This window comes from Penicillium canescens (assembly GCF_028828765.1).
Source record: "Penicillium canescens strain IBT 15451 chromosome Unknown utg000010l_segment0_segment0, whole genome shotgun sequence".
Taxonomy (NCBI): domain Eukaryota; kingdom Fungi; phylum Ascomycota; class Eurotiomycetes; order Eurotiales; family Aspergillaceae; genus Penicillium; species Penicillium canescens.
In genome coordinates this window covers 119,804-190,981 of record NW_026703972.1, presented here as the reverse complement: position 1 = coordinate 190,981, position 71,178 = coordinate 119,804, and the positions used below count along the sequence as shown (strand labels likewise).

Sequence of the window (71,178 nt, the reverse complement as noted above, 5' to 3'; positions counted from 1 at the left end):
GTGGAATATCGCTCCTTCTGCTGCGCCGGGTCCGATGATTTGTGCCAAGTCTGTGCTCCAGACACGAACACTACTGACATCTTCATGCCGTTGCAGGAGCAGCCCATCGCCAACCGTGCAAGGTCTCGTGGCGAGTTACCTATTCCCGCCGACTCAGATAAGACCAAGGAGCCGACGCGCCATCGCGTCTTCCCCCTCCTCACCGCCTTTTCACACGACTTGAGTGCCTCAGCCTCTCGCCGCCTATGGGAAGCGGTCTCCTTTTACGACTGTACAATTTCTTGTCATGGGCGGGTTCGTCACGCGCATTTGCCGTCTTGTGAACTTGCCCGTGCATCCAGCGCGGCTTCTCGAAGCGACAGCCGGAGAGTGCGACGAACATGGATACAACATGGCGTGTTGGTGACTGCATTGCAGAACAGAATTGGCAGTGATCTAGTTGGTAAGCCGGTATGATGACGATCCTAATTGACCATCTGTCTCAACCGTACACTCGGGGAATTCTTCATGAACAACGTAAAGCACGACACCTCGTCCAACTGGATCAACAATTGCTGACTCGGGTCTCACAACAGGAGGCTCCCTCATATTCCCACACTCGAATTCGAAGCGATCAACTGTCTTGTCTGCTCAACCTCTCCTGCACCAACACCATCGCATGCTCTGTTTCTTCCTCATGACTAACGGTGGCATCGATGGGTCTCTCCCTCGACGTTCTAGTCGATTTGGTTCATCAGATCACGCGTTGGTATGCTTACCTGATGCAAGACCCCACAGAGCGCATAGCAGTGTCTGTCTCTCGGCATTTGAACACCTACATGGGATAGCCTACTTGCGGCTTGGATCCCCGGCGTCCAGTGGGTGGCCATCGTTGTTCTTGGATGGCGTCTAGCGTCTTTTGAGCCTAAAACCCCTAAGAAACCGGGAGAAGCCAACGCAGCCAATGCTTTGTCTAGCTAGAGCCATATTTTCGTACTGGCGAGGTTGTTAGTCGAGACTGCTTGCATGGAGAAGGCGAGGAGAAAAATCCCGTCATTTCTAGCCAAATCAACTAACAATAGCCATGTCAGCTTCGAATCGATGGACAAGACCGCGGATGGCCAAACGATTGAGAGGACCCATGACCCAAGAACTACGTCTGAAAGAGTCATCTTGGTTCCTCTTCCTCTCCGGGTTGCTGAGCTTTTGGACATGTACGGGCGAGCGGGAACCACTCGGACATACACGGAGCTGCATGCTATCAGGATTGTTTGCTTTTCCCTGTTAGACAGAAGCTTGGCGATTTCATTCCTAAGCCTGTGTTTTTCTATCCAAGCCCGAGCACTACGTGCAAAGCCCATACACCTTGAATGTCAGAGCAGCTGGAGGTCAAGTTATCCAGTATCCTTCGTCCATTGAGACCGTCGTCTAACATATCGCAATTGGAGGCGCAAGCACGTCTTGCCAGCAAATCACCGATTCCTCTACGCCTCTGAGCTCACTGTGCTTTGACCATCTATGATGTATTTCTCCGCGCCCAAGACGATATCTGGCATATCACTGTTGAGCAATTCACCGTGAAGGTGGGTTTGATGTCTGTAACAGCACCACAAGAGCCGTCGGGTTGTAGGACCTCTGAATGTCCCGTACAGCCTATACGAATTATCTACCCCAGTAAGCGCTCATGTTACATTTGCTTGGGGAGGATTTGAGCGGATGCCTGCTAGGGTCACAGGCGGATGAGAACACTCCTGTAGAAATAACACCAGGTCCCGAGCGCTGATCGTGGAGAGTGCCTTTACCGGTTCTGATTCCAGATGGCTTGTTGGGCCCCGATCGGAATTCAGTCATGCCATATCAGCAGCGGAGCATGATTTATCGCATGTAGTGGGGAATAAGCCTCACAGAAGGTAACGACCGTTTCTTCGTCGCTGTAGTGGACTTCTACGAGAGATTGGTTGGATTTACTGGCGGGATATTATTCACAAAGTTGCGACGGCTCCTACATGTAGAAGGAGCGGGTCAGATATTCCCAAGCCAAAGCTACCAATGACATGTTAACCTCGAGAGAAAGAAACTCTCACTCTCGCAATCGCTCTATGATGTAGGCATTCTAGTGTAGAATAGGTTCGAGTGACTAGCAATAGTCATCTCAAGCAATTTCTTTGGCGACGCAAGAAACTGAGCCTATCACATAAGCATCTTGAATTGAACCCATGATCAGATTTTCTAGACACATCGCATGGGTCTACACTTCGTATTTCTGATCTTGAGTGTGCAGTATATTGCGTGATCAGAGTTGCACAATTCTTGAATTGGATCATCTCAATTGAGTTGGAGGCCGTAGTCAAGACGTGACCAACAGGGATCAAAATTGCTTTGCAGAATCAAAAAAAAAGGAATTGAAATTTCTATGATGTGGGTGACATGGCAAGAAACCGCGCTGCCTCCATGAGACGTTGACCACCCCTCCCTTCACCGCCCGACCGTTCACAACAGTGATGTTTCGGTACACACATTTCACCACATCGACATCAACACTGAGCAACAACACACCAACACCAACATCAAACATCAACATCAACATCAAACACCAACATCAAACATCAACATCAAACATCAACATCAAACATCAACATCAAACATCAACATCAAACATCAACATCAAACATCAACATCAAACATCAACATCAAACATCAACATTCAACATCAACATTCAACATCAAACATCAACATCAAACATCAACATCAAACATCAACACATCAACACATCAACACATCAACACATCAACACATCAACACATCAACACATCAACACATCAACACATCAACACATCAACACATCAACACATCAACACATCAACACATCAACACATCAACACATCAACACATCAACACATCAAAACACCACCACATCAACACTCTCACCAATTCTCACCAACATGTTTGCCCTACGCCTGAATGAAGGGTGTCAATTTCACTACGCGAAAGGACTATCGGACCGCAAACCATCAGTGCAGAACATTTGGGAACCTCCCCTTTGATAAAAATGACACTTTCGTTGTTATATAATGTTGGCCATTGAATTTGGGACGATCTATCTAGGGCTCATTCTATCTGTCCAATGATGATCCTTCGGAAAAAGCAACAGACTATGAGGAGGTTGGGCAGGTCTTTGCTTCTTCGAATACTGTTGAATATCGAATACTGGTCTCTAACACCACGAAGAAGTGCCTGCACATTGCTAGAGGGCTTGTTAACGCAGCAATCCCCTGCAGAGCACGTTTGTTGACGCAGAGCTCGTCCTGCGAAGCACCTTTTTACACTCGCGGGGCTCAGGGCAGCGAGGGAGCACATTTTTACACTCGCGGGGCTCATGGCAACGAGGGAGCACACTCTTACACTCGCGGGGCTCAGGGCAGCGAGGGAGCACATTTTTACATACACAGGGCTCATTGGCTGTGAGGGAGCACATTTTTACAGTCACAGGGCTCATTGGCTGTGAGGGAGCACATTTTTACATACACAGGGCTCATTGGCTGTGAGGGAGCACATTTTTACAGTCACAGAGCTCATTGGCTGTGAGGGAGCACATTTTTACAGTCACAGGGCTCATTGGCTGTGAGGGAGCGCAAATCTTACATCGCTGGGCTCGTGGCAGCGACAGCCGTGGTCACGGAAGGTCTGGAGTTCTTGGTTTCGCAGAGCCCATCCTGCGAGGCACACTTGATCACGCAGAGCCCATCCTGCGAAGCACACTTGTTGACGCAGAGCCCATCCTGCGGAGACTCTTGGTGTCGCAGATGTCCCTGCGAGGCGCTTTGTTGACGCAGGACCTAGGCTGCGGAGAACTTGGTAATGCAGCGGTCTCCTGCAGAGAACTTGTTAATGCAGCGGTCTCCTGCAGAGAACTTGTTAACGCAGCGGTCTCCTGCGGGTCTCACTTGTCATCACAGCGCCCCCCTGCGAGGTAGTCTTGTTTTCGCAGCACCTCCCTGCGAGGATTATTTTTGACGCAGACCTATCCTGCGGGGTAGTCTTGTTTTCGCAGCACCCCCTGCGAGGATTATTGTTCACGCAGACCTATCCTGCGAGGTAGTCTTGTTTTCGCAGCACCTCCCTGCGAGGATTATTGTTGACGCAGACCTATCCTGCGAGGTAGTCTTGTTTTCGCAGCACCTCCCTGCGAGGATTGTTGTTAACGCAGACCTATCCTGCGAGGTAGTCTTGTTTTCGCAGCACCTCCCTGCGAGGATTATTGTTGACGCAGACCTATCCTGCGAGGTAGTCTTGTTGACGCAGCACCTCCCTGCGAGGATTGTTGTTCACGCAGACCTATCCTGCGAAGCACCTTTTTACGCTCGCGGGGCTCATGGCAGCGAGGGAGCACAGTCTTACATCGCTGGGCTCGTGGCAGCGACAGCCGTGGTCACGGAAGCTCTCAAGCCCGCAGGCAAGAGAGGGACACTATGATGCATCAAAGAGTGAGGACCAAAGTGTGAGGATGGAAGTCCTGAGAATTTTGCGCTGGGAATCCGACCCCTTTTATAATTTTTCGGTCAAGTCTCTACCATGGAACCATTGCGCCGAGGGTAGCGAGAATCACTGTCCTGGTTGGCGCTGAAGCAAGTCGAACGACGTTGAAACGGTGTCTGGACACCTTGTGGCCCGCAGATTCATGTTTCGACCTGGGACCATTTCTCTCAAATCTTGCGTTGAGCATGGTGAACCGCTTTCATCAACTGTTGAAAGAAAGCAACGCGGCAAAAATGTGATTCCTACATATTGTTGAATTTGCAATTAAATCGCTCAACGCGGTGGCACCCTACATCTGCCCGTTTAGCCACGGTCACCGTCTGTTTCATGAGGGTTGATGTGCTCAACAGATGCCAAAATAATAGGTTGGAAAATTTCTGGTTGACAGAAACGCTGGACTGTACCTGCGGTTGGCCGGAGGATCCTTTGGTCTCGCTCGAATCAATCCTGTTCATCCTTGGCCCCGCGCCGCTGAACGTTGTTTCTTCCCTGTCTACTCGCAGCCAGCTAATGTTGCTTTTACCAGAATCTCTACTCCCTTACCGCACAGATAATGACATACTCTCAAGCTCAGAATGTGGATTGTCCTTCTTTGGGAGGGCATAAACAAAAGTCCAGAGCTTATTGGAAAGTTTCCATAGGAAACCGAGCCTAGGACAACCATGTGAAATGTGCAACCAGGCCCACGAGCTAGGTTCACGTGATCGCCACCCCCTCGCAAGATTGCAACGCTACTATCACATTGATCAGACTCTGGATACAAATAGCACCCGACGGACCAATCAAACACAATGCGCGAATTTAGACAGACGCAGGTACGGTTCTGCGATGCAGATCCCAGCGACGACCCACGGGACACTAGTTCAAGGAGGTTCTATTTATGGCCCGGAGAAAAAGTGAAGGATTTGCAAAGGTCCAGACCGATCCACAAGCCCAAACTTGACGGCCGTCAGTGTCCGATCGAAAAGGACTCTGTTGCTTAGGAGGTACGGCCGAGGTACGGTCCAGGCAGGTGAGGTATTTGGAATACCACGCGGAATTCTGGCAACAGAATGGTAGGCTAAATCCCGATCCGTGGTTATGCTTTCCTGGTTCCTGTCACAGGAGAATAATTCTCCTGTCAAGTGGCAAGTTGCTCCTTGTCTATCAGGTGTGTCGAACGTTCTAGAAGTTTTGACTTCTGTCCTGCATAAAGCTTCCCCGTAGATATTGTACTCTCTTTGAATCCGACACAACCCCATCATCAGCCCCATTCAATGGCCAGTCCGATATATCTAGCGGAGAGCTTGTAGAAACTATGCCAATCATGGACGGATCTCATGAGCTTATGTAAACATATCTCCGGTTTTTGCACTAAAACCGAGGAACCGATTGGCTCCCGAAAATGGGTTGAGGTTTTGGGCCGGCCCTCCTGCGGCCCCTAAACTTTATCTCAATTACCCTCCGCATCTTGATTACGACGGTAGCGAGAGAATCTTTCTAGCACACTGCTGGTCTCTTCGAATTCCCCGTACATGGGCAGGTCGAGACTGTCGTGAATCTGCCCCAATTCTCTGGGCTTTTCTTTTGGGCTGTAGGGCTTAATCACGAGCAACCCAGAAAGCAAGTGGGGCAGAAGCCTGGGCCTGAATCCTTCATGACGACCGCATTCTCTCACCGAGCAGGCGATTCCATGGGTCGTCCAAACTAAGCAGTCGAATGATTTGCGGTTCCGCTAATGATCCTCAGCTGCCCTCGTGATTCCACGGTCTCTGTCAAACTAATTTCCTCCTGACTTGGGTGTAGGTCAAAACAAATCGTACGCTTCACCCCAAAGATTACCCTGCTTTCGACCATCGATCCTATTAAATCCAAGTAGACGTATTACCTTGAGCCAACAAGAATGCCGTATTTCCATTTTCCCAGAGCCCCCTTGCTACCGTGTCCTGTCTCCCTACGGGAACACTCATAGTATCGTGAATCCTTACACGCTGTCCGCAGTACTTACCGGGCCAAATAACACTTCGATGAAATCCTCATGGTTTTGCATGACAAGGATGAAAATGTGTAGGCGGGCATGTTCCAAGGGCACCACCATCGTGCTCGAGTCCTTTGACTTTGGGACATCCTCTATATTATTGTCATTCCAAAGAAGGGCGATTGCGACTACCTCTACGGAATACATGGAACGATATACAACTACGCTTATATTCCTCATGCTGAGGCTTCATTGCTGATCGCAGCCTTTGATGTAGGAACATGCACCAGGACTAGTTAATGTTGTAGTTCAAAAGGAAATTTTAAATTGTACTGAACTAGAGGGAATAACCGAGGCTATATATACACAAGAGCAGATCAAGTTGATTGGAAATCAAATTGTTTCTTCGTATAGACACCTCGGGATTAATTCCGATGGTACGGCTTGGTTCCTGATCTGCACCAGCCTCAGATCACAACAGAATGAAGAATCTGGTGGAAAACTGTAGTCTCATTGATGATGGATGGATGCTCTCCCTAGAAGGAGAAGGCTGCATGCAAGCTTCCTAGGGCATTTGCGACACCTTAGGCCAATAATACGTCTCAAAAGCCGTACTTCATCCGACCAATAAGATCTCGATGACTCTGTCTTTTATTACTACCAATTTCAAGCTATTTATGCTATTCACTAATGACTAATCCGCATATTCGGAGTATCCATTTCTCCGGTTCTCTTCCAGTATTCATGAACTTGCATTGACAATACGCTACAGTCACGGGTTCCACCACTACACTATTAAATTGAATTGAATTCCGAGGTTTCTGCCAGGCAGTATGAAAAGTGGGTCCTAAGGCCCGAAGTACCGGAGGTCAAATACTTTTGTTACACCACTGTATCAATCGGGTCTCAGGGCGTAGTTGCACTTTCTGCGAATTTGATTTTCTAAGATTTAATTCGTCTTCAGAGGCAATCCAAATATATGGGAATAGGTTGTCGGGCCTTGTCCATATATCACCGTAATGGGATACAAGATGAAGTCCAACTGTTTTCAAAGAGCACGTTCATTCCTATAGATAGTGCACAATTAATTTCAATGATGTGGCTTGGTCCTAGTCTGCACGAGTTTCAAACCACAACATTCCTAAATCGTCATTCTGATAGGGGAGCTTATCGCAACGCTGCTATATACATAATTCATGCGCTTCCAGTTCAGTGAGACAAATCAATATCCGAAAGGTCACACAGACACTCTGGTTTCATTTCGATTTCACGTCTTCTCGTCACTTGTATAATAACGCAGATACTTGCAGAAACGGTATTTGCAAAAGCGTTCCCTTAGGTGCTATGCTCTTTTCTTCTTTCTCAATCATCGAGCTGGAAAAACAAATTTATTTGCAGAGCGTTACAAACTCCAACTACTTATGACCTAGGGTCCTACCTAGAAAGAAAGATTAAGGTATAGCACTGGATACCATTTTTGTAATTTGCTGTAAAACGTGTACTCCATTTGTCGTATCTGAAATACGACGAGCGGCGGTGGTTTACCCGTCGGACACATTTTTGTATATTTATGCATTGCCTTTCAATAGATTTAATTGGTACCAGTAGACAGCAGCGGCTGCTGATCAGAGAAGTGGTTAGCCTGTAGAAGCAATGAATCCGAAAGGGTTGGTCGTGTAGGGTATTGCAGAAAGAAGTGATATTGGATCACATACTGTTGGTATCACCAGCTAGGTACCGTGTACACAGTTAAGTGAACAGTGTTTATGCTCCTAAAGCGAAAGTTGATTGATTCATGTAGATAGATGTGTGTTTCAGGTCATCTCAGGTTCTAAGATACCCCTTAATCCCATGCACGGACACTCGGCGGTCACAACACCGGAGCCGCAGCTCCGCGCAAGAATGCGTACACCAAGAACGGGACGTTATGTCCCGACACATACCGATGGTTATTATGCTGTGACCCAAAGCCACATCAGTCATAGAAACGAAGTTGATAGACAAAGTTTGGTCTCCAACCAAATTCAACAATCTGCGTACCACCACGGCCTGCAACACTTGAGGTGGTCTGGACGGGTTGAAAATTGCCATTTATGACTGTACCAACTTCGAAGCGGCGCGTGTTGCCCCCCAGTTGCGTAAGCCAACGTAGCCGATGTCGGTGTCGAGATCTTGAACAGTATTATAATGGAATACGTAGACTTCGATATCGGGTTCATCCATCATTGAAACATAAAACGATGATTCACCCCGCCTTGGAGGGGCCTCTCCCCGTTCAAGCCAGACTGCATTGTCTCTCGCGAGTAAGTTTTGAATTTCCATTTGGCTTGTTGGTTCAGCGTTGTCAATCCTATGATACGGATTTGAGCTGAACCAATGCTGAATCGTACGACTTTCCAAGCAGTTTCCTTCTGCCGGGCACAGCCACGGGAGGGCAGCAATGACATGAGTGAGAGAAAGGAAAGTAAGAAGGCTGAAAATCATCATGACGGTTACTGCGATGGATGGAGCACAATCGGAATGAGAGATGTTAAGAGCTACAATGAGAGGGGGAGGAAACTTAACTTTATATGACCAGCAGGAATACGGGAGCTGGATCTCCTTAAGTTTCAGTAGGATACAGAGATTGGCTGAGATGTTTTTCGAATGGCTTAGTTATTAGGTATCCCTTAACCCGGCCGCTAATGCATTTTAGCGGTATTTTTTGTAATATATCTCTTACGGCCTGTCATTGGGTTACAAATTCTACCGCCTTACGCCTTTACATACATTAAAGTACTTCTTATTGGTGGCAGAAAAGTGGCGCTAAGGCGCACCCACAGCGGGGCGCGGTGTGGGTAGGCTGAAAGGCGCAGATATAAAGAGTACACAGTTTATCACTTCCCATTTAGTTCAATGCTCTGAGACAAATGCCTCGAACTAAGATGAATCAGCGCTTTATCCACCCTAAATGGTGGCGCGCGCTGGCGCACGCTGTGATCCTGAAACGAAAAACGCGCTGAAAAGTGTTGTGATATGAGGCTGGTGCAGATCAGGAACCAAGCCGAACCATCGGAATTAATCCCGAGATATGTATACGGAGAGCAAGTTGATTTCCAATCAACTTGCTCTTCTCGTTGTATATATAGTCTCAAGTTTCCCACCGAATAATAGATGAATCAATCTTCCTTTTGAATTACAACAAAAAGTGAAGCAAAATTGAGCGATAAGATGAAAGTCGGAGTGTTTGTTCTGGTAGGGCGCCAGACAATTATATGCACGTTCAATAGGATAAACCAATCATATGCATACCAAGCCGCCGTGCAGCAGGGGGCAGTGTAAAGACTAATTGGATGAGCACGGAAAGAGGAATATACGCGTAAAGTTAAAAGACAATTAAACGGATAAGTTCTCTCGGGTTTCTTTTCTCGGATCTTCTTTTTCTGGAATGACTAGCATCTCTACCCGTGATGCAGCAGGACGATGCTATCATAGGGATAACGGGCAGGCTGTTCACCTCACTAGATGATCAACAGAATCCAGTGTATAACATGTTGGAAAATACGGAGGATGAAGGTCTGGAGGCCGCACGAGAGGATGCACGAGAGGATGTGCGCCATCCCTAGAAAGTGGGTCTGGAAAAGATGACCCGAACCCTTTTTGTCGCCCTACTAAGCTTGAAGCCTTGGCGAATTGTCTTAAGGTGGAAACTTTGGAATTCTGTAAAATATCACTCTTGTGCCTACTAAATACAGTACTTCTGGGAAGAGACACTCGCTAGCGCTGAAGCTCCTCCTCAGTGAATACGAGCCGTATTTGGAATATAGGAATGCACAGCGGGCATACTATACTGCACCAGGCAGATATTCTACACCAAGAGAAAGTAGAAAAGTTAGATAAGAGGTTTCCGCACCAACGACATCAAATCTAAACGCCCACCCCGTTGTTACAGTACCCCTCACTACGTTGCCTTAGGCCACCATAGCAGGTATGTTCCTGGTCTCACCGCGCTAGTTAAGTGCCAATGATCAGATAGTTACCGTCAAGTTTAATCACAACTGATGGTGGCATTTCGGCATTCTTAGCCCTCAATCAGATACGTGTATCGCCACCGTTTTACATAGATTACTGACGACAGTCCTTATTAGAGGCCATACTCTCGGACATTCGTTTGAGGGGAGACGGACCTCGATTGTATGAAGAATAAAGTACGGTTATTGCAGGAGCTCATAGGCTTTAATGGGTTCGAAAGTTCCGCAGAGGATAATCTTCCCCACCAGATAATGTACAGCGGAACCTCAGGGTCACCGGAGAGAATTAAAGAGGGCACAGTGCCCATTGGAATCCACAGAAGGACCCACAATACGCAACGGACCCCAACCACGCCGCGACCCAGACAAGGCCCCAGCAGCCAGGGTTGGCTATTTAATTGAAGCTGTTAAAGCAAGAATATTTCCATAGCACCTACTTATATCTTGGGCATATCTTATACTATCTATAATTGGAAACATCGCTATTGGTACAGTAAATCCTCATCATATATTGACTTAGGAAATAGGTGAGTAAATTGATACATGAATTTAAAGAACCTAATCAACCTATTTAGGTTAAGTATAACCTCATTGTGTATATTCTACTTATTCATCCATATAAAATTCCCTTGGCGTAAGGAGATATTATGGGGAGACAGGCCAAATGAACGAGACTCGTTGTATCGAGCGACCTCGTTATTTTTATTGGAGAATAATTCAGACATGTATGAGGATCTCGTTATATCAATGCTCGTTACAGGGAGATTGTACTGTAACCCGAAAGAAAGGAAATTCCGAAAGAATAGCCCTAAAATCAGAAGGCTAAAGTACTGTCAACCAGAATCTGCGCCATCATTCCTACTATGCTAGAAATGGAAGTTTAGACGCCTTTTTGGCTGAGTGGTTTGATGGTGATAGGTACTGTAAAGAGAATAAAATGGAGACCACTATTGGGTAATACGTAAATTTTATAGAGCTCTAAAAGCACTAGATCATGAGAAAATAAAATCGTATATATTCTCTCTTCCCTCCTTCTTTGTACCGCTACCATCTTGCAACCGTGCCGCAACGATTCATACATCTCCTACCTATCGTTAAGGTCTATTTCCACAATGGTGAACCTTGTTTTGTTGGCTGTTTCCTTCATGTACTTTATCTATCCCCTATGAAATGTTAAGGAACTAACCCCATATATAGGGCCTTGCGTGTTAACGCTCATTCTCGATACAAACTCTGTGCCTGTGAATCCGCTCATGCATCTGCTGTTGACGATAAACTTACTCTGGCGGTTGTCAATGCGGGCAATGGAAGGTTTGTTTACAGTATGTGAATATATTCCGTTTCCCATACATTCCCTGTTATGCCGTACCCGATGCCAGTTGGCAAGGGCAATGCAATTTTAAAAGAACCACAATGATTTACTCACTACCTTACGCAGGCACCTACTTTTGGACACTTGATGAAGGCACTGACCATCCTGGACATTATGTAGGTCCTCTATTTCCAGAATGAGGTACTTGATTACTCACTGCCATTAGTTCCATGCAATCGATGGGATGGTCCGTGATGGGGAACTTACTGCGGAAGACGATGGAATACTAGGAGGGTTTGAAGTCGACGAGCTTTGCCGAAGTTGGGGGGCACCGCATAGCACATGCTTCAACCCCAAGAAAGGAGATTATCGCCAATGTGGCAGCGGACCAGGAGGTTGTTCCACTGCATTCTATCCAATGGCTGATATGTACGGGGACTCCAATTAAGACGGTATAGAAGTACTGTGAGTAGGGCTCCGAAAAGGAATTGTTGAATATCACGGTGGCTGAATCATATGGGAGGGATTTGGGAACAGATCGACACAGCGTAAGCACAGCCTTCTGTGTGGCGACTGGCGGGCGTACAGAGATACACAAAAGCTGTGCTGCATGTGGGAAGAATGAGGGGAACTGGCAACTTTGGACTGGTGGGAGGGCGGAAAGTAGGCAAACGATCTTGTCAGATCGCCGGATATACCAAGGGTTCTTCTAGGGGATTCGATGTATCATTACAGGATTATTGCAATACGTCCTTGGAAGAGTTATTGTCATTACCACCATAGTCCTGCCTAACTAATAGAGCAGTGACCCGAAAATTAGTTCATCGTAGTCGCAACTCCCAGCGCTACTGTCTGATACCTATTTTATAGGTGTTATGGCAGCGAGAGTTGCGACCGGTGCGAACGCACAGAAAATGCCCCTGACAAGAGAGGAACACCAAAACCCGCCGCACCCAGTGGCCGCCACATATCGATGGTCGACATCGCAGAGGGGGCATGCCTGGTGCTAGATCACATCGAAAACACTGGCACGGAGGACAAATATGTCACGGGATATATCCAGGCTGTCCGCCAGTACGCATTGAACGTCCAACGGGGCGACGGACAGGGGATGACCAAGGTGCTCGAAGCGCTGACCAAGATCAACGCCGACATCGAACGTCTGAACCACCGAACGGGCGCAATTGAAAATATAACAAGCACTTTGTCAAAAACTTTGTCCTCCACCGCAGCTGATTCCGCGGCAGCGTGGCGCGACTTCCGAGCCAGAGACTGGCAGCGCGGCTTGGCTAAGGCGGCCGTACCGCTCCGCACGAATTTTCGAACTGTTCGAAATTCGCGAATTTCGTCGAATCGAATCGAATTCGAACCTTGGTTTTTGGGCTTCGAATCTATGGGCGATTCGATTCGTCAAAATTCGCGAATTTCGAACAGGTTCGCGAACTATTATCTAGCTTTCTTAGGAAAACCAGGTTCTGAGATGAACTTTCGAGATGTCCGGTCTCTGCAGGAAGACCTCAGCAAATCAATCCATGGACGGAATCACGACTGCCCGTTTTAGATAGATTCACGCGTATTACATTAGGAACTGAATATTCCACTCCCACAATACGGGTTATAAACCTTCTCTCTTACATGTCATTGGAATGCAGAATATCAACCGCATGTGCCAAAGAAACCATAACTATATAACTACTCAGACTTCCAACGTACAGCATCTTTCAGCCTTATTAGCGTCCCAAGAGTCTTGCCTTTCATAGAGAAACGTCGAATTCCCAGTACATCTCTCCCACCATTGAATAATCTCTCGATATCTACCTCTGCTGCTGGTATAGCAAGATGATCTTGGGCTACCTTAGCCATACAAGTAAATTCAAGTCTGTTGGCCTTCCACCAGTTCAGTATAAATTCAGTCTGGCTTTGGCTTCTTTCGAAACCAGTGCTGATTGTAGGAGTATCAAAATACCGGTCGATATCAGATTCAGCGACGTTATACTGTGTAGGCTGAAAGGCTTCCAGAAATCGATATTCGAAGCTCTTCCAATTAGTGCTTAGAGTAGTCGATACAGGCTGTTTTGGGGTGGGATATGCTTTCTTCAGGAACGCCCTGATTCGGCCAATAATCTTCTCTCCATCTGGCAGCGTTTTGAGCCACTTGGTCTTGATTCGAGGGTCCAGAACGCTTGCGATATAGTATATATCGTTGTCTTTGGCGCAGTCGTGGTACTGCTCCAGGAGTGAGATTCCATCGGAAATAAGAATAGTTATTGCTGGCGAGACCTTCTGCCACTCGCCTCGTCGTTCCTTGATAGCGAAGAGTATAGAATGGAGCTCTTCAAACATACGCGCCGCCATATGAATTGAAGGGCTATCTCGGGAGACGTACTCAGTATATTCGTTGAAGGGAGCCAGGATTTTCTTGATATCTGAGAGCTGTCTCCAGTCGTTCGGTGTGAGACGTAAGGCTTCAATGTCTGGTTCATCGTTGACTGTATCTTCGAGCTGCCGGCGGCACTCTTCAGCTCTCTCAATCATAACAAAGGTAGAGTTCCATCGAGTATCAACATCGTAGTTGATAGCTTTTGTACATCCAGGTCGATTATCCCACCTCTGTATTCGCTGAGGAGATCGCGCAATCCAAAGGACAAGTAGTCGAAGCTTTGCAATAGGTGAAGTAGGAGCATTGATCATCTTCCAGCTCCTCTTAGCAACATCATCAAGAAGATCACAGGCTTCCTTATGCGAGCTGGCGCGTAGAGACCTCAATATAGTTTTCATAACCAAATTCAAGGTATGAGCAAAGCAGCGGATTTGGGAGTTCTGGGTAAACTTCATCCTCCCTTCTCGGATGATGGTCTCGGCCAGGTACTTATCATACCGCTGAGACAGCCTTCGGTAAAGGCATCGGTGTAGGGTGTCATTATTAGATGCGTTGTCGGCTGTAATCGTCATAACTTTATCAGATATATGAAACCTCTCAAGAACCGTCGCGACGATATCAGCAAGGTTCTCTCCAGAGTGGTTGCCTTCGATTTCAACAAACTCAATACAAGCTCGATATTGCTGAAAAGTAGAGGTCATCCAGTGAGCACTAATTGCCAGCATTGGCAACGAGTTCTGACTTGTCCAACCATCAAGAGATAGCGCGATTGACGAAGCTGAAGACATCAAGATTAAAAGCTCATTGTCAAGAGCATCAAGCCGAAGATATAATCGGCGTGAAACAGTATCCGCACTTAGTACGGAGTCCTGAAAGCCTGCAGACCTCAGCATGGCCTTAAATGAAGGTTGTTCGACGCATGTAAACGGCTGGTAGGTCGATGCAATCCAATTCAGGGCAGCTTCTTCGAATGGGAGCTTCTTTTCCTTAGAAATCCATGAGCTTAATGGTCCTTGGCACTCTGGATGACCGTCCTGAAAGAGCTTGTGTGTTCGCTGCAGGTGCTGTTTCAACGCCGTGGTTGAAGATCGCAGTTTAGATGCAAATCGAAAGAATCGACAGCTAGATGGCGATACAATACACTGGTGTTTAAGCTCGAGCCGCTCCTTATTTCCTAGTCTCCAGGTACCAGATTCAGGTGTTGTACGGTAGTGTTTCCATACCCAGCTCCGCTCTTTCGACCCACTCTCATCTTTCTGCTTGATTTTAACCCTCTCAACCTCGTATTCGATCTGAGAGATTGATTGGGATGGGCATATGTCCGTATCAAGGTTCGATAAACTTCTAGAAACATCGCTGGGAGCGGTAGGGGACGTTGAAATCGGAGGAGTCGGTGACTTAGAGGCGGGCTGGACCGCTCTCTTCTTTCGAGGGGGCGGGGGTGATACATCCTCTGCAAGGAGGCCGTATTTATTAAGCGCCGCATAATCGCGTTTATTCTTCCTAGTATTAGGACAATCGAATGTTGTAGCAAGTGGAGAAGTCATCTAACGTTACATTAGTATATCAAGCTTGTGTCTTGCTTGATTGCTTACTCTGGAGCACCCAGAAGTGGTGGTTTTCGATAGCTCTTTTTACCTCGATTCGAATGTTGTTCTGATTGAAAGCACGTACGCGCGGAGACGCGTTCTTGTGGAATCTCCGCTAACCCGATTAGACGATCCATTTACTCTACATTGAATAAAATATGCAACTATTGATATTTTGGCTCTATATTGATGTGTTACGTGTATCTCGAGGGGATCTATGAGATAATCTAAATTTGAAGCGAAGCCGACTATAAATAAGGTTGTGTTCTTACTGAGTAAACTTAGGGGTAAAGATGATAGGTTCTATTCGGGACTGTTGCGTGAGAGCCCCTTGCGTCGGGCCCACGATATCCCGTGCTGGACATCGCACACAAATATCGCCTGGCCTTCCCCTCCCTCGAAAAGAACATCGCCGTTTCGAGGGAGAGCCGGGCTCTCTCCGCGACGGTTTCTTCCCGCCCACCGCGGAACCCCCTCATGTATATACCACGTATGCTCTCGCATAGCTATTTTTCCTCCTAGAATATACGGAGTGCCACGGGCCCGCCTGCAGCCCTCACGGCGCTGTAGCCCTCCGTCAACGAGGCCTACATCGCCAGTGTTCAGACCGCAGGTGCCCCGTGCGAGCCAAAATATCTCATCCGTCTCCATTTGTGCCAGTGTAGCAATGGTTAGAATAGAATATATATTATGTGCATGGACGTAGCTGGCGAAAACCCATGTATATTGATACTGCCCTACAGCTTATTCGATCCAAGGCCAAATCGTTTAAATTTTATATCAAAGACCAACCTCAGCTTAGTTATATCTGTACCTGTTAACTTAATAAGGGTTGTTTATTAGACTACAAGTCTGGTGTCGATTGCTGCTTATAACTGATGGTGTTCAACTACAGGTACTGCCCGACTTGGTTTACCGCCTTCCCAATGAGGATTTAATACAAAAAAGTTCGCGAACACCGAATCGAATTCGAACCGGTCATGAATTCGAATTCGTACGAATCGTTATTTTCAATATTAATTCGAATCGAATCGAACTTTTGCCTGATTCGATTCGATTCGATTCGTGCGGAGCGGTACTCCCCGCTTGACCTTTCGAGTCTGAACATGAGCTTTGCCCTAACAAACCAGGATTTACCGTTCATCTGCTTCAGCATAGAAGAAATTGATTGCTTGGCTGGACTGGAGGATTCGCCCGCGTCAATCTTAAAGTTTGTCGGGTCCACTGTGGAATATATCCAGATGAATCCGTTGGAGTACTCGAAGGAAGCCGCACTCGCGTTCCATTTCGAAACCAGCGTGTTGAATAATGGCCCGAAGACTGTGACTGGAAGGCCAACACAGACATAGGTTGCCTCATCAGGGCTCTCTGGACGCACAGCATTGGGTACCGATTTAGCCTCTTCAATGGATCTTGAATCAACAACGACCGAGTCGGATACCCAGAATTCAGTTGACCAGCGATTGGAAGAAAGAGAGCCTCTCTGCAACAGGGAATGCTGGAGGCCAAAGAGGCTTCCGCTGAAACGTTTTGTTTGCTTCTCTTGCTTCGCACCGAGAAGGATAATCTTCAGGTTTGCTGAATGCGTTGTCTCCAGAATCCCAATCTGATAGTCATGTGGTTCCAGGTTCGTGAGCTGTGCTTGAGGGAAGACATGAGTGAAGCCATTCTCGATGGATACGAATTTGCCTTGGCTATCAGCTTTGTTTGGTGGATGACCTTGTGGAATCATGGTGGACGAGAGTGTGATGTTGATGCTCTGGCCACAGAGCTTTGACTGTTCCCACTTCCAAACTAGCTCCTCGGTCTTCGAATATATAAAAGGGGCTTTGGTGACCGGGACTTTCGAGGAGAGATCCGCATGAGGAATATGCTTCCTGCTTTGTTCAGCATGTTTACAAATGGCCAATTGAAGTCAAAATACGTACCTACTCGTACCCCCCAATGCGACAGAAACGGACATTCCAGTACTTGTAACATCAAGTGCAGTATCACACAGTTCTTTCCAGCAAGATCTTGTCGTAGTAATCCGCAGATACTGGTCTCTGTCGACGTAAATGTGCAGAATCAGGTATTAAGTTGGCCGTCTTTGGGATGAGATTAGTGTATAAGACTGTATAGGAGCGCCTTACAGTGAGTATATCCTGACGGTCTAGGATAAAAAAAGTGCACTTCACGGAGGACCAAGCGAGTTTAAGTGTTTTCCCATCACAACTTGAATGTGGTCACACTAATCTGGGCTTCCATTGTGGAAAGGTATATCCTGGTGTGAGTAGCAAGCCACGAATGTTGGCCAAACTGTTCTAGGTTACGTTGGCATCACGCCAGGCACTACTTATTGCTCAACGTTGGATACGAGCTGTTTAAATATGATTCTTTCCCACGGCGAGAGACAACACGGTCAAAGCAGGCAGGGATGCAGCTGATGGATACACAGAGCTTTTTGATCTGTGAGTAGCGTATGAAAGGAAGAAGTATGCGATGAAAATGCTCGTAGAAATTCCGGCCAACTTATCTGGATTTTTGTACTGGTCATCAAGCGCGTCAATCCATAACTGTGGCTGGAATGTCAAGTTACAAGGCTACACTACTTCAGTGAGATCCTTCCGAATAAACCTGAGGTTGAATTTGCTAGGATTTATCACATTATTGCGGGTAGAAGTGTTGAGCGGACGGAAGATGTAGATGTTGGGCGCTGCCATACTCTGGCGAAATCAGATACGTGCAATGAACAAGAAGAGACTTGCGCAGATTGCACTTTCGACATATGATGCAGAAAGCCTACCAATTGATGTACATATTCCCTCCAGCGTATGGAGACAGGGCATGGTTGGGAAAAAAATTTAACATAAACAGCCTCTTGGTAAAAAGCGATGACATTGCTTAGCACGTCAAATAGAGACGGCTTATCGACAAACTGGGGCTATGCGCAGCTCCAATACTAAGTACGAATTAAGTCTCCTCAATAGTACCACTTATATGTGGTTTTTCCTGCTCCCAGGACCGCCATATAACCAAATATTGTACAACCGAACTCTCATTCTGTTGAATAACACGTTTGCTCAGTATGCTTATTGGAACTTTCTCGCCATTCTGGAGATGTCAGCCCATTAACTCAAAATATTCTCCTCAGGCGACTTACGAGAACAGAAGAGTCATGGCAATGCATATGGCAATGCCGGCTGTACTGGGACGACACAGAGGATCTGTTTGAGTAGGCGGATTGTCCTCCGTCGGATACCACAAATGCGCGGTCTTCACTTGTTTCCGAAATATCATCCTCGGAGTGCTCGGAGACTGACTCTGAAGCACAAGAGTCATTGAACTCACCGTGAGAGGACATGACTTCGACAAGTTCACTTTCTCCTTTCGTGGCCATCTTGGACAGGGACACTAGGTGTCAGAAGACTCAACAGAGTACGAACGAAATGATGTGTTTGACTTTTCCAGTCTGGTGCGCCGCCCGCTTATATAGCCAAAATGTCTATTTGATGACTCTATGGTCCTGACCATCTCTAGGCGGTGTCCCAACGGGCGCAGTAATTCTTGGAGGGCGGATGGAAGCCTCAGAGACGTGCGGGAGTAATTCAGCCTAGCTTATGGTGCAAACCCAGTAGACAGTTGATTCACTAGATTCCTAGTGAGGAAGACCCGGTGAGAGGCAGACTTGTTGACCAGATTAGGCGTTGAGAATCGTTGATCGATTGACTTCCCTGCGTATGCTTCATTATAACGCTGGCCATATCGATGCCAGTGAAATCATCAGCAATCCGACAAACCCATCAACAACAGGGTTGCAGTAAACATTTTGCAACGTGTACCGCGTTGACTCAACAATGGCGAAGCAGAGCCCGGAACACCACCGACATTTCAATTTGCGGGCCGCCTAAATTGAGAATTTTGGATCAACATTGCTGTTTCTTCAATGTGTCACGGAATTCAACTTCAACACCCAAGGCAAAAGAACGGACAGATTAGTCAGGAGAGCAAGATACATAATGTCTGACGCATTGACTGATTCCTGGGACCCAGCGGTCGCTCTACCATAAAACCCTAACATCCGTCTCGCTTGGTTTGCCTATGATCCTATCTATACCGACGGGTCTCCTCGCCAGTGAAACACCTCTTCAGCGCGATGTTTTCAATTGGGACAGACTCAGACCCGTCATCTGTTCCAGTATCGCGGTCTTCGGTATGTCTTCCCCGGATGCAGTCAATTGATTCTCACCTAAGAAACGACTTACAGTCTTTCGCTGGCCACTCAAGGATCGTTGCTTTGGAAGCTGGACCGAGAAGTCCCTCGGCCAACCTCACGCGGTTTGCACCCGACCGCCGACATTGGGTGCTCTACGAGACCGCCCAGGAGCACGAATTCTTATCGTGGTGGCTGGAGACCGAATATGGACAACAACTGACCAAAAATGGACAATACAAATTCAGATGGTCGACTGAGTCGCGCTCCTCGGAGGTGTGGAGGCACTTTGACCAGGTGGCAGAGCTCAGGTCTGGTCGACCCAAGGTAGTGTGTCGGTCTTGCCTCACGCCGCTGAATCACCCACATCACCCACATCACAAATCTCATGGAACGAGCGCAATGGGTAAGCACCTGAAATCCAACTCTTGTCGGAGAAGCAAGCAGAAGGTGTCCGTTTCTGCTGTCACCCCAGGCGCAACCAAGGAGGCCCGTGCGGGCTTCCCCCCGAGAGGAGCAGATTCACCAAGGCGCAGCTCAAAGAACAGCTTCTGCGGACAATTACATCCGCAAATCTTCCATTTGGGCTCACGGAAGAACCCACATTCAGGGAATTGTTGAACCTGGTCTATGCCGGACCTCAAGTTTTGGAGCTTCCCTCGTCAAAACAACTCCGCCAGCATATGCACGATGTGGCAACTACCTACCAAGAGTCACAACTGCAGGATCTGCCCGGGGACTCCAAAGTTTCGATTGCCTTGTGCTGTTGGAAGAGTCCACTCGGATGGGACTTCATGGCTATTACTGCGTATTACTTTGATAAAGAGTGGAGCTACCGAGAGGTGCTGCTTGGATTCGAGCTACTTTGCAGGCCCGAGACAGGGACTGACCCGGGTGATCAAATACTTGCAATGATCGGGAACAAAGGGCTGCTTGGTCGGATATTCAGCGTGACAATTGACTATAGGGTCGACGAGAATCTGGTGCTGTCATTACAAGAGACGTTGATTTCCTCTGGTGGTATCAGCCGTCTGCAGTGCTTTGTTGGGCTTCCTGGCACAGTGCAGGCCATCCAGCTCTGTCTTCGGCGGTATATCGAAAACATCACAAGCTCCCCAGAAAGGGAAAGGGTTGAGAATGTGCGAGCAATATCACACGCCAATGGTTGGACTGAACCTTCAGATGGCGAAGAAATAATGTGTGTTTTGGAAAAGGTGAATTTCCTCCGTCCTCCTGACGAGAAACAGCTCTGAACCTTGTGTCTTGCAGATTCGATCGTTTGCAAAGTTTGTCAACGAGACCCCCGGGAAGCGCGATGAATTCTTGTGTCTTCAGCCCCCAGGGATTCGACTCTTGCCGTTGGACGATGCAAACGCCCGCTGGAATTCGGTGTTTTTGATGTTGAAGCGAGCCAGCAGATTGCGAAGATTTATCGACCAGTACTGCCAAGAAAGGGGGAATTTACGGTACAAATTGACGAATACGGACTGGCGCAAGGTTGACTACGTCCTGCAGCTGACAATGCCATTCATCCAGTTCACTACAGCCCTCCTGGCCTCGAAAGAGGCGACAGTCCACAAAGTCTGTTTCGTGTTCAAGATACTAATGACGCATATCGACCAGTCAGCTGAAATATTGAGAAGAAAATCAGCTCCATGGAAGCGAACACTACTTGAGGCGTCGCTTGTCATGAAGATGGAACTTGGAGAAGTCTATGAAAAGACATTTCAAGACTTTGGGGTCATGTATGGCACTGGAACTTTTGTTGCGCCCCAATATAAGGTGTCCGCATTCGATGGCGCCTCGTCATGGCAAGGCTTGGGCCATCCCGAGCGCTACATTGAATATCTCAGGATCTTTCACCTACAGTATCGGCCGCAAATGCCCACGAGCTTGTCATGTGTGAATGGACTGTCTTGCTCTCCGCAGCTTCTGGGGCTCGACCGGCTTCTGCATCCACTAGCTGGTCTGGCTGGTAGTTCAAGGAGTGGGCAAGATGAAGTTGATCAATATCTCCGCGAAGGTCTGGACAACTACTCACTATGTTTTCTGTTGACTACTGACACACAACAGGAGTTGTCAATATCTCGCCATGCGCTTACTGGAAAGACCATCAACACAAATGGCCTGTTCTCACTCGACTGGCTCGAGATCTACTCTCCATTCCGGCTACAGGTGCTGGCACAGAGCGACTTTTCACAGTTGCACCAAAAATCTGCTATGCGCATGGGGAATATTTAGATGAGTCGGCCATGCAAGACCTAGTGATGTATGCGTACTCGGAGGAATCTGAAAGAGGGAAGCAATTGATCAGCCGGCTAGAACGTAACAAGGAAAGTAACGAAGAATGGGAGGAGTTCGAAACAGAGGCAGAAAGGCCTGAACCGATCAGCGAGGATGAGTGGAGCCCAGCTGAAGCGAGTATTGACGAGCGCCCAGAGGACGACGAAAACAGCGAGGCAGACACAGTGATTCCGGAAAGCGCACCTACGGATGACCTGGGCCAGGATATGGCGGATGAAGGCGATGAGGACTCATTCCTGCCCCCGCCTGTCACGCGGCTCATCAATAGCGTTCGAAGAAGATTCTCAGGCAGAATGACAGTGATCTAGCAGGGTGTCTCATCATTCTTCTCCGGTGTTTGTTTGTTGGAATTTACCCTGCCTATCCTGCAAGAATGATACTCGCATTACAAATTCATTGTCGCTGATTTATAATAAGCCGCGCCCATGGAAAGGGGAAAACGTCATATCAACAGATCCTGTGGAAAGCGCGTATGCAAGACAGTCAACGTTACAATTGTCACTTTTAGCACTGCCAGTCTTGTTGCATTTTCTGAGAGAGATGTGGTGGCGATTAGCTGACGCTTCTCTCCATCATGGGCTCATCAAAATACGTAGCAGTACCTTAATGCAAAAATGAGCAAGTGTTACAACTTTGAAAGCAGAATACATAATATCATGAGATCTCAATTACATCTTACTACTGACACGCGACAAAACGCGGCTATCTCAAACAGATCAGTGGACGCTTTATATTATATTGTCAGTGCTAAAATACAGTGAAAGTGACAAATCAGTTTAAGGATAATCAGCGTTCCTTATTAATCTCCAAATAAATGATATAAGTGCCATTATATGTCTTGCTGCTGCGGTCGAGTGTAGTCAGACTGTCGTCCGTTCAAAGTATGGAGCTTTTGGTCATCAAAATGATCGTTGGCTGGACAAATTCTGGCTATCCATTTCAGGCTTTAGCTGAGCATCCATATTAGTACAGTACAGATGGATTAAGAGAGCAAGATAACCTGTTGAGGCCGCCAACAATCAAGCTGATGGAACTACCGGTAAAACGTGTTGACCATTGCTTGTGCAAGTATAAAGACACTAGATGGGAAAATGGTAAGAGTTTCCAGAGTTGCCTAATCCATGTACGTCTCTGCCACTCCTACGTCATTCCTCCGTTTAATGGTGCGGCGGTTCTGTCAGCAGCAAGCCTCTTGCTTTAATATCCTGTTGTTATTACCTTTGCTGGCAAATTAGCATCGTGGTAAGATTTTACAGCAACCCAAGTATGGCATTACGAGATGAGGTTGTTAGCGTACGCGATCCTCTATCGTCTGCACTCGGGCAAGATTGGACAACAAACGAATAGTGCATTATTACCATCCCAACGTTCAAACAAGCTGGGATGAATCTTACTTTCTATTCCGATATTAACAGAGGTTTTGACTAGTACAGGAACATGGGTTATAGGTGGCTGCGCTGACAAACGTTTGTCTTGGGACGTAACTCTGTGTAAGAAAAAGGGATAAGAATGCATAGACTCCTTTAGTAACGAACAATCACAGCCTTCAGAAACACAACAGGCAAACTATGGACGAAACCTAAGTTGGGAAGGTGCTGGAAGATTCCCCCGTAGACACGACACTCAGAGAAGCCCAAGCTTTTGCAAAATCCAGGCCCGTTTGGCACCTTTCATGGTTGCCCCATTCTTTTTGAGATATGCTTTGGTAAATGGGAGGCCTTTGCAATCAGGAAGCCCGGCATGTTCCAGCCACGACAATGGTGTCCCGTACATATCGTCGAGAGCATTGACTTGGGCTCCATTTTCCACCAGAATTCTCGTTGCGTTGTAAGAGCCATACTCAGCAGCCCAGGAAAGAGGGGTACGTTTGTTTTGATCGCGATCGTCAATTGGCGCACCAATATCCAGATGTCGTAAAAGAAGCTCAGTACAGTCCCCCATAGCGGCGTAATGAATCAGAGACCTCTTGAAAGGGCCCCTTCCGGTTGCATATGCCCCGGGATTGGACCGACTTCTGAGTTGCTTCCAGGAAAGCCATGATGTTCTCCAGCGCATTCATCTGGATATTTTTGAGGCGCTTGAATTCACCATCCATGGTTGTGGTGGATTGAGAGGACATGGTCTTTAGACACTTCGAAAAAGCCAAAGGTCAGGGTCGCGAGAGCCCGTGACCAAGCTGGGGGATCATAGGCTATATAGTAATGGTAGGAGAGGATGTCCCATGTCTCCCAAAGTATAAAATATGAATATACTTTCTACTATCCATGTGCTTTTCGGCGGGTTCTATTTCATTTTAGTGATGCAGGATGCTACTTGGAAGCACAGGAGTAAAGTTCAAGGGCATTCTGTTGTATCAGTATGTGTTTCATGGCCTCGACAAAGTGCGGCTGCCGGCCGCAACATACAGTATGCAGCGGACTGTTGGGTTGAAGAGACGAAAAGGCTAACAAAAAGCCAGAGGCAACTCACCCGCACCGTGTTGTAGTGCCTCAGAAACATGAATTGGGTCGTTCAACACAGCGTGTTGTGGGGACCAAGGCTGGGCCTACTTCCGGAACAAGACCGCCGACCACACACGCGGCCTGATACGCCTCGTAATTGGATACATGGATCCTCGGTTATGAATAGCATAGATCTATCAGAATGGACAAAGACCAAGGTCGAAATCTATGGTTGTGCATTTCGCGCCCCGCGTTATCGTAGACGCGGCACATCACTTCGAAAATCGCCTGCTACGCCACAAGTGTCCAAGTGCATATCCAGTCCTCACTTCTTCAGCCACGACGACACGCCATAAAGCTGCAACAAGCCATTTTCCTTCGGCCGGGTTGTGAGGTGTAATCTGGTGAGATGTTGAAAGGAAGTACCTCAGAACTCCGGAGCTCATCAGTTCTGAAAAGGTCGCCCGCATGTTCTAGCCCTAGATACGTCAAGGGTTATTGGGCAAGCATCAAGTTGTCTTAGCTGGCCTAAACTGATCTAACCGATTCCTGACCGCATAGTGAGCCTCAATAACCGACCATACTTGCCAAAGTGTTAATCTCCCATGCACCTCAACTTTGGTCAGCCGACTGACATTTTTAATTCAATATGTGCCCCCTACAGGCGATCTGAAGGCTCTCAGAAATCTCGGTAATTCTATAAAAGCCTCTGTCATCCTTCCTCGTTTTGCTCGACTACACGCAACGCCAAATCAATCGGTTAAGAAATACAGGACACAAGACGCAACACACAATATTTTCGAATTTTAAGTTCCTGTAATTCGTCTAAGACAAGGAAAATGCGTTTCTCCATCGTTATGATTCTCGCCAGTGCCTATGCAAGCGGATCTCTCGGCGGCACCCTTGAGATCATTGATATTGATGGTCAATGCGCGATATGGTCCTATGACAACCATGGCTGCACGGGATCTTCAGCATTCTTTGGCAAACTTGAGGGAGAAAAATGCTCAAGTAAGTGGATTTCTGGCATGAGAGTCAGCAAAAAAGTACTAACAATCTCGCAGCGGTGAACGAAGTCGGAGACCGCACCCATCGCTACCCTGTGCACGGGGTGGAGGCTTGTGGCACGGAAGACAATTCGTCAGCTGCATGGATTCAGGTGAAGGATACGGGGGTGGTTACCTTCTCCAATCACCAGGGAGAAATGTCGTCATGTACATTAGACAACGGACTCAAGCATGGCAGCCGATGTATTGCTTCTGACTCGGGATTTTCCACCAAGGCGTCCTCCGCTTTGACGACACCGAGGTCTTCGTCATCAGTGTCGGAGTCATCCTTGACTACCTCCCAGACCGCACCTTCTTCTGATTGTTCCGCGGATTGAGGAAATATGAAGAACAAGTGCAACTCTCGGGATGTACCAAACATCCCCTTCACTACTTTGCAGGTGCATGGAATTTTTGGCTTTCTATTATTTATGTTGTTCAATGTCTGGTTTCATTTCCTTTTTGAACATTATATGTATTGAGGGCAAATTAGACGGAGACGTGGACAGCAATGCATTGAGTTAGACTGGATGGGTGTTCTGATAGATTTATGCTGATTCATAGGTTGTGATTTGATTCTGCATTTTGTCCTTTAGGTTCAGTTGGGAGAGGAGTAATAGCTTGTGCTGTAGCTATGCTTTGCTTTCCAATTTGGGCGCTTCTCTTGAAGACTTCCATCGATATGATAGTATTCGAGACGTTGTCCCAATCTGAGGAAAAGTAAATAAGGAAACTCCTATATTCGGAAGACTGGGCCATGGTGATTGAATACGCCCTTTGATGTTGCGGGTTAGTTTGTGCGTTTTATTGTCGTCCCAGGGATTGAACATACATATAATATGACACGTCTTGAGTTTTCCGACGGTCTTCGAGCTCGACGACAAACAGCTCGCCGATCACGGGAGCACGGGTAATGCAAATACCAATAGCAGGCTCAAGATGTATCTTGTTACCTTGAGAATCTGCCAGAATCAGTTCGGAATTCGCATGGTTTGCTTGGAGCGACTGCCTGCTTGTCCTAGCGCATTGTTTAGTCTTTCAATTTTCTTTCTTATCACTTGGATCGAGGAATCACATACAACAGATCGCCCTGTTGGGAGTAAGAAGCTATGTCGATGGAGAAACCGTGCTTGAGATTTGCAAGTTGGGGTTGGGTTGTATGCAACTCCCTGCAGTGGTATTCGACCTCTAGCACACGCACGTAAAGTGGGTTTACGAGTGCAGCCTTGCTACTAACATCGACGGGCGTGGCGTACGTTCTTGCTACGGTGTTTTTCCGGAAGCCAACATACCCCGGACGACCGCTACGGAACGTGCTATCACTCGTGGATTGCCGATTCCGCAGTGCAAATATTTTTATCGGTAGGGACTCTCGCAGGGCGGTCTTTGGGCCGATTGGTCGGTTTTGGGGCCCTAACAAGGAGTCATCAGCTAGCTGGTAACGATCTCTCTGTTCTGGACCGTACTCAAGATCTCTAGGGATTTGTTAGGTTGAGGCTTCCCAATTGCGAATACTCGGTCGACTATTGTGAAACAATTTGTTGTATAAAGCTCCCCGCTAACTTTGTCGAGTATTCTCGCAAGGTCCTGGTGGTCGTAGTTTCTCATAACGCATGCTAGGACTTCGGATTTCTCTGGACATACATTAGCATTAGTGTTAAAAAGAGTGCATGACGTAAGACTGACCGGATTCTTGCATACCTGGGGCACCTTTGAAGCCCCATTCATCAGTAGTGGGCCACCACTCAGGTTCCTCTTTCAGTCTCGATTTCACAATGGCCAAAGTCCCGTCATTAATAAAATCCCAATCAACGGCGGTTGGCCACCAATGTGGTTTGTTTCCCAATCTCAGTTTTGCAGTCGCCAGAAAGTGGTTGTAGAGCACTTCTCTATCGTTAGGGCAGAGTGCTTGGAACTCTCCATAATATTGATCGGCGTAAGTTGGAACCGAAAGGTCAACCTTTGCGTCCATTGTGTTATTCATGGATGGGTAAAGTTTGAACGTCCAAATAGAAGGAGGGCAAGGAAGTGTTTTAACTCAAGAGCAACAGTGCAATCGTAGGAAAAGTCACCACCCTGACCTAGCTGCTGAGCTAGCTTGGAGGGCATGAAAGCTGGACCATTCCTATTCGGAGAGCCGCTAGGGGCCTTAATCCCTGTTTGGGTTTCGCAGGCATAAGCAACCTATAATCAAATTGAAGGCTTCCGACTGCAATGCGGTGAATCCAATTTTTCTTGGTTTGGATTATCGCATACTTGGCTTGGTGGCTAGTTATGGAATAGTTCACCGAATTGAGAATTTTCCCCCTGCGTCATTCAACTCCCCCTTACGAAGACTCCGTGTCCATTTATCATGGAGCCGATATTTTCATGAATGTTGGACAAAATAGACACAAGAATTTTAATCTCAAGACCTCCTGTCAAGACTGACTACGTTGTTTGAATCGCGCCCACATGTCGCCTGTCAACATTCCTTATAATTATATTGAGAACTAACACTTTGGCGGGGGCCCTCACAAAAAGCGTGGCAGCTCCTAGGATCAGTTCGGCCGATTCCAACATAAATCACATTAACTATGTCGTAGATGGGAACAGGAGTGGCAGCTTCAGAACTAGATTGCAAGCAGGTCTCGCCAACCCATGGGTGTTGGAAGCCTTGGAAGGGCGGCGCCATCCTGGCCGATAGGCTGTAGCCCTCCTGAGCCAGGAAGTGTCGGTGTTCTGTGTGTACGTCTAGCCCGAAACCTCGAAATTGTCTTAACCAATACACGTCCGGCAATTGTTTACTAGCCCCACCGCCAAGACCTTAGCGCGACTCACTCGCGTCACATCCAATGGAATAGCTCTTACGGGGCCAAAGAACAACATCAAGCGTGTATTGGTCAAGGCAACTACAAGATTGCGGGCTAGACGCCGTAATATAAGTAGCACGTACGCTCCTTTGTATATCCTAGCAAAATTTCCTGCATATCATCTATCAACTGAAAGAACTGATGTTCATATCAGCTTGGCGCATGCAAACATCCCTCAAAAGCTACACCGCATGCTCTCTGCAAGCCGGCCACAATTGCCCCACCGCATCCAGACATGAAGCCAAAGGCATGGGTATACAGATTTCCAATACCCCAAAGATATCGTAACGTCATCGGGTCTATCTTTGAGTTGGTTCTGACGGAGAGCGAGTATTACGAGCTAGCCGACCCCTTGTTGAGTGGACTCACCGCCACGGAAATCTCTTTAATAGCGCACCTGCTCGGAGTCACAGAACAATTCCTCTACGCCAGCAGATATCTGAATCCGCTCAGGGAGCAGGACCCTTTCATGGTCTACTTTGAGCCACTGATCAAGAAGGGACTGCAAGTCTTAATTCTTGGTAGCGATATTCTGGATTTAATGGAGAGAATCCAGCGTCCGGCGACGTACTGGGGCAGTCGAATTGCGGAGGTAGAGACCAATGGCGGACTCATACATACGCCTGAAATTTGGATCGTGGCAATACGCCCCAACCAGCCCACGTACGAAGCGCCAACAGAGCTCGCGGCATCTGAAGAGCCATTTGACGCCTTAGTCCAGCCTGTGGAGAGCAAATACATGTACAGAGACCCCGATACGAGCATGCCGGTGATGTGGTTAAAGGGTACGGGCGTATACTTGAGACATCGACATCCTCAAATGGAGACTCAACGGTCGAAATACATGTGTACCGTGGAATCTTCCTCTTTTGCGATCGACTGGGATGATCTTTACCAAGACATACGGCCCGGCTCTACCCTACCCTACATCGACGCTTCAGGAGAACCCCACACGATCAAATTTTCAGAGCATGATACGGCGATGGAATACAAGTCGGATACCCATAATGAAGATCGCTCGGTTGTTTTGTGGAAGAGAATGTACGGTCCGGAGGCGAACGCGGTATTCAATGGCAGGGTGCTAGACAGAAATGGGAGGAATATTTTGGGAGAGGTTGAGTTTGCTTTCAAGTTCCCTTTTCAGAGTAACATATAACTGGGGATGACATTGTAAGTTACAATCGAAAGTCAGGCATCGAATCCACTAAAGCCGAACTGCTTAAGTCAGTTCCTATGAATATGGTATTCAAGGTTGGAGGGTATCGTCATCATCAAAAAAGAGTGGTTATCATCCTCTCAAGGCAGAAGGTGGCACTGAGGAGCCTAATTGTGGAAAGAGTAGGATGGGAAGCATGTATTTATGAATTTCTTCACCCACGACGTCACGTCCGGGTCAAATGTTCTTCCACGAGGTGCACTAATATGGTATATGCAGCGACCAATCCAACCCCAGAATACCTGATGCAAGTTTTCAAAAAGGCAGCAGACCCTGGGAGCTCAGGGTGATTCCAGGAGCTGGGTTACTCCCAAGACATCGGACACATTTTCCGGGGCTGAGGACATCGAGGTTCAATATACCGTGATTCGGTGAGGACAACTCAACTAATGCAAGAATAACATGAGGGGAAGCATCTCTTATGAAACGTAAGAAAGAGGGTGCGTTATAACAATAGGCTCGTGCGGCATTCAGCCAGCCACGTTTTCACCTCCGCTTCATGGGCGAAGCGGTGCCGGTTATGAATAGCTTCATGGAAGAGAAGATAGTAACTCTCTATGACCAATTTTCCCTATGGCTAAATCAATCATGTCAGCTGGTATGAGGATGGCACTGGCTCCGTCATGTCCCAGAAATCCACTGTCACATCGCAGTTCTTGTAAACTGCATAACATTCCGTTCCCCCTCCAATTGCGGTGGGCAACCTAACCCAGTATGTGCCGTCGTAAGAGCCAAGATTGAAGTTATACGTCAAGTCGTGGTACCGAGAGTTGCTATATATAGACAATATTAGCAATGGAAGGTTCATTGTCACCTGGATAGCAGATGATGTCTTACCCATTGACTGCGGTTGACGATTGAAATTTGGCATACATAGTACCACCATGGAATCCGTCGGCATAGTAGGTGGAGCCTACATTGGTTGGTAGTTTATGTGTCTGGCGATGGTGATTTGAGCCGCAATTTGGAGAATTGATAACTGTGCATTGAACCGCTGCGTCACAGTGCATAGTCAGCCTCAACATGACGAAGGCTGCTAACAGAGCCCGTTTCGGACGGACACCTAGTGGGAAATAGGAGATGGTACGCATTGTGGAGGACAACTATAACAGCTGAATGAAGGCAAGAAGCCTACTAACTTATGTTCGAAGGAGGATATAATGTGCTTCCACTTTTTTATCCGTAGTGTGTTGCGGCTTTTATAAGAATTTAAGTCTCCAGAATCTGCTTTAAGCTGCGCCACGAGACAAGATAGAAACAGTGTGAGAGGCTGGGAGTCTACTGGACAATACTGAAACAGTAGCAACATTCATTATCTCGAGCAGATCCGCCTACGCTAGTGGGCCGCGTTTCCCACATCAATAATTAACTAAGCCAAGATCAGTTAGTGAGTGCTGCCTCCTACAAGGCTATCAGCTGACTCTGTAATTCTGGGAAAGGTGTCTCCTAACGGCGTCTGGGCGCATTTTCAGCGATAATATTCTTCGCGATGCGGAATACCTACTCGATAGTAGAAGCCCCTAGAGAGGCAGGTTCTCTTTTTCGGGCACGTTTGGCTTTGATTGCTGCATTTTCATCCCTTCCCTTCTTGCACGCATGCGGGTGGTAGAAACCGGAGGCCCGATTTCCGAAACTCGCGCTGCTGCCCTATTCGGGCTGCATCGGGTGCCCCGCATGCACGTGGCATTTACCCTGCTTCTTCTGCTGGTTAAGCAAGAGAGTAAACCCCTACATGGCGCCTGTGTGGAGGAAGCTAAATCGGCTCAAAGATATTGATTTATTGGTTAACTTTATAGTTAAGCTTTCTAAGAAACTACCAGACCACCACCGCTCCACCACCGCTCCACTTCGCAAACAAAATAAGGAGTGGGGATAAGGGGGTGAATCCCGAAGTTTGAACTTGTTTTTCGCTTATCGCTAGATTAAGAAGCCTTAACTAACCACAGAAGTTTGGTTGGCGGCTTGAGTCAAAACCTTATTGTCCATCTTCCCCCCACACACGGCTCGGAAATTCGAGAACTCCAATTAGTCCAGTCATTTGCTTCAAGCAATGTAGTCAATAATGCCGTGCTCATGCCGCTTCTATCGGCACTAGGGAAAGACGCTTTTACTAACGAATATATTCAGTCTATCCCGCATCGCTTCAAATCCTTCATTAAATTATTCACTGTAAAATAAAGAAAAATATATATATACATATAAATAAAATAGCGGTAATTGGCCGGAGACGCGAGAGCCTGAGAAAATAAAGACATACTCATGTCAGACAGCCATTTAACAAAGGACGATAATCCCCAGAATAAATTCCATATCCTTTGGTGAGGCTGGCATTCGGCCCAAATAAGAGACAGTAATATCGGAGGGGTCCGAAGCGGGTACTCTATCAGGCAGCCGTCGAAGTGTATTAAGAGGGATAATAGCGATAGGAAGGTGGCCGTTTGGCCTACCGAAAGTGTCAGGGTATAGGCCCGGGTAACAGGTATATTAGGAGTTGGGGGTAGCGTGGGTCCGGAAAGATTGGTGAATTTCGTAGTGGCCGGTTATCTGTTCGGCTGTGTTATCCTTTCCGTCGTGGATTTCGTTACCACGGAATTGTACCTTGTCCGAAAGCGGCGCGGAAGCGATATGAGGTTGTAACAGGAATGGCCTCTATAGCTATGAAATACACTGGATGCCAATCAGAGCAACTGAATCAAAGAGGGAAAACAGCTGAGACCTGGAAAGCGTGTTGATTCTGGTGGACGATCTACTGAAGGCCGAGGGTTCAAATACCCTCGAGAATAAGGTGTCTCGAAGGATACCTGTCCGAGGTGGCAGAAGGTCGCAAAAAGGACGCTAAACCAAAGAGACGGTATTGGATGACCGCAGATCTCGGCTAGTCACAGTTGTACCTGACGAGTTAATACAATACCTATCTCCGTTTTCATGACAGGTTGTAACTTTCCACCTGCGGGAAACGACAAGTTATCCGTATCCTGTGTGGCGCCATGTCAGAGATAAGGCTCATTTCCCGAAGTAAACAAATTTTCCGATGCCTGATATGAACGAATACAGCTGGTCATGTCCCTGTGCAGGTATAATTAGTAGTATCCTCGAACAGTGCTTCTCCATACTAGCGAACATTTTTACCAAGGCTCCTCTGCTTTCAGCTCAACTCAACTGCTCCATAATGCTAAGTCTATTTATTCTACTACATTTGGGTGTTCGCATCGCACATGGCTATCCTAGCCCTGTACACCAGCAAAGTGCCGAGACCCCACCGTCGCTATTCCTCAAATCTCTCAGTGAAAGCAATGAAACCGTTTTTACTCCTTATAAATCCCTTGATTATGGACGGTGGAAACCTGACAGCACTGTCTATGACGGTGTTTCTATGGTTGAGAAGCATGCCGTTGTTGATGGCAAAAGCTTGACATACCAGGACTTTGATATACCTGCACTCACAACAGAGCAGATTAGGAAGTATCTGATGTCAACTCCAGAGTTTTTCAATAGCCATGGGAAACTATCTTACACGCTTGAAGACGTTGAAAAATACAGGTAAACGCATACCGCGCTTACATTTATGGAACTTGAACTCACTACGATTCTAATATAGGCATTCCCTAATGTCAGCGGACCATAATATGACTATTGCTGTACCCAGTCGTTATGCCAAAAGAATCTTACCCCACACCACGGATGTTGAGTGTGAGTTTGGCAGCAGTTCATTCTGTATACCGGAATGCAGGAGAAGCTCGTCTAGGGCTGTTATTCAGTCGACAAACCCGAACGTCTATGGGGACTATCATTACGAAAGCGGCGCTTTGTGTGGCACAGGCTCTATATCAAAGAGCGTCTCCGTTACTGACGCGTCAGGGGTCAACATTGGGGGCAGTGACAATATTCCCGGGGTCAGTTTTGCGTATTGCTGCCTTTTAAAACTGCATATGCCTAACTTTAGCAACAGTTGGGGAAAGGATGGACGGGCGCACTAACAAAGTTTCTAAGCACCTTCGGGCTATCAACTTCTCACAATGCAAACACGTGAGTTAAATTAATAACCCAATCCCGATATGCAGAACTTAGGGAGTACTGATAACCCGTCTTATTAGCGTCACAACCACTATTTCCTATTTCGGCACTTGTGGGCCACATAATGTCTGCTTTCTCTGGGAGAGACCCCATTTTACCGTTGACAAAGGAGTCATTATTGTGAGTAGTGAGCAACTATTCTTGTCACTTTTAGCTGTGTAAGCATACTGAGTAAAGCAGACTCAGGAGTTTGATATCGCCACCAATAAGGCTTGCGGCTCTCCATCTGTGACGCCGTTTGAGGCCCATATAATGCATCAGGATAGCGATGCTGGAGGCGCTGGTATGTACCTCTCCATCTCATCAGTTCCTATGTTCTATTTCACCTGCTTTGTTTTCCCTGCTCCGCTACATCATTGAAACAAACGAGAAAAATGAAGGCTTGCTAATTGGATAGCTGACTATGGTGCTTGCTCTTCTATGACGTACCATGGGTGCCCAGGCCCGGTAGAAGCTTCATCTACCCTTCCCCGCTGTCCAGATGGCTATTGAGCACTGTACACGACTTGGACAGATGACTCTGCTCGATATGCTTTAGGTATCCCTGTTTTTGGTGCTATCATTACTCCGTTCGGCTCACCCTATACCTCTAATTATAAACAGCCCTATTCGGATACGGGGCATGAGAAGACTCGTGAACGAATCAACGCTTTATCAGGGAAAGTGGGATATTTGATGCAGTGCTCATTGACAATATATTTTGTCACTACGTGCTGGATCGGGAAAGCAGCTCCCTTCTTCCTACTTCCTGCTGGACTACCTCGGAATTATTCTTCACATGTGGGGGACATCCGTATCAGTCTTGCTTTTAGAGGCTACTGATAGCGGGAATAACAATTCCATTTTCCTGGGAGTCACACTGCGCGGGCTGCTCTGTGCCACTTATTTGATAACCTGGCCAAGAGAGAAGAGAGAACGAGTGCTGGTGATTGGAGGGTTTGGAGCCTTGGTTTTATGCAGCGTCTCGATCTACAACGCTGTCTTTTCTGATATATCTCGACTGACAGCCTCTTATATCTTTATGGCCTTAGTTAACGGCATCGGAGGTTGGTTCTACTCTCACGGGCCTATTTAAGTCGTGACTCAACCTTCACCCAAGCCCTATACTGTGTCGGGGTATACGTTGATGCACCTATGCTCCCTGATTGCATCCATATTTCACGCTTCAATCTTGGTTTCTTCTGTCTTTATCTGACAGACTTGAGCCCTTATCACATGAGGTTTCTATGAAAATTCGGTCGTGCTTGTTGATAATGTTAATGGCACATAAGGTCCCAATCAGCTCGGTGGCGTATACCGACCATTGGCATATCGGCTCGACCTGAACCTGTGATGATTCTGTAATCTCTAGGCTGTCGTCCAGCGCTATGTCAGTGTGTGTTGGCACCAACGAAAGGATAATTTGTGATTAGGTGGTCTGGGTGGTACTCAGAGTGGACTCCACGAACATGTGGCTTGTTACGCGGCTATGGCCCTCTTTGAATGCTCAAGCGAACTGATCTTGCCATATCACCTATTCTCATGATACTAAATCCATTGAATGTCAGACTTCGAAAGGTTGAAGCCATCTCGCGGGTTGTCTGCGGACTAGTTCCCACAGTCAAGTTCCAAAGGAGAGGGCCAGCCTCGTATCAGTATGCAACTTAAAGGTAGAGAACAGTTGACGGATATTATCACATTAGAAGGTATTAGTGGATTATTATTGAAAAGCCTAAAAGCGCAAAGCTCCTGGAACAGTATAGCAGACTCTCGATTGGACATGCCTTCAATTGTGGCTTTCGTCGCTAAATAATGACACAATCTGATCTGGCAGCCATGTTGCTCCTGGAAATACACTTCAAATCAATTACTGGATCGGGCTCCATGTGGATATGGATATCCTTGATTTGACCGTCGCGATGGTGTTCGATACAAAATATTACGAACGTTCAAAAGAGCAGAATTGGTCGGATAAACATGTCAGCGCACGGTTCAAGTGGGGCAACGGATCAGATCGCGGTTGAGACGGTCAGTCGCGGTCGAACCGGTTATCATTGCGGTTCAACTGTAAAAGCAACCGATTTCACTACTTTATCCAATACCAATTTCCTACAAAATAGGTGACAGTAGTAGGTCAAGCGAGACTTGCGCTGACCCGGGCTAGACGTCCAACCACCAAACATCAATGGGCATTCGGCCGTTTGCTTGGACAGGAATTAGAAGTGAAATTGATCTCTTGCGTTTACGGTACAATCTCCGTGTTGAGCTTTCACTGCGTTTGCACAAGTTTGCCAGCAGGAGTACAACCAAGTTCGAAATCAGATTCGCCATTTTACATGATTTTTTTCCGTAGGCAACCGAAATCATAAAGCCCCGCCCGATGAGGGAGCCAAAGATAGCGAGCATCTTCCTGACGCGCTGGGGCAGCGCGACGCAAGCGGCGTCAGCACCAGCCGAAGCTGGCGGACAACCCGGGGGGTGGGCGATTGCAGGTATTTGCAGACCGCCCTTAGGGGACTGGCCACGATCAATTGACCGCTGAGCTAGCCGGTAGGTGGCCTTGCCGTGACCGTCGTTTTCGGTAGGAGCATCGCTGGCTGTTTGCCCTGGGACGTTCGAGGCTGCGTTTGGTAGTTCCTGGGAGTCGCTTTCTCGCACGGCCCGACTGTTGACGAGGCATTTGAAGTCCTCGTTGGTGGTCAGGTCGTTGGAGTTTGGATTGGGGCTCTGGTTGTAGCCGTCACCCTCGAGGGGCTCGTCGGTGTGAGATGTCTTGTTCATTCCGTTGGCAACTCCTGAGGACGATGACTTGTTGGTCTACGATTGAAATACTTGAGACAGAAACCGGTGTCTTGTGCGAATGTTGTTGGGAACACGCAGATAAGATTTGTGGCTACAGCCGTACAGACCACAGGAATACAGCCAGCCGAATGGAGAGGCACCCAGGGTGGGTGTGTCCTCACCCAGCGGCTGAAGCAAATTGACTTTTTGTCCTTGGCCGTTCCGTCCAATGCCTGCTGACCCACCAGGCACGTGGCGTAACTTGGGCAGCGAGATTGTTCGATTCGTTGAGCCACGGCTGATCTTTCCACGAGGTTCCAGCCCTAGGAAGGCTTAGAGAAAGCTTGTCAACTTTGCACTGGGAAAAGGCAAGGTCCGCTGCTGCATTTCACATCCACTCTCGCTTTGCTTTGGAGGACTCTGTCAAGGCTGACAAGTTCAAGCACAGCCCGCCGCTAAGTACGTTATCACCTCCAAGTTCTGAGTATTTATTATCCCGAGAAAGTGGAATGGAGCAGATCTCTGGGATGAGCAGGAATACAACCATATAACAAAACGGGATGCCCCGAACCTCTGCTAACAAACACATTATTTCCAAACAGCGCTCAAGGTTAACGACGTCTCTAAGCGTGTCAAGAAGACCAGACTGCCGTGGGTTTTTATTATCTTTCCGTATCTCTCATGCGCTAGACGATGAGAATGCCAAAAGATCGTGCTTATCTCCCGAGAGAGATCATTCTCCTCACGGCGGAGAATCTCAACCCTCGTGACCAATTATCACTCTTACGCGCCGTTCCTGACCTCGCCCGAGTCTTGACGTTCCGACACACTTCTGTTCAGGATGAAGAAGGAAATACAATCTTGCACCTTCTCGCAGAAGAAGCTGAGGGCAGACTGAAAGAGCTGCTATTAGCGAAAAGTAGTACTCAAGTGGACCCGAAGAACAGGAACGGTCAAACGCCACTGTCTCTCGCAGCTCTGTATGGACGTGAAGCGGTGGTAAAGCTGCTTCTGGAGCGAGACGATGTGGAGGCGGACTCGAAGAACAAGAATGGTCAAACGCCACTTTTTCACGCAGCTGAGTGTGGACATAAGGAAGTGGTGAAGCTGCTACTGGAGCGAGACGATGTGGAGGCGGACTCGAAGGATAAGTACGGTCGGACACCACTGTCGTGTGCTGCTTTGAATGGACGTGAAGCGGTGGTGATGCTGCTTCTCGAGCGAGACGATGTGGAGACGGACTCGAAGGATAATGGTGGTTTGACACCGCTGTGGTACGCAGCTCTGTTTGGACATGAAGAATTGGTGAAGCTACTGGTTGAACGGGATGATGTGCAGGCGGACTCGAAGGATAATAATGGCCGGACACTACTATTACGGGCAGCTGAGTGCGGACGTGAAGCAGTGGTGAAGCTGCTTCTGGAGCGAGATGATATTGATGCGGACTCGAAGGACAATGAGGGTCGAACACCGCTATCGTACGCAGCTGGAGGTGGACATGAAGCGGTGGTGAAGCTATTGGTTGAGCGCGATGATGTGGAGGCAGACTTAAAGAATAAGTACGGTCGGACACCACTGTCGTGTGCTGCTTTGAATGGATATGAAGCGGTGGTGAAACTGCTACTGGAGCGAGACGATGTGGAGGCGGACTCGAAGGATAATTGTGGCCGGACACCACTATCATTTGCAGCTGGGGGTGGACATGAAGCGGTGGTAAAGCTACTGGTTGAGAGAGATGATGTGGACGCAGACTTGAAGAATAAGTACGGTCGGACACCACTGTCTTATGCGGCTGGGTCAATGTCTTTTGCAACTGAGCATGACCGTGAAGCGGTGGTGAAGCTACTGGTTGAGCGAGATGATGTGGAAGTGGACTCGATGGACAATAATAATCGGACACCACTATTATGGGCAGCTGAGTGTGGATATGAAGAAGTGGTGAAGCTACTGGTTGAGCGAGATGATGTGGAGGCGGATTCCAAAGATAAGTGCGGTCAGACACCACTGTCGTGTGCTGCTTTGAATGGATATGAAGCGGTGGTGAAACTGCTACTGTGGCGAGATGATGTGGAGGCGGACTCGAAGGATAATGAGGGTCGGACACCGCTATCGTACGCAGCATGGGGTGGACATGAAGCGGTGGTGAAGCTGCTTCTGGAGCGAGATGATGTGGAGGCGGACTCAAGAGATGATGATGGCCGGACACCACTGTCTTATGCGGCTGGGTCACTGTCTTTTGTAACTGGGTATGAACGTGAAGCGGTGGTGAAGCTACTGGTTGAGCGAGATGACGTGGAGGTGGACTCGATGGACAATAATCATCGGACACCATTATTATGGGCAGCTCGGCATGGAAATGAAGCGATAGTGGAGCTTCTCATCTCCCTGTCATAGATACCCAGCAGAAATTCAAGCAAATATGCGAGAGGATGACCAGGCTCCAGAATAGCAGGAGATGATACCTGACAGTGAGAAGCGATGTAGGCTCATGGCTTAGTGGAGAGACACAACTACTCTGAGGATATAGCTAATCTGCTGAGGTCTCTTACCCTTATACCGCGTTTGAGGCAAAATCCACAGTGCTCCTAGGAGCCGGTGCCGATAAGGGTGACTCGCGAAAAGATAATTGTGAATATGCGTTCAAAGGCTGACATGACCGCTTCAGCCCACAACATTTAAAGGTCATAATTGCCCTTGTGGTCGATTTTTCACCTACAAGATCTTGTCATTACAATATCCATTGAGGGAACACAAGTAATCATGGATTACAAGCTGCTACGGATATCAAACAGGCCACATACTCTCTGCAAGCCGGCCATGATTGCCCCACCGCATCCAGACATGAAGCCAAAGGCATGGGTATACAGATTCCCAATACCCCAAAGATATCGTAACGTCATCGGGTCTATCTTTGAGTTGGTTCTGACGGAGAGCGAGTATTACGAGCTAGCCGACCCCTTGTTGAGTGGACTCACCGCCACGGAAATGATAGGTTCTATTCGGGACTGTTGCGTGAGAGCCCCTTGCGTCGGGCCCACGATATCCCGTGCTGGACATCGCACACAAATATCGCCTGGCCTTCCCCTCCCTCGAAAAGAACATCGCCGTTTCGAGGGAGAGCCGGGCTCTCTCCGCGACGGTTTCTTCCCGCCCACCGCGGAACCCCCTCATGTATATACCACGTATGCTCTCGCATAGCTATTTTTCCTCCTAGAATATACGGAGTGCCACGGGCCCGCCTGCAGCCCTCACGGCGCTGTAGCCCTCCGTCAACGAGGCCTACATCGCCAGTGTTCAGACCGCAGGTGCCCCGTGCGAGCCAAAATATCTCATCCGTCTCCATTTGTGCCAGTGTAGCAATGGTTAGAATAGAATAAGGTTTAATCTCAGTCACGTGCAGGACGTTACCTTTCCTCTCAGGGCAGTGGGAGCACAGCAAAGTTTTGCGAGCAGGTCGCGTACGGTAGTACATGCACCAAGACGGAGGGTGTTACAGACGGCCCCACCTTCCGTGAACCTTGTCATAGACACCACCACTCGGACCAAATGATAGTGCTTGACATAAAGATCATACATATGCGGTATTAGATAGATATATACAAACAGAATTGTTAAAGCTGAAAAGGAGATATGCACATTGAATGGAGTATGCCAAAGGGAAATCAGAATATAAGCAAGAAAATTAATGGAAAAAAGGAAGGGCAAAAAAAGAAAACAATAAGAAATGAAAAAGAATGACACAATCAAAAATCAAAAAGACTCGATTCGCAATTCCTGCGACACACCAGGCCGATGACCCCGATGAGCATCCATAATCTGCGACGTCAAGACTCTTCTCTGCACAAACCTCTCATCAGGATCGAAATGTTCAACCTTGGCCCCGATAGGAACAAGCATCTGGCGCTTTCCCCTAGAAACCGATATCGAGCGAGCAATCGAGACCCCAACTCGCGGAATTGCCCGGGGTGGTTCCTGCTCTGACTCGGGCTCTTCATTTTCATTGATTTCAATGGCACCGTCGGCATCCGCAAAGGGCAAGCGCGTGGAATCTGCTGGGGAAATGCCCAATCTCGTCGCTGGAGAGGCTGAAGCTGGGGACATGATTCGGTCGATCTTTTGTTGGGTGGCATTTAGTGTTGATGGTGGGCTTAGAGATGTGCCGCTTGTGGTATTGTCGTTGGCTGGGGGTTGTGGTCGAGCTTCAGTTTGGACTCTGAGACGTGGTCGGGCCGGGTGGTCTCGTTTGTGGTTGTCTGGTCTGTGGTCGACACGGTGATGTGTACTCTGCTTCTGTGACGAGGCAACCTGGGGTGGCTTTTGACCTGTCCTCGGTTGAGAGTCTTTTCTTGGTGGATGTGTAATCTTCCATGGCTGTTGATCCTGCCTTGGAGGAACAGGGTGAGTACTGTTTTGCTGTTTTGCGAACGAGTTTGATCGAGACTTCTGCGGCGAGAGAATGTTCTTCGGTGGTTGAACAATTCGCTGCTGGTGGGAAGCCTGTGGCTCATGCTTGATTGCGGGAAGAGGTTTATCTAGGCTGCTAGATGATCGCGGGGTATTTGAACTCGAGCGCTCGTTTAATCTCGGGATGACAGGTGATTCGAATAAAGATGTGCTGTTGATGTTCGAGCTGTTGCGAGAGTGGTTTGCCGATGCCTTAGACGGACTTTCGACTGGCAACGTATTGGACCTGATTAGAGGGCCTAGGCCGCGAGAGAAGTTCTGCGTGCCGAGTAACCGAGCCGCCTTGGACGGCTGTGAGCTTGGGAATAAGGTGAAGCTAGATCTCGCGGGCGACGTTGCCCGGCGTTGTGGCATTGGAGGTGGCGCAGGCGCTTTCAGAAATCCCTATATCATAGCAATAAGTTCTATATCAAGACATATTTCGGATAAGCCCTACATTTGCGTCCGGGACACGGAGATTGTCCAATGTCTTTGCCCTTCTGGCCAGCAGTGAAGGTCTCTCGTTCTTGTTGACAACGTCGCTGAACATGACACTATATCGCTCCATTTGGATATCCGGGATGTCGACACTCAGCAAGGGCCTTTGAACGGGTGGTTCCTCTGGAGGCGCTTTCCTCCCGCTCAGTGAAAACTTCCGAGAACGTGAAGGGCTTTGATTAACGCCGCCCATGATTGCCTTAGGGTCTACCTCAAAAGCCGACCACTCTTCCAAAGAATTATTCCTTTCCTTGGGCTTGTTGGACTTCTCGGGTTGCTGAGCCAAGCTTCCATGTAGTTGATTTGATGGCGATGTAAGTGCATTCTTTGCCTTGAGTAGTCCCCCAATCTTCTTCCACTTGCTCTGTTTGTAAGCCTGGGGGCTTTGTGTCATTCGCTCTGGCTCGAAGATTGCTGTATCGAACCGAGGCGGCGGTAAAGGTTCATCTTCGTTGATCATGCCTGGGCTACCCAGTGCAACTCCTATCATATACTGCTCGGTCGGTCCGTTGCTAGATGAAATGACTTCATCCGCTGGCGATGTCACTTGAAAGTCGAAATTCGCACCAGGGCCTGGCGGTGGTCTTCTAAACCACCCCTCTACTGGAGAGGGCTGTCGGAAGTCCCATTCTCCAACAATTCCAGCCCGGGTTAGACGTTTTGAAGGTTGATCGTCAAGATCGCGAAGGTCATTCCGGGGCAAGGCGTCGCTATAGGTCAACACGGGAAATGATATGGTCTCGGTGCGCTGGGTGCGAGACGTGACTGTTGTCGTGTCTCTCGCCATCTCTTATGGGTATACTAGGATCCAGCCAGTATGCAATAGAAGATAAATAGTAAGAAGTATAACAAGTTCAGTCGATTAAAATAAGACCCCAGACCTTAATAGTAGGGAAGGAAAAGCCTTCCAGAAAGCGAAACAAAATCAAAGAAAACAAATAACGAAACAGAAGGAAAGACCGATATTAAAGAGAGCAATTAGCGGCAATAGAGTCAGGGTGGAGCCAACAATAACGACGGACTCTGTAGATGAGACAAATATCAGCCCAAGTACTTAATGTCGTGCCGAGCCCAGATTGGCGCACGACGCCACATCTAAGGCATGTCTAGTCTGGGGCCAAACCGGACCAACAAGCGATCAGAGACGGGATCAGAGACGGATCAGAGACAGGGTCAGGCCTACAGACAGGGCCAAAGACCAGGGGCAGAGAACTGACGGTCAGACGCCGCAAAAATCTATAGAATTCGAGGGGCGCCTCAGCGCTAACATCGTTAGCATCGGGGCCTTCCCGAATAGCCATGCCGCTTAATACTGGCCGTTTATTGGTGGCAGGCTGGTTGGCGGTTTAGAACTATATCCTTGTTCCTTGGACAATATTCAATAGTTCATGAAATCCCTCACGCTTCCGGCCCAAACCGAGTGACCTTCAGGCAAAGGGCATGCTTAAATTTGGCCTAATAGATTTCAATGACTTCTATGGTCTCAAGTCTCGCCATTTAGAAATGTTTAAAGCAATATAAGTCTAGTGTGGCATTCGATAGCCCAAACAAGTATTACGAGGCAGGCCGCCAGCAACCTGCGGGGAGTAACAATAACCAACAAAACCCTCAAAAAACCACCACACGTAACTTACAGGAATCACTTGTGACCAATCAAAGCACTAACTGATAAGTTCCCAGGAACAAAGTGGAGCACGTTCAAACAATTACACAGGGACTGCTCAGTGATCAATCAGGGTGATCAAGGACAGCGTGTCCTCACGGCAGAGGACATCGGGTACCTAGAAGTGTTGTAGTTCAAAGGAAGATTAAATTATTCTGAACTAGTGGGAATAACTGAGGCTATATATACACAAAGAGTAGATCAAGTTGATTGGAAATCAACTTGTTTCTTCGCATAGACACCTCGGGATTAATTCCGATGGTACGGCTTGGTTCCTGATCTGCACCAGCCTCATATCACAACATTTTGGCGTTCTCATCTCTAGCACATAGAGGTACGGAAAGACAATAAAAACCCACAACAGTCTGGTCTTCGTCTTGCCACGCTTAGAGCCGTCGTTAGCCTTGAGCGCTGTTTGGGGAAGAATGTGGTTGTTAGTAGAGGTTCGGGGCATTCCGTTTTGTTATATGGTTGTATTCCTGCTCATCCCAGACATCTCCTCCATTCCACTTTCTCGGGATCATAAATACGGAGAAACTTGGAGGTGATAACGTACTTAGGGGCGGGCTCTGCTTGAACTTGGCAGCCTTGTCAGAGTCCTCCAAAGTAAAGCGAGAGTGGATGTGAAACGCCAGCAGCGGACCTTGCCTTTTCCTAGTCCAAAGTTGACAAGCTTTCTCGGAGCCTTTTTAGGGTTGGAACTACGTGGAAAGATCAGCCCGCGGGAGAGAATCCGAATCCTGCGGCCGCATTACACGTGGTTCGGATGGAAGGGCTGCATGACTGGTCTAACAAACAGCAGAAGCGAACTTAGATAGATCAGCCGAGAGCGAGGGTGGACTGCAATGGATGAGGACTCATGGTCGAAAGAGTAATTTCTCTACATTATAGTTACAAATCTGCCGAATATTGCTTATGATTGTCGTGGTAAAATCAACGCTGCAGAAAATGACAATTTCCAACGGTCAACTGTGCTCATCGGTAACCGGTGGGCCCTACCGGGGTGTTCATGCTTGAACGACAATCAGATCGTCTTCAGCCGAGAAGTCGTCGAGGCATACGATCTCTACCGCCTAGCCTGGACATATATCAAGGGTTTGAGCCTTGTCTGAAGGATCAAATACAATTATGGTTCTCACAAGCAGTGAGAAGCGCACCTTCTTCAGACAACAGCGCCGTGAGGCATTGGCAGCCCATTTTAGTATGTTATGGTCTTGTCTCCGCCTGATGAGCGAAACTAACTCGCGTCAGATGACTGACTTGGCCTTGTCGTCGCTCCCGGCCAAGTCTGGCTACAGCCATCGGCTGGGGATGGATACGCTTGGTCGGAGACGGAATCCAAGAAAAGCCTGTTGCAGTGCTACCGTGGAGCTAAAGCAAGATTCAAAACAAATAACTCACCTGATTTTCTGATGAGGCATTTTAATATTACATTTCCTAATAGTTATCGAGCCGACAGAGCTTCTTTAATCGTCTCTCCGCTACCTATCTCGCAGAAAATTACGCTAAACAGTCGAGTTACAGGCCCTTAAAATCAGGGAACTCTTTTTTTTAATACAAAGTGCAATTTTTCGGCTCTGAAATGTGCCAAGTGAAGTCGATTCTGAATAAGCTAAATCCGGTGCAGCGGTTTAGGGGGCAAAATGTGTCTCCGAATTAGTGCAGCAGGAGTAGCTAGTCACCGTCAGGATGAAACTTGGTGTGTCGCAGAAAACCGCCCGGGGATCCACAGGCACCAACTCGAGTACTCGGACCTTACTGTATCTTATTTGCTTCGAATGCCAGCCTCACCAAAGGATATGGAATGCGTTCTCGGAATTATCCTCATTTGTTGAATAGCTGTCTGACATGAGTATGTCTTTATTTGCTCAATTTTTCACAACTCTGGCCAAGTCCTATATTTTATTTATATACGTATATATATATTGTAGTGGTGGAACCGGTGACATAGTAGAAAGATGGACGGACTATTAGTCACGTGGCCAGTCAGATAGCATTCCTCCATGTTGGGATTCCAGCAGAGGACTGGGCTAGCATCATACAATTCACTCTTTTCGTTTCCAGCCCTTTTATTATGAAGAAGTCTCAGGGTATACGCTCCGCTGTCTACTAGTGCTGTCTAGGGAGTGTTGGTTGCTTGATCCTTCATCCATGATATCGACCTGTCTGCTATGCCAGACTGCCATTGAGCCATCCCCATTTCAATATATATATATATGTATATTTTATTTTACATGTGAATCATTTAATGAAGGATTTGAAGAGATGCGGGGTAGACTGAATATATTCGCTAGTGGAAGTGTCTTTCCCTAGTGTTGATAGAAGCTTTTGCTAGTAAAAGTGTCTTTCCCTAAAGCGAAAGACAAATCCAAACCTCGGGATTCGCCCCCTTATCCCCACTTCTTTTTTTGTTTGCTACGTGGACTAAGTGGGCCTCAACACTTTCCGTGGTTCTTGTAGGGTCAAGCCATGTCATTGACACCATTAGGTCTGCTCGACGGAGATATTATGTACTTTCCGTCAGGGGTCCGTAGACTTTATTGGTTGATTTTCAGGTCAAATTAAGCCAAATAATCAGAAATATTCGGGCTAGTTCCCTGATGTGGGCTTGACGTGTTGAAAATAGCGACCAAGCTTTAGTCAGGTGGAGTCAATTCGTAACCACCGAGCCGACAAAGATGAGTATAAGACTTCTTCAGTCCCGTCAGGACTTAGGAAAGTTTGGTTTTTTCTCTCCCATCGTTCTTTTCTCCATTTGTCATTCACTTATTCATTCTTATTCATTCATTCCTTTCAAAATGCGCTGTGCGCTCTTCCTTTCTCTTGTCCCAATTGCTCTGGGATGTAAAAACCCACAAAGCTATGCCTGTCCTTCGGCTTATACTGCATCCCGCTCTGCTGCCGCAGAGTTCTGCGCGACCTTCACTGCTAGCATAGTGACCGCTACTACCCGCCTTCCAAGCTTTGCTTCTGCCTGTGAATACAACACCAAGCATCTATCGAGTGCCTGTAGCTGCCTCGATACTGTCTGGACTACCGAAGTATCAGGAGTAAGTTTTTCTATGGTCGAACTTACAGCTACAACCCCTAACATATACCAGTCCGGATCGGCACAGACCACAGCTGTTGCAACCAGCGCAGTTACTACCACCACTGCTGCTTCAATCGGTTCGGCTACTAGCTCGACTACTCTCGTCAAGGCCACCCGCCCGGCCTTCTCCACTACTTCTTTGGTTGATGTGCCGGCCGCCACTGCGGCGCTGACGACTATTCAGGCCGCGACAACCGTTACTGCGGACTCGACTGGATCCGGCACTACTTGTGTTGTGTCCGAATACGCCTCTCTCTCTTCTGCTGTCAAGTCTTGCACCAACATCGTGCTGTCTGATTTTTATGCCCCTCCCTCGAGCACCATTGATCTGCAGAGTCTCCAGACTGGTGCCGTTGTGACCTTTGCGGGCACTACTGTGAGTCAAAATACTATAGATACTACTTGGGCATGTCACTGATCTTTCAAAGACTTTCGGAGATACATACGACGATAATTTCGATCCTATTGTCGTCTCTGGCCACGGTATCACCATAACTGGTGCCGAGGGCCACGTTATCGACGGCAATGGTGCTGCCTACTGGGACGGAGAAGGTTCCAACGGCGGCCAGGACAAGTCAGTCTTGAATGTCACACACATCTCATTTCATCGCTAACAACTATATCCAGGCCCGACCACTTCTTCGTCGTCACGAAGACCTACAACTCCAAGATCACCAATCTGAACATTATGAATTGGCCCGTCCACTGCTTTGATATTACTGGAAGCCAGAACGTCGTCATCTCCGGTCTTGTTCTGAACAATACGGCAGGAGATGAGCCTAAGTCTGCTAGCGGCAGCAAGGCGGCAGCCCACAACAGCGATGGATTCGACGTTTCCTCCAGTGACTACATTACCTTGGAGGATATCGAAGTGTACAACCAGGATGACTGTGTTGCGGTTACCAGTGGAACTCACATTGTTGTTGACAATGTGTACTGCTCCGGTGGCCACGGTCTCAGCATCGGATCCGTCGGTGGAAAGAGCAACAACACTGTGGATGGAATTACTTTCAAGAACTCGCAGGTTGTCAACAGCCAGAACGGCTGTCGCATCAAGAGCAATGCCGATACGACTGGCAGTGTAAGTTGATGACATGACATTCTTACACTTTACTCCGCAACCAAGGCACTAACATGACAAACAGATCAGCAACATTGTCTACCAGAACATTACTGTCTCTGGCATCACTGACTACGGTATCGACGTACAGCAAGACTACCTCAATGGTGGCGCTACTGGCGAGCCAACCAATGGCGTCACCATCAGCGGCGTCACTTTCGACAACGTGAAGGGCACAGCGACCGACGATGCCTACGACTACTACATCCTTTGTGGCTCGGACAGCTGCTCTGACTTCATCTTCACTGATGTCTCCATTACCGGAGGAGGTGAGACCAGCAGCTGCAACTACCCTTCCAGCGGCTGCCCTTGAGATAGTTTTAATTATCTCTTCTTGCTGGAATGAGTTGGTGGGGACTTGAGGCATTCTATTCTATTTATACTTATTTTTTTACTAGAGACGAGACTTCATTGTCGCTGTTGATCGGCGCAATTTTAAAATTGAATCTGTTAAAAGTAACTCTCTTCTTAACACTTCTTCGACACATCATAAAATAGTGGCCTTACTCATAAGAGAGAAGATAGATGGAGAATGTGAATGATGATCCATTTTTGCTAGGGATTCTCTCTATATTTATGCTAAAACTGACCAGTTAATCACTATCACTTTTAGGATATTCGTAATACCTTATCTGTAATTGGGGCTTTATCTGCGGGTTCGACCTCTATCTCTTAGTTAAAGCTTCACCGCTATACGCCCCTATTTTAAGTCGAAAGTTTGAAGTGGCAAAGATAGAAAATTTGGTGAACGCGACGTAGTTCGGTTCGGTCATACATACAGAATGCGGGGCATAAAGACCATCATGATATTGAACCGAAGCCCGCAACTTTGGAAGTCACCTCAAAAAATTGGCAATTCACCGACACGATATTTTAATGTACTGCCGCACCCCACGTCGTTGTGTTATCGTGGCGTAGCCAATGACTACTTAAGCTTGCTACTCCCCTACGCCAATGGCGGTACATCCAATAAGCCACGATCAAGCTCAATTCCAACAATCTACGGCGCGTGTGGAAGATCCGATATTTGCGTTGGCCAGATCATGGCTTCCGGAAATGAATTGATCAGCAAAAGCAACGGCAACGTTTTACAAACCACAAAGCCGTCAGATAGGCGGAACCAAATCTCCAACGAATGTTACATAAGGTATATGATCGTGTTTGTTTTACTTCTTCTACACAACACCCGAGAAGATCGTATTACTACCGTCAATAATAGAGCCGAGCATTCGGTAAATACAGTGACGGCTACACTGCCCAAAACTCGACATTTACCTATGGGTCATAGAGTGCCTAAGATGACCCTGGTACCTGGTCTCAAGACTCCAACACGGCTTGCACAAGCTTCGCAGCAAAAGACGGCAAATGGAAAAGCAACAACTCCATTCAGACAAGATCGGCTACCATTAGTAAAGCGGGTGGATACGAATCAAGTTCTGAGTCAGAACTCCGAAAGGAATAAATGAATGCGAATATACAGCATATTCATATTCGCACTGCAGGAATATGAATATATGAATTTTTATTCACGCGAATAAACGTGTTGAGTATCGCGGTGGTCAAAGCTTATGGCAGGACTAGCGATGGACATTTAAATAGACGGGGTTCCCACTTTTGATAGTAACCTCAACAAGAACACTACAACTACCTATCTCAACAAAACGCATTATTCATATTCGCATTCATATTATTCATATTGTGAATTTTATCCGCATTAATACTTTGTCCGGTACAACGGTTCTCGTATTACCGAAATACGTTAGGGGTTAATTTCAAAATGCCATCACTTCATCGACGGCGTTGAACCGTAGAATGTCATTTCCAAATATATGCTAGAATTCAAGATCCGCTTATCTACTAAGCTGCAGTGGATTGTTTTGAGGTACCATACTCATCCACAAGCGTCTGATCATGGAGACTTTAGGGCCAGTAGAAAAGAGCGGTTGAAATTATATATATCTATGACCCAGCTTCATATCATCTTGTTTGGTCTATTTGATTATACCCACTAATTCCCGTAGTTTCATTGTGATCCATTTCAAATTTCGTCCATGCACTGTGTACGATGAATGGCACGTAGAAACACGTTTGCCTCACAATCTAGAGCCTCCAATGACCCTGGCTGCATTTTGTTTACATTCTGTTTACGCTCAATGTTATGAATAGCGCGCTGCAGAAATAGAGAAGTGACCTATCGATTTTCCACTTCATAAAGGGCATATAAAGCGCGAAAATGACCGAGATTGCCAACAATCATCCCACCCTCCAGTCCCCCTCTCAGCTCTGTCTGAATATTCAAGTAGCTCAAGGTATGTTATGCATCATTGTTGAGACCACTTTGATATACTGACCCAGAAGACACTAGCATGGCATCTACACCTGCTCCATTCGTGCGGAGGACGCGGGGTCTTCCACGCCGGGACTATAATGCTCTACACAATGGCCTGGTTTGATCACCTTCTGAGCAATCCGAGGAATCCATTTGTGAAATAGGACGCCCCTACTCTCCGGAACCCTCTCCGTCTAGGGGCCCTGAGCAAACACCCCAATCTAAGCGGTCCTACTGTATGCCTAGTTCTTCCCCCTCCCCGCTTGATCCCGCGTTTCCAGAGAGCACGAGCAATACGAGTAGCTTGCATCCGTATAAGAGACGAAAAGCCAAGTCCTATTCTAGTTGGACCACTGAGCACTTTTGGACCACAGAGCTGGACAACACTTGGTGTCGACAGGGCGGCCCCTTGAAGAAAGACCGATTGCTGGCTTGCAAGCACTGTAGCTGGTCCTCCAGGGATTCGGCGCGCTATGGTTCCACTTCGAATTTGTTGGTGCATCTCCAGACCAAGCATCGTATCAAATCCGGGAATCACCCTATATTGTTGCCCACGGCCGAAGGGAACCTCGACCCATTCTTGGAGTCGCCGGGGAAGAAGGCTGATGTTGAAAAGACGCTAGTCCAATGGGTCATTCAAACAAGGCAGCCTTTCACGGTAGTGGAGCATCCGGCGTTCAGGGCACTTATTGAAGCAACGGGGGTTAAGTTGCCTATCAGGACCGCTGACACTCTCTTCAATCGAATCAAGGACGAATTCCACTCAGATAGGGCTTGCGTGAAAGAAAAGCTTGCTATAAGCAGTCGAACACTCGCATTATCTCTTGACGTTTGGACTTCGGAGAATCAGATCGCGATAATGGGTATCATGGGTCATTGGATCTCACCCGAGTTTGAAAAGCGAGAAGAGCTTCTCGAGTTCACGGATATCAATGGACCACATTCTGGAGAAAATCTTGCGGACATAGTGCTAAAGATGCTCGAGGAACTGGACATTGCGCCTAAACTCCTGACTATCACAGGAGACAATGCGGGCAACAATGGGACTCTCTGCGATAGTCTGCATGACGAGCTCTTCAAAAAGTACGACAACGATGATGACCGCTTTCGCATCAGGCCGCTAATGCGGTTCCGTGGACGACAGAGCTTTATCCCTTGCCTTGCCCACGTCCTCAATCTGATTTGCAAGGACGTGTTAGCTTCTTTGAGGGCCGGCTCGGCACGAGAGGCGAAGGCGATGCTGGACGACTTGGCCGTCAATACTAGCTCAGCATTTAACTCCCTTCACAGCACGAAAGGAGCAATCATGAAAATCCGGCTTTTGACGCTATGGATCGCCCGCAGCCCACAACGCCGCCAAGACTGGAAAGAAGTGTCACCAGGCAAGCAAGTCAGCTATGATGTTGACACCCGATGGAACTCAACATATGTCATGATCCAAGACGCCCTCCGGCTTCAGACTGAGCTGGGGCAATTTGTCCGGATACATCCAGAAGTCCAGGCCCTTCAGCTCACCGATGACGAATGGTCGACGCTTCAGCAAGTAGCCAAGATTCTCAAGCCGTTTTGGGACCACACAAACTCCGTATCAAAGACTCGCCCGACAATTGTGGAAAGTCTACCAATTTATTGGAGCTTGGACGACTTGTTGAACGACGTTCGGAATGCCGCGGGAGATTTTGAAGATGTGAACACTGAAATTCGAAATGCAGTGGAAAGAGGGATTCGGAAGATGAACAAGTTTGCCAGGAAAATGGACGACAACCTTCTTTACTACGTTGCTTCCGTGTTGGATCCGCGTATCAAGTCGTCCTTGATAGTATCGCAGATGAGTGACCAGGATGCAGGGCTCATCATTTCTCAAGTGCGCGAGTTTCTAAAGAAAGAATATCCTCCGGAGGCCTTTACCTTGCATGAATCTGAAAACTCACGTCCGCCGGGGATGTCGGAAACCATGTGGAAAACTCTGCGCAAAGTTCAGCCTGCCGAAGGAAAACTTTCATCTGATATCGATAAATATTTGGACTCACCACCGGTCAGCTGGTCCCACCATATGATCGGCGATGCGGACGAAGAATGGGTCCTGAAATGGTGGAGGGCCAACGAATTTAATTTCCCTCTAATGGCAAAAGCCGCTCGCGATTACCTATCGATCCCCTCAGCAGAGGTCGGTATTGAACGTGAATTCAGTAATGCCAGAGATATGTTGGGTCTCCGAAGACACTGCCTAAACGCAGAGACTATGCGATGGTCGATGCTACTGAGAGAACGGTATCAAGCATAAATTTCTGGTAATTCAAACTTCAAAGCCTCGTATTATTACGCTGCGTAAGAACAAAATGATGAACTCTATTGATGTATTGGGATGTAATGAAATGAATGGTAATGTATGAGATCTGCGTATTTGGGATAAATATGAATTATTCATTTATTCATGATTAATGCGAATATGAATAGAGGGCTTATTCATATTCATATTATTCAATTCATTTAATTCATATTCGCAGATATTCATGATTATTCACAAATAATCATATTCCTTTCGGAGCCCTAGTTCTGACGAAACTACAAGGCTTCAAGAGACGAGACTGGCCCAAGTTGAAGCGACTGAGTCGAGTTATTCATCGCACTTCAAGGCGAGTTTTGCTCTTCCGTGCACAGCTGTCGGTATTACAATCCGAGCTCGAAGATCGGACATCATCTGGAAACAGTTCAATCAAGACAATCATGTGCAAGCAAAAGCCCACAGAGCTGGATTTTATCCCAGACCGCTTATACCAAGTTGGATTGTTTTTTATCCAGCACTATCTCCAAAAGTGGAATGCAAGGTCGGTTGATGGAAACCTGGTAGACATTCCGGAGCTGGCTGCATTGTTAATCGACCGATTGCCTTGCCTACCCACGTGATATTGTTTATTCTGCGCCTGTCGTTGTTTTAGGTGAACCTACTCTTCAGGTATAGTTTCCTGGGCTGTGTGAAAACCATATGTCGCCTTTTCTATAGTGATAGATTGCACTACGTTTGAATTATGACGGGTACAATTTATCAGCAATTGTAGATGGTGTCTTGGCGTATACAATATTCTGTTACATTCCTATCCTTGGCTGGCGATAACACTTTGGATTGAACCGTACGGGTATTGCTAACATCCGAAATGCATCCCCTTTTACGTTTTCTATGCGCTTATCGTATTGCACGGCCCACCAATATATCAATACAGCAATGATAAAATCCTTTTCTCCGTAGTTGGTCTGAGTGAGAGTACAATGGGTAATTTCATCTCGAATCAAAATTTCGGACTCCGCGGGACGAGGGCCGTGCCGTACGCAGTTGAAATTTTCTTCCGGATATAAACAATGTAAGACGTGCTAATTTGCAGCTGGCTCATTCATGTAATCAACAACTCTAGCTCCCTCTTTTCCGTGTTATGACCCTTCCCATGCTCGGGAGCTTTCGCGGTACCACCCCGGATATAATCCGCCTTGTCCTTCAAAGCTCGCCTTCGTCACTGTTATGCAGATCAGACAGCCTGAGAATTTGCTCCTGCGCCCATTGGTTGTGTTGTAGTTCAAAGGAAGATTGATTCAGCTATTATTCGGTGGGAAACTTGAGACTATATATACAACGAGAAGAACCAAGTTGATTGGAAATCAACTTGGTTCTTCATATACATATCTCGGGATTAATTCCGATGGTTCGGCTTGGTTCCTGATCTGCACCAGCCTCATATCACAACAGCAAAACTCCAGAGTACAAGGCGACCGTTCATTTTTGCAAGTGCTGAGCACCACTGGACCTTAGCCAAAAGATACTGGCTGCTTCACTTAATTTGACAATGACATAGCGCTAAATGTGCTGGTAGATTCAGTTTCTTCTTTCATCATACGTAACGGCGCGACCAGAGAGGACACACCGATTCATCTCAGTGGAGCCGTGTCACAAAGGGCGGAGATTGTTGGCAGAAAACGCAACTCGTGGGGCTGGAGCAATTGACAAATCTCTCTGTGCTTGTTAGCTTGACCCTGGGAATCAAAATATTGACTCTGGGAACCTCAAAGCATTTCTAGGAGCTGTCTATCCCCTAGGAGCCACAATTTAGCTCCTGGGGCTATTTCTAATGTCTAGGAAAATGAGATCTAGCCCTGGGATCTTCACTTTACGTTCCTGACTGAATACGAAACTGGCTCTGGGAATACATTGTCCAGATCTGGGAGCTGTGGAGACCCTGGGAGCTTACCTTAGGGTCCTAGAGTCACTCTCTTGCCTTCCGAGATCGCCGAAAGCCCTCACAAAACACCTTCACCGGACCTGCGCAAAATCCTGCGTTATTCGGTCACTCCTAGAAGGCCAAATCATCGCTCCAGGAATCAAGCAAATCGTCAACAGGAACGCGGCTTTGATTCCCCGAGGTGGGGATACCAGACCCCAGAAGCTACATCGGGTTTCCTGGGGGCTACGTGGCTCCTAGAGGATGTTTCTTTGCTCCCAGAAACGTCTCAGAGGCTTCCGGGAGCAAGAGAACTCCCAGGGTCAAGACATAAGTTCCTAGCGCTAGTGAAACCATCTACAGGAGCGTGACCTGTTCTTAACAGTGATGAAGAAGATGTGCATGTTTGTATCTGGATACCGCTATGAATATCTAGTTGTTGATTATACGGACAGAGACAGAAAGTGTGCATAAAACAAGGAAAGGTTCATCTTCTAAGTTCTGGCGTTGAAGGCCATATAGAAATGATTTCAGACCAAATTACCCCTAGAGAACTAATTTTTTGCTTGACTCTGGAGGCAGCACTCCAATGGGACGACGCCCGTCTGAGCACCACTTTACGTTCGCGTGCTAGAGGTTGAATACCTCTGCAGGGATTTGCATACAGACCAGCCTCAACTTGCAAATCTGAAGCGCGGTTTCTCCGTCGACGTAGCTTCTTACTCTCAACAGGGCAATCTGTTGTATGTGTTTCCTCGGTGCAAGCGATAATGAAGAAAATTGTCACTGAAAAATGAGCTAGGACAAGCAGGCAGTCGCTTGAACAAAGGTTTGCGAATCGGAACTTATTTTGGCGGGTTCTCAAAGTAATAAGATATCTCGTGACCCTGCCATTGGTATTTGCATTACCCGGGCTCCCGTGATCGGTGAGCTATTTGTAGTCGAGCTCGCAGACCGTCGAGAAACCCAAGAGGTGTCATATTATAAGTAAGGTCAATCCCTGGGATGAAGATAAAATGCACAAACTAACCAACAACTCTAAAGGGCGTATTCAATCACCATGGCCCAAACCTCCGAAAATGACAGTTCCCTTATTCTTGTTTCGTCGGATTGGGAAAAGGTCTCCAATATATCATATCGATGGAAGTCTTCAAGGGAAGCGCTCAAATTGGAAAATAAAGCATAGCTACAATACAGGCTACTACTACTCCCCGACTGGAGCGATAGATGCAGAACCGAATCACAACCGATAAAGCAGCATAAATCTCTCAGAACACCCCATATAACTTGACTCAATTGCATTGCTGTCCTTCTCTCTGTCGTCCAAATTTTCAGTTCACTGGGAAAGATAAAACCATGAGCCAGGCACTGTAAATAAATGTAGGTTTTGTGGTTATCATACGGGGAATGTAACCTGAGGCATTCTCAACGGACACGCGCCGGGCAATTGGATGATAAACCACGGTCTGAGTCACTGGCGATAATAAGTTAACCAAAAGACGCGTAGTTTAGGAATTGAAATGAATAGATGCTCTACGAATTATACAAGGGACACGGCGAAAGAACATTTATTTTGGTCTACTTGCTTTTTGAGGGCAGAATGACAGCGAGGCTTCAAAGGGCTGATAAGCGGGCGGGCCTACCAACCTGTAGAAATACATCTACGCGAAGGATTACATGTCTGCTTGAATTCCTTCGTCGCGTACCATTTCTCAGCTCTTATGTTGCCTGTGTATAGGAACTAGGTTTTCTCTATCACTATCCTGTACTTTTCTAGTTCTAGGTCCCTCCGCTAGGACAGTCGTTTAAAGGAGTGTAAAATGGTGACGCTGGTTCTCGCTCTATGTAAAGCTTCCTTGGTTAATATCTAAACAGTTAAAGCTCACGAGCTATGGCCATGGTAGAAGTACAGGATGGATCGAAATCAGTTTCACCATCTGCTCACAGAAACTTGGTTTATGTCATTGAAATATTTAGATACACGGCCGAATATATGAGTGTAAGCGATAATAAGTCAAGTCCCAAACCTAGACCGGCCTGATCCCCCTCAATCAAACTTCTTTCGCGCCCCACTCTCTGAGGTAAGCTTTAGTAGCCGCAAGCCTTTGCTTCTAGAGTCACCCGCGTGTATCAGCCATTTCGAAAGTTGTCCCATTCACTGTTCAACAGATGTAGCACCTCACGCAGATACCCAGGTTGAAACATGTGCACGGATTTAGTTGGTGCACTCTTTCTGCTCAAGCACGATGGTGTTGCCAAGGTTACCAGTAAGACTAGATACGTTAATGTATCCTTCGGCGTCTTTCGTTGCATTGCCACGCCTCAGAATAAGCTCATTGTCGATTTGAAGGGTGAAGTCGCCGCCACATTGGGACACAAGCGTTGTATTCATGGTATTCGTAAAGACAGTGTCCAGATTCACTGGGCCAGTGAATGGCCACTTCATTTCAGTTGTACCCGGGCTGCCGGCAAAACTATACGTGTTCTTCTCGTACGCTGTCATGCCCTTCTGAAGATAGACATGGCCATGGAAGTCGCCGCTAAAGATATCATTGTCAATTAACTACTTCATACCACGAGGGAATCTTGTGCTTGCCAAGTGAGTGAGCATACCGAAGGACGTTGATTTGTCTTGAGGCACTTGTGCGAAGACCAACTACAATGTGGCAACGCGCATGATCACCGCCCTTGTCCTTTTCTATGGCAGCCAACATGTATCAGCAATGCGGAAAAATAAACATTGTCAGTTAATTTACCAAGCTCAGCCCTTAGCCCTTGGACCGTAACATTGAAGGAATTAGTGGCCGGCTCAAACACTCCAGTCAAGCTTCCTTGAGGACAGCCTGAACCTTTGTACGTGACACTGGTGACCTCAAGCCCGGCCTCCCGAGGCTGCATCAGGCTAGCAGCAACGAACACGCTGGGGCCAAGCCCTGCGAAAAGAAGGGAAAGTTTAGAAAACAGCATCCTTGCCAGCGAAAGAGTCGAAAGAGCTTGGAATGTTTCGCATATGAGAACGTTGGTATTTTGACCACCAATGGCCGATGGGCGGCCTTGGAGTATTTATGGCAGAGACATGCTCGCCGAGATGGCAGAGTGAAAATTAAATAAAATGAAAGGAGGAACTACTCGGACACACCGACAGAAGGCGCCCCAAAGAAATTGTTCAGAAATCGAAGGATCAAATCTTACCCTGCAGGTTAAAGTTTAACCGTAAATAGAGTCCGGACTCCGTACCGTCTCTAGCGCGTGGCTGGGTAAAATACATTAGCGGCCAACTTAAGGTTTTCTGGACCTCTTAATTTCCTTAGCTTAAATTATAACCAGCAGAGCTGGCTCGGGGGTGAAGTGTGTTCACCACTTCCTATTTGGTTTACTACTCTTCCTGTGAATTTAAGACAAAGAATATGGAGATGATCACAATATCTCTGCTAGGTATAGTACTTAATCGCAACAGGACGTTGTTCTCCAAACCTTAAAGATGTTCTCTAATATCAGGAAGAGCGTTCTTTCTCGGTTATCCACGTCCCAACCCTTTTCCCGACGGCACCGAAAGTCGCCAAAGAAGGTCTGTTGACTTCCATCTTCACATAGTGGAATTAATGAGGAGGAGATTGTCGCTCTCAAGAAAGTTCTGGCTGAACTCTGTGCGAGCTAAATAGGACCTGTCCTTCATTTCCCATGCATTGGAATACAAGGCCGCGAAAACGCCCAACGAGATCCGTGCCACGCCAATCAGTTCTGGAAATAGGATAAAATGAGGGTATCAAACGCACTGATGAGCTGGCAATAAGTTGTGGAGATAATGTCTCGAGTGTCCAGGCTATAAGTCTCTCACTGGCTTCGTAATCCATTAGAACTGGGCCCGTTCTAGACAAAACCAAATTTTCTTCAAGTGCAGATTGGGTCACATTAGCCACGTGCACTTGATAAGTTTCCTTGCGTTTGTTAAATGGGGGCGCAGGCTTCACCCAATATGCTTGCACCCGCAATGACTGAGCCCACCACGGTAATGCACCCTACTATCGAATGCGCGAGTTTTAGCAAATTCGGAGTTTTCAATTCTTTGCAATTGACTCTAAAGAATCCGTCTACCTAGGTATTTCTTCAATAAAGTAGCTCGACGGCTTTGTCTTGCGCCCAGATCGTCTAGATTTTCAACGCAACGTTGTAGTGTTAGCTCTGTGATCGAAACCATTAACCAAGTGTACCGTTTCAAAGCGCATTTGACCCTCCAAAAATTCAATTTAGGACCCACTACCGAGAGTTTTATCTTGATACCGGCCAGGGGCGATGGCGAATAATTGGGATCCGGTGGGGGGTTTTTGGCCGTTCCGACCCGCATCTCCGTGGGGCCGTTATGTCGGATTCTCCGCTAGCAGGTAAATTCCGGCAAAGCTCGTATCCTTGCTTGATACTATAACCTTGCCAGGCACTCCAGAGTTCATTTTGTTGAGGTACTCTCACGGTAGGCTGCCCACCTGCGCTTATAAATACCTGTACTGAGAGCCTTCTTTTTAGGCTCACCACAGTCTCAGCAGGTTCTACTAGGAAGGGCATCCTGTTTTCTCAATCTTTTGTTGGCTCTGCCATTCGGGCAAGCTATACCAGCTGGCGACAAACGCGTGGATATTTCTTGTTGTGCTTTGGCACTGAGTTCACTACGGCTGCCGATACTGGCCAGTATTGGGATCAATGCCAATGTGGATATACTACTTGTACTACTACCTCTTTGGAACAAGCGAGTAAGGTGGAAATGACGGACAGGCCACATCAACTCTATTTTTGCGTAATGCAGCTGCTTGCCTACGTATGTCTAATCAACGAGGCCTCGTGGCAAGACAGAAGAGGGCAATGAAAGAAGGCCAGCGTCAATAAAATTCCAATTAGTGGTGCGTCCCAGAGATATCCATTGTGCTGTTGAACGTATCTAATTCAACTTGTTTGTAGCTACCTCAAGCACCGTCTGTGCTCCACTCCATATCATAGGCATTCTGGTACAGACCCTGATACGCAGACATGTATGAACCGCCATGCGGGCCGAGACGGGACTGCACCTCTCGGTCGATGCTTTGCCTTTTCAGCGAAACTTCTTCAGTCATGCACGCCCGGTTGCGTTGTCTGACGATTAGAAGGTTGGTGTCACCATGAACTTTCCAATGAGGACACTAGTCGGTCCTTTTGACAATTGAGAGCCAATAAACGCATTGACCATAACTAGAGCCCTCGATTTGAGTGTTCTATTTCGGGTGGCATTGCAATTATTCATCCGATCGTATGTTTGAACAGATAAGGCAGATAGGTCAGATCTACTTTATAAATTACCTCGGAATATTTGAAAGAGGGAAGAGAGCCCACACATTCACATTTTCTTCATTTTCGATCAAACCCTGTCCTATCATTTTGGACACCTTGGACATCTTGGATATTTGAAACATCGCGCTACCATGATTGAAAGCCTCGTAACCTCCGGGGTTTCCTATACCGCCTATCTCTCTGTTTTGTCACATCCAGTTCCTCATAAGGATGAGACTCTGCATTCGTGGGCTAAAATTGAGTCTTTGATTAAACAAGGAGCCGTCGATGTCAATGGGGAAACTCTGGACATTGCCAGTGTGGTCGCTGTTGCACGGTTGTACCTCAATTTACTTTCCTACACAGAAAAATATTGCATTACACTGACTAACAGGAAACGCCGTATTTTAGTGAAGGATGCGCCGCACAAATATCCAGTGATACTAAGGTTTCCATAAGAGTCGAGGCGGGAATCGAAACATTCAACGACTACCTTAACAAAGGGTACTGCATATATGGTACGAGAACCTTTCAGATGGAAACTCTCCCTGAAAGAATAACCGCATTAATATCTTCTTTTAGGTGTCAACACTGGTTTCGGAGGCAGCGCAGATACCCGTACATCGGATGTCATCCGACTACAGCAGTCGCTCCTCCAGCTGACCCAGTCAGGAATTCTCACAGGAAGCGACTTTGTTCCGCGCATAGGTGACTACAACCTTTCCTCACACGCGATGCCAGTAACATGGGTGAGAGCGACGATGCTCGTGCGATGCAACCATCTGCTACGCGATCACTCCGGTGTCCGGCTTGAGATCATCAATACAGTGTTGAGATTACTTCGGGCACGGCTCACCCCGATAATTCCATTGCGCGGGTCCATTTCTGCATCTGGGGACCTGATGCCCCTCTCGTATCTGGTTGGCATCTTGGAAGGAAACCCCGATATTAAGGTTTACTGGGATCACCAGCCCGAGCCTGAGATTGTGTCAGCAGACAAAGCACTGGAGATTATTGGGATCCAGCCTTTCACTTTGAGACCGAAAGAAGGTCTGAGTTTGATCAATGGCTCAGCTGCTTCTGCGGCTGTTGCATCTTTGGCGGCACATGAAGCCAGTCAGTTGGTATTATTAGCGCAAGGTCTGACTGCGTTGACGTGTGAGGCTATGATGGGCAATGCAGAGAATTACCATGAGTTCCCAGCCAAGATTAGACCTCATCCAGGTCAAATTGAGATCGCGGCCAATATCCGCAACGGAATTATTAACTCGAAGTTGATTGAGACGTCCGGAACGAAAGATCGCCTACGCCAGGGACTGATCCAAGACCGATATGCCCTCCGTGGTGCGTCGCAGTGGCTTGGACCTGTAGTCGAGGACCTAAGACTAGCCATCCAACAGCTTACCACGGAACTCAATTCCACGCAGGATAATCCAGTCATAGACTCCGAGTCAGGGGAGGTATATTTCTGCTCCAACTTTCAAGCAGCATCCGTCTCTATGGCAATGGAAAAGACGCGTGGAGGCCTCCAGATGATTGGCAAACTCCTATTCAGCTACTCTTCCGAGCTCATCAACCCGGACCTAAACAAAGGTCTCCCAGCGAATCTCGCGGCAGATGATCCCAGTCTGTCATTCACGATGAAGGGTGTCGACATCAACATGGCGGCGTATATGTCTGAGCTTGGCTTCCTCGCCAACTCGGTGACATCGCATGTACAGTCAGCTGAGATGAACAATCAGCCCATCAATTCGCTTGCTCTAATCTCAGCGCGCTATACGCTGCAGGCGGTTGAGCTGGTCTCTATGATGAGTGCGGCTCTTTTATATGTGACATGCCAGGCGGTGGATCTACGCATTCTTCACGAAACTTTCCTAAATGGCCTAAGCAATGTGCTGCCATTGGCATTTGAATCCGTACATATACCACTAGGGAAGAGCGCGGCGATACGGTCTGAGATCATCCAGACTCTCCGCGGCTCGTGGAGGCAATCTGCACGCGATGACCTCTCTGTCAGGATCCAGTCTCTGTCCACGGCCATGGCACCGGTCCTGCTAGCAAACGCCAAAGAACTAAATGCAGAGGATCCTTTCACGGCAATTGAGTCCTTGCGGCAGGAGATTTGCCAGAGGGCACGGTCATCATTTGTAGCACTGCGAGCACAGTCATTCTCCGGCGAGCTCAACGCGAAGTCTTCCCTAGGACCTGCTGCTCAAGCTCTCTACTGCTTTGTCCGACGGGATTTGGACGTCCCTTTTCACTGCGGCATTGGAGAACATCCAACTTGTGATACTGAAGCCGCGGCAGATGTTCCTCCGCGTCCGCGGAAAACAGTTGGGTCGTGGATTTCGATCCTATATGACGCTGTGCGGGATGGGAGGATTCGACAGCCTTTGAGAGCCGATTGGAGCCGTTTCAATGGCTTTGAGGCTACTTGAGATACAACTTGATTTCTTGGTTTTGTTGTTTGAGATCTCAATCTCGTTGGTTTGGATGGTTGGGTGATAGATTACCCTACGAAGGAAGATATAGTTTGGGATAATTTGCCATTCGATCATGCAATATAGCGGTTGAATTTTACTTACACATTCTATCTCCGTTCAATCCTACTAGAAAGCGAGAAAACTTTAGTTAAATGACGTATTCGTGATTTGGTTTTAAGGTATAAAAAATCGGATCCTCCCCGGGAGGCAATATAATATATAAGACTGGGTCACAAGTTAGACAAGGAAGCCCACCAACACAAATCAGTCTGGTTCAAAAATCATTTAGCAGCTAGCACCGCTAGGGATGTTCTTGAACTTGCTACTAGTCTTACCCCCAGTAACACTGACGCCACTCCAAGACCAGTTGGAGCAAGCACCGGAAGCACAAAGGATGTAGACGTCAGTAGCGCTGCTGGAGACAGTTCCCTTGACGTTGCTCATGGTCAGACCAGTGATAGGGACACCGTTGGTGGGGGTACCAGTAGGGCTGCCATTCTGGTAGTCCTGCTCGATGACAACGCCGTACTTGGTAATTCCGGAGAGGGTGATGTCCTTGTAGGTGACACCCTTGACGGAGCTGGTGGCACCGTAGACGGTCTTGATGCGGACACCTGTAACGCTTGAATGTTAGATACAGGAATTGTTACTGTATAGTTTCGTTGATATCTTTATGTACCATTCTGGGAGTCCTTGATGTTGCAGTTCTGGATGGTGACACCGTTGACCGTCCACCGACAGAGCCGATAGAGATACCGTGGCCACCAGTACACTTAGCGCCGGTGAAGTGGACGTTCTAGAAGGAATTAACAGATGGTCCATCAAAATAAGCCGCTAAGCTATACATACAGTGCCGGAGTTGACGGCCGGGCAGTCATCCTGATTGTGGACAGTTGGGTTGGTGATGTAGACACCGTTGCGGGAACCAACGTCGAAAGCGTCGGTTTTGTGGCCACCCTTGCTATCGCCATCGGCGTTGTCAACAGTGATTCCGCTGAGACTGAGTTCTGTAGCACCGTTGATGCTGAAGACCTGCACAGGGGAGTTTTTGATGTAGATGTTCTCAATGATGGAGTTGGTCAGCTTGTGGGCCGTAGAAGAACTTAGGCTTCTTCTTGCCGCCGTTAGTTCCCTTTCCATCCCACCAGCGGGCACCATCTCCGTTGAGTGTGGCTCCGGAGGCTCCCTTGACGGTGATGGATGTTCCGGAAACCGAGACCAGCGGACCTTCCCATTCCTTGTAGCCGAAAGTGGTTCCTTGAAAGATGACCTAGACATCCTGGATACTGTCGAAGGTGGCTTTGAACAGCCTTTACCCATTATTGAACGGGAACCATATTCCCTATACATAAAGGGAGTTTACTGCCACTTCACGATTGCATCTTTACTCTCCTGCGCATGCACATCTAGAGAAGCTTTCTTTAGCCACAATATGACATCGTTACGTTCTGATTAAATTAAACTCTCTTTCATTAGAGCGATAGGCGATCCCCGGCTTCGTCCGCAGTGTGTTGGATCAGGCACACGCAGAGCTGGTTTCCGCGACCACTCGATTCTGGAGCACGATCGACACCTTCCAGAACAGACGACTGGCATCCTATTTGCCAGGCTCCGGAATGATCCAGGCAGACTGGCCCGATCAGGGCGGCGCGGGTATGCTTGGCCAGGATATGCTCCCCAGCATCTCTGAATCGAACAATGACCATGTGCCGGGTACTCAACATGAACTAAGCACAACCAACTGAGACGACCCCTTTGTCTGACGATTAGGGTGCCTTGGTTTGAAAAGGCTCTCACTTTCCTGCAGATGATAGGTTCTATTCGGGACTGTTGCGTGAGAGCCCCTTGCGTCGGGCCCACGATATCCCGTGCTGGACATCGCACACAAATATCGCCTGGCCTTCCCCTCCCTCGAAAAGAACATCGCCGTTTCGAGGGAGAGCCGGGCTCTCTCCGCGACGGTTTCTTCAATAGTTCCTTTTACAATGGTGCGTCATAGTTCGGCGGCCCCCAGTCTAACCCCTGGGGGACAGACCACCCTGGGCTCCTCGATCTATCCACCAGAGTACATATGGAATTCCCTCTCCGACTCCCAGCAGGACTCATTCATCTCTACTGTGTCCGCGTCCCTTGTTGCGGGCGACGGGCAGCGCAAGCGCCCACGTTTAGACCTCACTGCGGAAGAGGATGCTGACGACGGTAGGGTCCCGTCTCTTGTTTTGCCAGTCCTTCCCCGTTTCCCCGGCCTCGACCGTGCTGCTATTATAGCCGTTTTCGAGCACACCTTCCGACCAAAGAAGGACCTCATAAAACTCCGTAGCCCTGAGTTCAAAGCCTCGGCACCGGATGGCGAGTCTTTCGACTTAAAATCCACATCATCTGGCCTGCAATTCCGCAAGGTAGTCTCAATTAAGGACTGGGGAAATGACGCATCCCTCTGGGCCCATTGCTTTAGCAATTACGTCGCTGTCTGGTGTGATTTCTTCGCTGCTAAGCACCCGTTATGCATCAGTGGAATGGTTCTCTTCCACCGCCGCATTTGTGACCTTGCTAGGGCATATAAATGGCAGGACTGTATCCTGCAAATGGCCCTGGACCACCACCAGATGGTCGTCGATAAAGGCGACCTCACCGTTTCTCTTAGCGATTGGGAAATTGGGAAAGCCCTCGAAAGCTCCTACCTTCGCCCGGACAACGTGCTCCCAGCAAAGACAGCGCCGGCTACCCCAACCACACGGTCAACGCGCTCTACCGCTGCGCCAAATAATGACACTGTCATTTGTGAAAAATTCAACTCTTCTGCTGGCTGCCACTGGCGAACATGCCACCGAAGACACGTCTGCTCTAAGTGCGGCAACGACCATTCCGTGACAAGCTGCAAAGTAAAACCAGTGAGTTAGGAGCACGCCGGGGTCGGCCCTGGTATAGGTCAAACCCTGTCGCCACCAACTAGCTGGCCAGCCCCGCGTCCCAACACTTCTATTCAGTTTGAGGTCTTCGACCCTTCCCTCCCGCCTCTGCGTGATTCCGCTTCTCCCTTCATTGCTTCGGCGTGGAAAACCCTCCTCGAACGCTATCCTGGCAACCTAGGGACTATCTGCAGCGGCATCCTTACATTCGGCTGCCGCCTCGGTTGTACGATCCAGCCAAGATACCGTCGAACTCCTAATCACCGCATCGAGGAACACTCTCTTATCACCCAGAAGCTCTCTGATGACCTATTATGTCGTCGGGTGCAACCATCTACTGGCCCCGTCGTTGTTTCCCCACTAGGGCTGGTGCCTAAACACGACGGGAGCTGGCGCCGTATCCATGATCTTTCCTACCCGCCGGGTCGCAGTGTCAACGAGTCCATCCCCGACGCTGCTTCTACTATACAATACATATCTATGGATAACATCTTCGATCTCATACGCACGTCTGGACGAGGATGCTATATCATCAAACGCGACATCAAGGATGCCTTCCGTAATATCCCAGTCGCCCCCGCTGACCGGCCCCTCCTAGCCTTCTCATGGGATAGCAAGACATACATGGAGTGCTGCCTCCCATTCGGCCTTTCAACGGCACCCTTCATCTTTAACCTTTTTGCTGAGGGCCTTAACCGGCTCCTAACCGCTTACTTGCCGTTGGCCTCTATCGCTCATTACCTTGACGATTTCATCGTTATTTTTCCTTCCTCCGTGGGAGGTCTCTCTAAAGCCCTTACCGCTTTCAATAGCGCATATATTCCTCTCACGGATGCGTTAGGCATCCCATGGAATGACTCGAAAGACGCCGCGGGTACCGTGGTCAGTGTCCTTGGGGTCAAAATCGACACGACACTTCTGCAGGCCCGTATGCCTCGCGATAAGCTAGCACGCGCATCTTCCGAAGCCGCGTCGCTACTACAGCTAGATCGTGTCTCGCATAAAGCTTTGCAACGTGTAGTCGGTTTCCTCCAACACTGCTCAATAGTTATCCGTCTCGGCAGAGCCCGCCTTCAGTCGCTCTACAGCGATCTCGCATCCTTCCCGCCTCACCAGCGCTCCGTCCGCCGCCTATCCCATGATAGCCGCGGGGATCTCGCGTGGTGGAGGGACACTCTCCCGTTATTTAACGGCATCCATTTCTTCGAGAAGAGCCGCCCCCTAGTTGCCCTCTACACAGACGCGTGCGACTCAGGTCTGGGCCTCTTCTTCTTCTATGCGCCCTCATGGGACTCCGCCAGGGACTGGATGTCTGCAGCGCCTCACCTGCCTTCCACCCATGCGGCTATTGTGGACGCCTCCTCCGCCTGCGGCGACGTGGCCCACATTAACATTAAGGAGGTCTCTGCGATCCTGCAGGCCTTCCTCATACACAGCCCCCATTGGGCTCATCATCGTGTCCTCGCTTTCACGGACAGCGCCGTCGCGTTTCATGGCCTGTCTAAGCAGGCACTCCGTGGGCCGGCTCATCGCTCTCTGCTCATGCTTTTCAGCATAGCAGCCGCCCTTGACATCGAAGTCCAGCCACACTGGCTTCCTTCATCGGAGAACCTACTAGCTGATGCACTGTCCCGTTCCGATTATAGGATCATCGCTGATATTTGCCCACAGTGGACGAGCTCCTTTCCCTTGCTCCGCCAGCCTGGTTCTCTCGACAGCCTATTTTCGTGAATGCTGGCCATGCAAAGTTGGTCTGGAATGGCCTTGCCGAGGGAACCAGAAGAGGCTATCGCTCTGCGCAGCGCTCGTACACCCGTAGCTGCGCTATTATCGGAGTGCAGCCCTGGCCAGCCACTGCCCCGTCGATCTGCACTTGGCTTACGGAACGCCTGCTGGGCGCGGGTAGTTCCCCACCTGTGAAGCCCGATTCAGCTATGTCTGAGCTCTCGGCTCTCCGCGCGTTACGGAGGTTAATAGGGATCACGAGTGCAAGAATGACAAATGGTGGCTTTTGTCGGGCAGAATTCCCGCTTGGCCGACTTAGAGGTAGTGAGAATAGTTATGCTGGTACCAGTCTAGCCTTATTAAACCTAGCGTAATACGAAGTAACGTCGTCTATGCCCAATTAGGCTTTAGTCTATCCAGCGCTCACAAATAGACCTAACGTCGGCCAACTCGTCTTCCTACCCTTCCCTGCCTATAAGGCACTAAAACAAGCTGAATTCTTCCAAATAACATGTTTTCGCTAAACAAGCACCTGTCTCCTCTTTCTGACTAGTCAAGACACGCAAATTGAAGTTGATTGAGTCTCAAAATCGAAAAATAACGCGAAATGACATATACTCTCCAAGTCCTTCCACTCCGCCATCTCTGTCTTATGCTAATTACCCCCTGCTTGCCCTCCAGATCTCCGAAACAGGCCCTGACTCAGTCATTCTCTCCATATCCGACTCTCGCAGCTGGTATCTCCGCCGGGTACGTGGTGGAGAGATCCCTGGCGGCACACGAGCTCGCTTTCGCCGCTGCGGCAGCGGTGCCGGTGGTGCTGGTGGCGGAGTGGCCTCCACAGCTCTCTGCGGTGATAATGACCTGATAATTGCTCCTAGTGATGGGAGAGATGATGGGATAGATGCCTCTGACGGCGGAGGAGATGGCGCTGGAGCTCCTGCTGCCACAGGAGCTTCAGCTTCAAGCTTTATCGTCACCGGTTCCGGTCTTTTCCTCTTGATAATCAGGAAGACCTCATAACTATCCTTGATCTTGGTAAATTTCGTACAGAAGTCTGTGAGGAAGCTGTTCATGATCTTCCCGCATGCCTAGGAACCAAGGCTCCTTTTTATTTTTAACTGCAGTTGCAAATCGAAATGTATCTCCCTCCTCACGTGTGTAATCCTCAGGGTCGAGCTCTACTAGAAGCTCGTTTTCGATGAAATCGACGAAGCTACTAATAGTACCCGGCGTAAGGATTGGAGTAACTGTAGCTACTCATAACGAGACAAGTTAGTATATCTCTCTTAGCTGCGGGATCTCTCCATACTTAGCTTTTCAAGCCTATCTGGCTTTCCCGATGCTAAGCACCAATAGAGATAGCAGTGGACGATTAATGAGACTGTCGCTGGCGCTGTAGGGACTTGAAGTCGCCCTCGGCCGAGGCGGCCACCTCCGGAGCTTCTCCCACCAATAAATTGGCGCTGAATCGATCGCTGTTGGATCTGGCGCTGCCGGATCTAATTTGTCGTCCCCGATAAGGCCTGGAAGCGTGGTTCAGGGGTAATTAGGCTTCTCTCGTAAAGGGTCGCCCTAGCCGAAGAGGATAAATTCTGTATAGGAGTTCTCGTGCTATACGTAGGGGAAGTAATCTGGGCAGTGGAGACAGGAGGATAAGTAAAAACATCTTCCCCAGTATCGTGGGACTGAGTATCGCGGTAGTGCGCCATAAAAACACAAATAGGATGTTTTTCGAGGAAGAATATCAGGTACAAAAATAATGTGAACATAGGAGGGAGCCGAGTCAGCTTGGAACAGAACGAAATCCCCTAGTAAAATTAGTACTCAGTTAAGACTTTATGACGAACTGAGGCATGGATATCTTACCACAACGAATCCACGGATAGGCTTATTTAGCGTCGGCGCCTTCCCCTATTAGTTTCGTATGGTAATCCGGATAGAGCCGGAAGTATAGCGCCGTGATAACCTCGTGTTTTGGCGTTGAGACATATATACGTAAGAAAGTTTATATATCGAATTACCTCCGTCGATCCCCTTCTTCCTAGATACTAATTGGCTATCCTAAAATCCTAAGAGCGCTATGGCACTCGCTGATCGGCCTGTGTTTGGATATTGGGCCGAGATGCTGTATAGCGGCGCTGAAAATTAGCTTTCCTGTGCCTCTCCAGGCTCCCAATCCCACGCGCCGAGGGGTTTTGTAGTGAGGCGGAGCACTGGATACTCATCCAATTGGTCATGGAGAAGGGCACGGCGGCGGAGTTCGAGATATTCTGCACGGTTAAGGATGACTAACTTCCACTGGCGCACGAGACGGGGGGTCCTCAGGATTGAAGTCATTCCCAGGCCCATAAAGCTCGGCTCCAATCTCCTGAAGCTGCTGGTGGCACCAAGCCAGGACGTCAAGGGGTAAATATTCATCTTTATCCCAGTCCCGGACGTCCTCCTGTAGCTCGCGAAGCAGCATAGGATCAACTGCACGCTGGTAATCGGGCTTAGATGCATTAAAATAATTCATAAAGGGCTTCCCGGTAACAGCGTTCGGCCGTGACTTTTGCTTTCGGATATTATGAATATTCCAGGTCTTAGCGTACTCGCTAATAACCCGGCGGAGTGTAGGCATATAGACCGCAAGAAGGGCGACTTGCTCAGGGATAGAGCCGGAGAAGAGACCTATAGAGGATTAGCGGCAGCAGCGGATAGTGGGCAGGATAACTTACCTTGTTCCTGGAGCTCCCGGAAATACTGGTAATAGAGGAAAGTACATGACTTAGATAACTGCGCCCACCAAGCCTCTATTCTCTGGTTATCTGTACTTCGTCCTAGCCAGAAACAGTCTCCATGGGCAGCCTCTGGATCGAAAACCTGCCGCAGCGCCCATTGTGCATCCCCAATTAGGGATGTCTCCGAGCCGAGGTCAGACCGAATAATCTCCGGTTGGTAGCAGAGGTCGGCGATGGTGTCAAGAAACTGAGAGAGAACGCTCACTGCTGTACGAGAACTAATTCCCACGTATATCCAGAGAATATACCGAGAGTACCCATCAATAGCGGCATAAACCTCAACTCCGAACTGCGCTAGCTTCATATAACCATCCACATGCCACACGAAATTCGGCCCAGGGCACCAATACTCGCCGCGGGAGCGCTGGAGATCGTATGATCGGCGGAGGAGTGAGTCAGGGCGAAGGGAGCGGTAGACTTCGAATACTCGGTGCTGTGGGAAAAGAAAACCATGACGGCGAAGGTGGTGATAGAGAACGCGACGCCCATAACCTTCGGCATCGCCAATCCCAAGCTCCTCGGTCAAGATAACCTCGATTTCGAGCCGCGGCTGCTGCCTCTGAAGCGGGCAGTCTGTACGAAGCTGAATTCCAAGCTGTTTTCGTAACCTTTTAAGTGTAGGTTCAGAGACCTGGAATCCCTCCTTTTGTAGCACTTCGAGTGTCTCTTTAGGAGATAAACCGGCTTCGGTAACTAGCGTGAGAAGGCGAGCGTGCAAAGCTTCATTTTGGCTGGGTAGTTCGCGTCGCAGGCCCCAGGAAGAAAGGCGAGTTTTGAGCGTGCGAAGTGAGATATTGACGCCGTAGCTTTGTATGATGGTCTGGATATTGGCAATAGGTGTATTCTGAGAATATAAGAGAGTAATCTCCTCCCTATAAGACTCTAGGTTAATTGGAGGGCGTGGCATGGTAAAAATAGAGGTTATTCATACGAGCCCAAAATAGTAGGAATTATACTGTGTTAAAATCAATAGAAAGGATTGCCGGCTACCTGGTCATACGGTCTTATATACACACTACACTAGCGTAACTACTGAGTCGGAGATTTAGTAACGTAATCTACGGGCGAGTGAAACACCGCAAAATACCATATTGAATGCCATATTTTGATTCCTCTATATCTCAACCACTAGCGGTTTATTCTTGTTAAAATTTGAAACAACAGTTTTCCAAGCAAGAGCAATAATATATCTAGATTTTGAGCTAGTCAGACCATTATTTCGACACTTTACCATAAAATACAGCGTAGTTTTGATATTGAGACATCAATATATATATATCTCCTATTTCTTAAACTTTCTATGCTGCACCACTAGGTCACAAATGCTATTTAGGTTATACGAGCTTTATATGCTATCCGAAAGAGCTATATTTTTGGAGATATGAAGTTGTTATTTATCGCATTTAGTATGGAGTTTTGGGGTATTTCACACGCCCGTGTGTTTCACTCGCCCGTGGATTACGTTATTCCGACCTAGAACTACAGTGACTGGACATAAGTTTCTACACCCCGGCCAGCTCACCGTCTCTATTGATTTATACCGCCTACCTAAAGCGCGTAGTATAGAACCATGCTAAAAATAGTAAGCGACGCAAACCTAGGATGGGAGCATTTCCTTGAGACGATTCCGCAGCGGATGGAAGCTATTATTGGGAGCCAGAGGCGGTATACACCGTATTAGATTCCATAGTATGAATTCATGGAGGTTTTTGACTGGCAGTATATTATATAATCAGGGGATGGGGCCAGACAGTGTAGAAACTTATGTGTCAAGAAAAGCGGTCCTTACAGTACTAGCTTACTCGAGTTTTAGCAGCACCCATTTTTGCTTACTCATTTGCTACAGTATAAATGGCTACTTCGCCAAGCCATTCACCGCTTCATGAGCATTGGTTAAATAGCGCAGCATCAGCTTGTCCTAGAATTTACACTCATTCTATGATATCAAGGCCGACCAATGGTCTGTTGTAGAACTAGCGCGT

The 71,178-nt window shown here is 48.0% G+C and overlaps 10 protein-coding genes across 10 annotated transcripts; 5 read left to right on the top strand and 5 right to left on the bottom strand.

The window, feature by feature from the left end:
• Positions 1–8,448: 8,448 nt before the first annotated feature.
• Positions 8,449–8,696, bottom strand: N7446_012144 (uncharacterized protein; the record flags this gene model as incomplete). Its single annotated transcript, XM_058520886.1, has 2 exons — positions 8,449–8,541; positions 8,577–8,696. The coding sequence occupies 2 exons, from the start codon at positions 8,694–8,696 to the stop codon at positions 8,449–8,451; spliced, it is 213 nt and encodes a 70-aa protein (XP_058366252.1).
• A 16,844-nt stretch (positions 8,697–25,540) lies between these two features.
• Positions 25,541–26,085, top strand: N7446_012143 (uncharacterized protein; the record flags this gene model as incomplete). Its single annotated transcript, XM_058520885.1, has 2 exons — positions 25,541–25,712; positions 25,766–26,085. 2 exons carry the CDS (start codon positions 25,541–25,543, stop codon positions 26,083–26,085), a joined length of 492 nt encoding a protein of 163 aa, XP_058366251.1.
• A 1,093-nt stretch (positions 26,086–27,178) lies between these two features.
• N7446_012142 (uncharacterized protein) lies at positions 27,179–27,719 on the bottom strand (the record flags this gene model as incomplete). Its single annotated transcript, XM_058520884.1, has 2 exons — positions 27,179–27,381; positions 27,434–27,719. The coding sequence occupies 2 exons, from the start codon at positions 27,717–27,719 to the stop codon at positions 27,179–27,181; spliced, it is 489 nt and encodes a 162-aa protein (XP_058366250.1).
• A 1,115-nt stretch (positions 27,720–28,834) lies between these two features.
• N7446_012141 (uncharacterized protein) lies at positions 28,835–29,755 on the top strand (the record flags this gene model as incomplete). Its single annotated transcript, XM_058520883.1, has 1 exon — positions 28,835–29,755. One exon carries the CDS (start codon positions 28,835–28,837, stop codon positions 29,753–29,755), a length of 921 nt encoding a protein of 306 aa, XP_058366249.1.
• Positions 29,756–30,401: 646 nt separating this feature from the next.
• N7446_012140 (uncharacterized protein) lies at positions 30,402–30,906 on the bottom strand (the record flags this gene model as incomplete). The annotated part of the gene is made up of 2 exons (XM_058520882.1): positions 30,402–30,588; positions 30,653–30,906. 2 exons carry the CDS (start codon positions 30,904–30,906, stop codon positions 30,402–30,404), a joined length of 441 nt encoding a protein of 146 aa, XP_058366248.1.
• Positions 30,907–32,984: 2,078 nt separating this feature from the next.
• Positions 32,985–34,249, top strand: N7446_012139 (uncharacterized protein; the record flags this gene model as incomplete). Its single annotated transcript, XM_058520881.1, has 5 exons — positions 32,985–33,355; positions 33,414–33,708; positions 33,765–33,841; positions 33,910–34,009; positions 34,070–34,249. The coding sequence occupies 5 exons, from the start codon at positions 32,985–32,987 to the stop codon at positions 34,247–34,249; spliced, it is 1,023 nt and encodes a 340-aa protein (XP_058366247.1).
• Positions 34,250–40,399: 6,150 nt separating this feature from the next.
• Positions 40,400–42,377, bottom strand: N7446_012138 (uncharacterized protein; the record flags this gene model as incomplete). The annotated part of the gene is made up of 2 exons (XM_058520880.1): positions 40,400–41,497; positions 41,550–42,377. 2 exons carry the CDS (start codon positions 42,375–42,377, stop codon positions 40,400–40,402), a joined length of 1,926 nt encoding a protein of 641 aa, XP_058366246.1.
• Positions 42,378–46,051: 3,674 nt separating this feature from the next.
• N7446_012137 (glycoside hydrolase family 28 protein) lies at positions 46,052–47,777 on the top strand (the record flags this gene model as incomplete). The annotated part of the gene is made up of 5 exons (XM_058520879.1): positions 46,052–46,303; positions 46,355–46,720; positions 46,773–46,918; positions 46,972–47,425; positions 47,490–47,777. The coding sequence occupies 5 exons, from the start codon at positions 46,052–46,054 to the stop codon at positions 47,775–47,777; spliced, it is 1,506 nt and encodes a 501-aa protein (XP_058366245.1).
• An 11,612-nt stretch (positions 47,778–59,389) lies between these two features.
• On the top strand, positions 59,390–61,734 carry N7446_012136 (aromatic amino acid ammonia-lyase; the record flags this gene model as incomplete). The annotated part of the gene is made up of 3 exons (XM_058520878.1): positions 59,390–59,636; positions 59,708–59,814; positions 59,879–61,734. The coding sequence occupies exons 1-3, from the start codon at positions 59,449–59,451 to the stop codon at positions 61,732–61,734; spliced, it is 2,151 nt and encodes a 716-aa protein (XP_058366244.1). The 5' UTR covers positions 59,390–59,448.
• Positions 61,735–62,064: 330 nt separating this feature from the next.
• On the bottom strand, positions 62,065–63,057 carry N7446_012135 (uncharacterized protein; the record flags this gene model as incomplete). Its single annotated transcript, XM_058520877.1, has 4 exons — positions 62,065–62,393; positions 62,459–62,471; positions 62,519–62,575; positions 62,629–63,057. The coding sequence occupies 4 exons, from the start codon at positions 63,055–63,057 to the stop codon at positions 62,065–62,067; spliced, it is 828 nt and encodes a 275-aa protein (XP_058366243.1).
• Between the last annotated feature and the right edge of the window lie 8,121 nt (positions 63,058–71,178).